We start from the raw sequence: 72,089 nt of genomic DNA on the forward strand, positions 1-72,089 counted from the left end.
TTTGTTCATCTGAACTGCTTCAGTTAGGGTGGAATTTGTCTTCCATATGATTAAGTTATTGAATAATGTGCTCACAAAAAGGCATCTGTAATAATTTGAGATATTTCAAGGTACAGTCCCTATGCCTTGTCCAGAAGAGCCAAAACCTCCCAACAGCTCCTCTCCATGAGCCTCCTACTTCCACATCCCAGGGTGTTCGACGTTGGTGCTGGATGGTGACAGGTTTAAAAGCCAACCAGGTGGGCATATAGCCAGAAGTAAACCCAAACCCCCTTGTATGTCTCTGAGGTCAGAGGTAAAAGTCAGTTCTGGAAGCATTGTCCAGGGCTCTCTGAGCTGCCCTGTGGAAGCATTTGTTTCTGACCACACAAGAGTGTGTGTACTCTGAGACACCAAGAGTATTTGTCTACTCTTTCAGTATGGAAACAGTTTTCTTCTCTTACAACTTGTTTTAAAGGAAAACTCTCTTGTTTTGCCTGCAAGCACCACAGCTTTAGCACATTACTCATGCTTGCTATGTTCAGATTCTCACAACGCACCCTCCACTGCCTGTGTGTTTTCTGGCAGCCACATCTATACCTGGGGTGGGTATTTTAGCTCTCCTTAAAATTTCTAGTGCATAAAATAAGTGAGAGAGAAAAATCAGGTTTTATCTAACTCACCATATTTCAGGAGTTGCACTGCTGGCTGCCTATCTTGTCTGACTAAATCCTCTCTCTTTGCTTCAAGAGTGACCTGGGAAGAGAGTCCACCAGAGGAGGAATGCTCTGTGGAAGGAAAACTCCGGTAGAGCAAAGCATTAGATAAATTGAAACAACTAATGGGCATGACAAAGCATAGTTTTTCATGTGTCACACTATTCCTTTTGGCAATTATTTATATTTAAAAAAGTTTTTTTTAAAGCAGAGAAGACTTGTAATTATAATTAAGTACAGAAATCCAACCCAATAAACTCTGTTGAACACATTCAGGAGGAAACAAAGAGTCAGCATAAATTTAAACATTTGTTTGCAGCAGAGAGGACAAAAAATGAGAGGAGAGGAGAGGAGAGGAGAGGAGAGGAGAGGAGAGGAGAGGAGAGGAGAGGAGAGGAGAGGAGAGGAGAGGAGAGGAGAGGAGAGGAGAGGAGAGGAGAGGAGAGGAGAGGAGAGGAGAGGAGAGGAGAGGAGAGGAGAGGAGAGGAGAGGAGAGGAGAGGAGAGGAGAGGAGAGGAGAGGAGAGGAGAGGAGAGGAGAGGAGAGGAGAGGAGAGGAGAGGAAGGAAGGAAGGAAGGAAGGAAGGAAGGAAGGAAGGAAGGAAGGAGGAAGGAAGGAAGGAAGGAAGGAAGGAAGGAAGGAAGGAAGGAAGGAAGGAAGGAAGGAAGGAAGGAAGGAAGGAAGGAAGGAAGGAAGGAAGGAAGGAAGGAAGGAAGGAAGGAAGGAAGGAAGGAAGGAAGGAAGGAAGGAAGGAAGGAAGGAAGGAAGGAAGGAAGGAAGGAAGGAAGGAAGGAAGGAAGGAAGGAAGGAAGGAAGGAAGGAAGGAAGGAAGGAAGGAAGGAAGGAAGGAAGGAAGGAAGGAAGGAAGGAAGGAAGGAAGGAAGGAAGGAAGGAAGGAAGGAAGGAAGGAAGGAAGGAAGGAAGGAAGGAAGGAAGGAAGGAAGGAAGGAAGGAAGGAAGGAAGGAAGGAAGGAAGGAAGGAAGGAAGGAAGGAAGGAAGGAAGGAAGGAAGGAAGGAAGGAAGGAAGGAAGGAAGGAAGGGAAGGAAGGAAGGAAGGAAGGAAGGGAGGAAGGGAGGAAGGGAGGAAGGGAGGAAGGGAGGAAGGAAGGAAGGTTTTTTCTTTAATTAGAAAATAGAAGGAAATTAATTTTTATATGCTATTTCATGCAGTATGATCTAGAGAGGAATTTGATGTTTTATCGAGGTATCCCCTGAAAGCCGGGACAAAAAGTAGATGCTATAGATCATCTGTTCTTATTTTCTAATGTTGTGCAGAAATATTGTACAAAGCTCTTAAGCTGGCACTAAAGTACCTATTAGAGAGGGGAGCAGGTAGAGAAAGGTGCTGGTACAAAACCTCAGCTGTGCTGAGACAGTGAAGGAAGGTACTGCTGGAACAGTCAAACATCAAAAGGTCAATTCAGCTGCAGTTTGCCTCTTCTGACCAGGAAGATTTTAACATTTAAAATAGTGCAAGAAAACTGCTGCAGGAAAGAGAAAGTACTTGGCTGGCCTAGCTGATTGCCACTACTCTTATTAGTTAGTTATATAAACAGGCTGTCTGCTTCTTTATCTACCTTGATATCTTTTCCCTCTCTTGATATTAAAAAAATAAAAAAATAAGAAAAAAACCCCACAAGCATAACCACTAAAAACAAAAAAAAAAAGGAACAAAAATACTGTGTGCCTTATTCACATTTGTTGAAAGGAAAATGTTTAACTGAGGATTGGAAGAGTCAGTATAATTGTTAAGAGTCCTGGTTGGTTGGGGGGTGGGGTGGTATTGCTGTTCTTTTGGTTGTTTGTTTTGATTTTTTGCTTTTTGGTTTGTTTTTTTTGGGGGTGTTGTTTTTCGGGGGGATTGGTTTTCTGTTTGTTTCTTTTGCTTGTTTTAATAAGTGACCACCTCAAATTTCACTTTTAACGATGTCCTGGCAGAACCCTTCATAGAATCATAGAATTCTGTGTTGAAAGGAATCTTAAAAATCATCTCATTCCAACCTCTGCCATGGGCAGGGACACCTTTCAGTAGCCCAGGTTTCTCAGGGCTCCTTCCAACCTGGTCTTGAGCTCTTCCAGGGATGCAGCATCCACAGCTCCTCTGGGACACCAATGCCTCCCTATCATCTGATTAAAAAACTGCTTCTTAACATGTAATCCAATCTCTCCTCATCCAGTTTAAAATTGTCTGCCCTTCTATCACAATCTGCCATTTCAAGAAGTCTCTCTGTCTCTTTTCTTCAAAGCCCCTTTCAAGTACTGGGAGGCTGCAATGAGGTCTGCTCTGAGACCTCCACACTTATGTAATGTTGTTCAAGGCTGCTGAGGGACACCTTCTGTGTTGGTGGTGGCATGGGCAGATGTGAAGGTTTGATTCTGTTGTGTTTTTTACACACAATTGCTCTGAAAATATGAAACTAAAGCAATCAAGAGATGCAACCAACCACACTGTAACACTGCATATGAATATTTTTTTTTATACAAAGTGCCTGGTGCAGTATTTTCTCATCTAATGTTTCCTCAGCATTGCCTGTTCTTTCTTTAGGTTCTTTTTTGTCTTTAATAGCTCAGCTATTATCTCTTCAGATGTGGCCCATTAATTCCTCTGTATGAATTCATGCACAGTCAGCTCTCCCGTTCTAATGACCAGAGGGGAATAATGGGTAATGCCCACAGAGAAGGATATGTATTGTTTTAGCTGCTTCTTGATTTATTGTAATCTCTCTGTTCATTTCTGCTTTTTCATTTTTTATAGAATCTCAGAAAATAAAACATTTCAGAAGCCATCCAAGATAATGGTCCATTTCTGACCAGTGTGAAAACATGGGTATTCTGGGAAGTGGCAGAGGAGAGGGTGAGAACGGAAAAACAGATGATGAAAGAATACTTATCTAATGCATTTATAATACCAGAACAAGGAATGCCTCAAGAGATCATCAGTGAACACATTAAAAACTAGGAAAAACAAAGTAATTTTGTGTATACCAGGCTTTAATGGCAGAACTTACAAGGAATGGGTATTATGGGTTGTGAAAGAGCATGAATCGACAAAATCAAACAAAACAAGGAGGTACATTTACCTAACACTACTAAAAACACTACTAAAACTTCCAGCTCAAGAAACCTCTAAACTACTGCTTATCAGAAACTGTCATAACTAAACCTTTTCCTGTCATAACTAAATCCTTATACCCATTATCAAACATCAGCTAACATTCACTATCAAACCAGGTAGATCCTTAGTCTATTCAGTTATTCTCTTTTGATGCTGCTTCCTTAGCAGGCCAAACCAATAATCTGCAGAGTACTGGCCCTAAAAGAAACTAGTCCATGAGCAAGCAAGAGAAAGACAAGATAAATCTAAAATATGTAGCTAATTATTAAATTAAGAAATTTAATAAGACAGTATTAAAATAATTAAGAAATCATTAAAAATTTTCCCTCACATTTAATATACATTAAGGGAGGGTTTCTGTTGTTCTGGTTCAAATTCTTTTCTCTGAACAGCATGGAAACACTTTTTCTCATTTTCATCCCTCCATTGCTGAATAGTGTAACTATCCATTATTTAGATTCTACACCTGGTCTGTGCTGCAGGCCATCTGGGAAGGCAAAATACTCTGTTTTTTATATAGCTTACAAAATGTTTTAACATCCTCGAGGTAAATTAATGGATACAGAGAATGTCATCATATATTCAGGCTTCACATTTTTGAGTTTCTGACTCAGCCATCATATTTATAAATAAATGTCATAAATGACCACTTCAGAACAGAAGGTAAAGTTGAAAATTACTAGTAGCTTCCTTTTCAGACAACACATAGACTGCCAGAGACTGCCATAAACTGCAGACAATCAAGACTGTGCCTTTTTTCTTTTTTTCACCACATCAAAAAGTTGTTTTGTGTTTTTAATACTGGCAAAGTTTTGCCTAGTGAAAGCCATGAAATTTTTAGACCACTGGAGGAGGCTGCTGACAAAAAAGGTCCAGCTGACTTTGTGAGTGACATATCAGGTTATTTTCTTTTTGGAAAAGCACAGATTCAGATCTTACATATTTTCCTTTTATAGTTTCAGCCATCATAGTAATTTTCAGTTCTAAGTAGTAACATAACTGCAACAGTTCAGTCTAACTTTTAAAAAGGATATTTGCACATGGTTTCAGTGGCAACTTCACTGACTTCAAAACTCAGCATACAATTTTTTCAGGTTGTCATGAACTTAAGAGTATTCTTTGTTCATAATTTCCACATGCCTGGACTACTGCTTTATAGGTAGCTGTCAAAACACATCAAGACCAAAGCTTTCTGTATGATACTTTTTTTGCATGGACAAGCTTTTAGCCAAATTCGTCCACTGAAGGTAAAAACATATTAGGCTAAAATCTGTCTTGAGTAATATCGATACATGCAAAGTAAATTAGAGAGCTTTTGCTTATTTGGTTTTTTTTGGTTGTTTTTTTGAGGGGGGTTGTTTTTTGCATGTATGCGTGATTTTATGTTTTTGTTACTAATTAAATCTGCAAACCAGTCTAATCTTTAAGCTGATTAAAGAAGAGAGTAGTAAGAAAAACAAAGTAAACATTCAGCAAGATCTTTTCTTCAGGGGATATTGCTTATATCAAGGAAGCAAAGGAATCCTATTTACACATCAGACCAGCTAAACACGAGATAAAATCTGCCCTTCCCAAAGTTATTGTCTCTATATTTCACCAGAATAGTCGACAAAAGAAAGGTAGTGCTGGAAAAGCATCTTCTGTGTCCTGTCAGAGAAGCATTCCCTTCAGAGGGAGGAGACACAGATTTCCAGAGTTCAGCCACTAAGCTATCACCAGTTATAATCAGCTTCTTTACATCTTGATCAGTGGTGCACCTTTACACACGTGTGTCTGGAGCGTGGAGCTGAATTTTCTCTCTCCAAATTCAGTTCAGATGAAATCCAGCCCAGCAGTATCTGCTCACCTGGATAAATGACCCCTTTTGATTGCCCATGTACATCTGAGTTTCACTTCATTCAGACACAGTAAGTGTAATGTGTAAGGTCTTAGGATGTGCCTCAGTTGCTCAATGTACTTCACAGAACCACAGAAATAAAAACTGGTTTGGGTCAGAAGGGACCTTATTGATTATCTCATTCCAAACCGCTGTCATGAGCAGGGACATCTTCTACTAGACCAGGTTGTTCAGAGCCCCATCCAGCCCCGCCTCGAGCACTTCCAGGGGTGGGGCACTGTCATGGTTTAACAAACCCAACCAGCAGCCAAGCCACATGCAGCCAGTCACCTGCTCCCCCACCAGTGGGATCTGGGAGGGAATCAGAAGGGAAAACCTATGGGCTGAGATAAAGACAGTTAAATAGGGAAAGCAAAATCCAAGCACACAAGAAAATTAAAAGAAGTAATTAATTTCCTGCTTCCCATGTTCAGCCATCTCCCAGGAGAGCAGGGCCACATCATGTGTAATGGTGACTTAGGAAGACAAACACCAAAACTCAGAATGTCTCCCCTTCCTCTTCCCCCCCTTTATGTACAGAGTTTGGGTCACCTCTTCTGGCTGTGTCTCCTCCCCTGAACCCCCAGTTTCCTTGCCAGTGTGGCCATATGAAAAATAGAAAAGGCCTTGGCTCTGTGTAGGCCCTGCTCAGCAATAATAAAAACATCTCTGTATTACCAACAAAAATCTAAAACACAGCCCCATACCAGCCACCATGAAGAAAATGAACTCCACCCCAGCCAAAACCAGCACGTTACACTCTATTCCATGCAATTTACATCATGTCAGGTCCCACACTATTCAATACAATCCCAATAACCATCACCCCCTTCACACAGGCACATGGGCACCTACAGCTTCTCTGGGCAACTTGTTCCAATGCCTCACCACACTCCAAATAAAGAATTTGTTCCTAATATCTATGTCAAAACTACCCTTTTTCAGTTTAAAGCCATGATTACTTGTCCTCTCACTATACAGCCTTGTTAAAAGTCCTTCAACTTTTTTTTATATTTGCCTAATACTGGGGTTTTAGTGTTATTTTAACTGTTCTCAAATATAGAATAATATAAGCATAGAATTTTTAGATTGGAAAAGACCTCTAAGATCACCAAGTCCAACCTTTTAACCCAGCACTGCCAGGTCCACCACCAAACCACATCCCCAGGTGCCACATATACATGTATTTTAAATACCTCCAGGAATGGTGATTCTACCTGGACAGCCTATTCCAATGCCTGATCATCCTTTCAGTGAAGAAATTTTTCATAATGATTGAATGTAAACCTCTTCTAGTTCAACTTAAGGCCATTTCTTCTTCTGTCACTTGCTACCTGGGAGAAGAGACCAATATCCACCTGGATACAACCCCTTCTCAGGTAGTTGTGGGGAGGAGTGAAGTTCCCTCTGTACCTCCTTTTCTCCAGGCTAAATACATCCAGCTCCCTCAGCTCCTGCTTAAAATTAAACTAGACTGAATCTTACTATATTTTTTCCACTTTTTATGTTCTGGGCCTTTAGGATTTTTACACTGAAGTTTGAGCAGACTCCACATCACTCCCAAGGCTGGTAGTGGAGTTTTATGGTAAAACTTTTCTTCTGTAATCATCTGCAAGTCACAGAGTAATTCTTAGTGGGTTTTTTGCTCTTTAATGTCTCCATTAAATTTCAAAGAGCTTAAGGGATTAAGTATACCTTCATGTAATTAATAATCAAACATATTCTTTTTTTTTTCTATAAAAGATTGTCTACATCATAGAAATGGGAGAGTAGATAACTATTTATCAAAAAGATAATAAGGGCCAGGAAGAACACACTGAGTTATTCCAGTGACAAAGCAAATATTGCTGCTTAAATAATTTTCATTTATGAAGAAATCAGCTTTGAGAACATTTGACAAAATAATATATCTTCATGCAATTTCAAATTTGTTAAGTGAGTCTCTTAATTGCAGGTTGAGAGGAGCACAAACTGTCTGTACTGATGTCTAACTAGAGTCAGACATAATTAGCATTCAAAATCACTGCTTAAGGAGACTATCATGTATTTACAGGAATTGTTTATTTGTATTTCTCAATCACATTCTTTATGGGCTGCTGTGATGTGATGACTTTCAGCTGTTATTGCTTTCACTGACATAGTGGCTATATTGGCATATGGAAATACAAACTATTTTAAATCCACTTTTATTCAAAGCAAAAGAAAAAAAAAAGAAACCTGAAAAAAGCCCCACTAGTAAGGGAGACAGGAAATTCCCCAGTTCTGGTTATTAGAAGCTACAACTTACTGTAAAATATACTTTAGTAAAATACAAATTAGGAGGCTGAATATGGGGTGAATGAATAGAGTTACTTGATTTGTAGTGAAATCCTTCTGGCCACTGCAAGGTTTTAAAAGTCAACAATACTTGAAAAAAAACTCCACAGAGGCTCTACATGTGCACATGTTTAGTGCCTAAAAAGTAAATCTACTTCCTAAAAACCTTTCTCCAAATGAGCAGACTGAGCTTATTAGGGCATAGTTTAACTTGAATCTGTTCTGCTCAGTTTTTTTTTAATACCTCAATAAGGACAGAGCTCACCTGAGAATGCTACTCAGATTTCAGATGTTGAGTTCTTTTAAAAATTGCATGCATAAGATTTTTGGTACATCTGATTTAAATTTTGAAACTGGAGAAGAAAAGAGACAGAGTAAAGTGAAATAAAAGAGCACAGCTTGCTCCTTGAAGCTGGCTTGCAAGTCTGTGACATGGTTTATGCCTCAGCTATTTATACCCCAAGGAAGTTTGCTTTTAAAAGAAGCAGCTATGAAAGGAATACGTCGTTTGGACACAGCAATGTTGAAGAGTGTAGAAAAACTGGGAGATGAAGCCTTGAAGACCACAAAAAGCACTCATAGAATCAGAATCACAGAGTATCTCAAGCTGGGAGGGACTCAAAAGGACCATAAAATCTGACTTCCTGCTCCTTGCAGCCCCGCCTAAAACCAAATCATATGACTAAGAGCGCGGCTCAGAAAATGTTTCTTTCCTTCTGTGATGCAGTGTGGATCATGATCCATTATTCAGTTTAACTGGTTTGGAGTAAGTGTCTGTATCCAAGCTAACAAATCCTGTAGCTTGGTTCTGGCCCTTCTGGGAAATCTCTGAGGGCTGAGTACATCTTTATTTATAATATTCGGGATTTATCCTCAAGAAGGTTGTAGGATTGCTGAGATAAATGGGAATAGACTGAGAAGTGTTGTGTATATTTCTGCACACCTTGCTGCCTTCAGTATGCCCAACTACAAAGCCCACAGGAAGGGAGAAAGAATTAAGAAGAGAATGAAACTAATAAAATTGGTTAGGGAAAAAGGTAGGAAAATTTCAAATACATGCATAGAAAAAGAAGTAATGGAGCATATACAGTTAAAGAAACTGGGTTAGAGAAAGTCTAACATGAAAAAGCTAAGGAGAGAAGCAAATGTGATTATCCAAAAGAAGAAAAGTGGAAAAATGCATGCTGTGAGTCAGGGAGGCATAAAGAAGGGTTAGATAAAGACCCACATGCAGAGACACACATCACCTTGAGGAGGCACGTTATCTGCAGAGAGAGACTAAAACGCCTCAAAGATATGGGAAGAAAAGTTCCCTGTCCCTCTCTATCCCAGGAAACTAGGAAAAAAAGACCTGAAAAATGCTAATAAGATGATGGTGAGTGAAAGGCAGAAGTATAGCCAGGCTTAGGAAACATGTTTATACCATTTGACATTAGTATCATGTAAGTGTCTATGACAGTGATAGAAAATACCTGTATAACCCCATAAAATGCCTTCTTCAGGCTAGTCACTGTCCCAGCTGGTATATTTTTATCTAATTCCAGAGCTGGTTGTGGTGAGTACAGCTTTATATTTCTAATATACAATATGCTACTGGGAAATAAAGCAACCATTGCTTAGATGCACAGCTGCAGATGGCACAAGTTTCCATGACATCCTTTAAATTGCTGTAAAAACATGGGGAACTAGCTGTTGTACAAATAAATGCTAGCACAGAGGGCCTCATGAGGCTCTGGGGATCAGTAGCAGCTTTTTGACCTCTGGGTAACACAGTTCGATACCAGTTCAAGGGAGTAATAGCAAAGGAAAAAAAGCTCTGTGGCCTGCATGACTGAAATTGGTGGTTTCAGCCCACATTCCTGTAGAGGTGTTGCCATGGTCAGGAAACATCCACATTACAGCTGAACTGTCACAGGAACGTGTTACCCATGTGCTTTGGAAATAAAAACCTCAGAGGTTTATGCAAGGGGTTGTGGCAGTGGTGGCTGAGTCCTCAGGGCCAGATTCTGACACATCTGTATTTTGAATTCCACACATTGGAAAAGCATCACCTGCTTGTGTGACTGAGGTCAAAAAACACATGCAGAAGAGTTATTTGTTCCCCCCCTGAGGTGAGAAATCTTCACAGTACAATTTATTACTATCTTAATGAAACCAGTCCCAATTGCTATTAAGTGGAAGTGAAAGATGCATTATGCTAACATTATAATTGAAGGACTTACTGCCTTTTTTTTTTTTTCTTTTGTTTTTTTCTCTATGGACTTTTAGGATTTGCACAGTCTGACTGCAACATTCTTACATCTGGTGAAATTGTTGGATGGATAGCAACTCAACACATTGAAGACATATGTGGTACTGTAGGCACTCCTGGTATCTGTACCCTAGAGAGTTTTTAATTTAAATAAGATCCAACATGCCAGAGAAAACTGCAGGCAGTATTGGCTGGTGAAGGATATTGGAGATTCACAATGAACAGAGGAAGTGTTACTCTCCTGGCAGACTCTTTACTGTGTACCTTTACCATGATTTGGCTTTGAAGGTTCCAGCTAAAAAATTAAAAAAAAAAAAAGTAACATAAAAGAGGACAAGGATAGTTCTGTCACCAAATTCTACTTGTCTGACTGCTTGAGAGAAGAGGCAAATATGTGATTGCACTGTGCATATATTTACATTACATATCCTCTGCTAACATTCCTCATCTGAATGATTTAGTGGATTTAGTGTAATCACTCTATGTAACAAGAAAAAAGGAATTTGATAATGTTTTATTTGCACTGCAGAGCTGGCCTTCGACAGAAAAACAGACCCATATCTTGGCTGTTCTCTTGAATTACTGAAGAGATAAAATTTTATAGAATAAAAGGAGGACATGTGGAAGAAATTTATCGCACAGCCATTGAATTTGGGAACAAAGGAGAAAATCCTGCTGGAAGTAACATATCAGCAAAAATATCAGTCAGCAAACAAAAAGGAACTTTCTTTAATAAGTTCAGACTTCTGTAATAATTATAGACAGGAGGGAGTTATGACTGAGGAAAGAATCCTAACATACCCTTAATGGACTACTGAGAGAGAGGATTCCTGTGTCTTGCTGCCCCAGATTCTCCTCAGAATACCTTATGCTCCTATTTCTTCTTGATCAAAGAGATGCCAAGTACCTATATTTGTTGTTACCTTTTTCCATAACTGCTTCTCAAAATGCAATTGAAGGCAGCTTCAGTCATGAGTAGCTGGTGAGCCACTCTGCACTCTCCTTGGAACCAAGCATCTTGTTGCTACTTGTGGTTTCCCAACCACTTCTTCCTAGGAGATTATGAGAAGGTGGCATAAAATCTGCATTTTTATATTCCTTGTAGGCCTGTGTAGTTAGCAGAGATTTGTAGTCATTCTCTGAACAATGAACAGGTTTTGTATATGTTTGGAAGTGCTCTTGAAGTTCTCTAACTTTATTTTTTTGAAGTGAACCAAGCCAAGACAATCACCAAACTGCATACTTAAAGTATGAAATATTGTCCTTTAATATTGTTCTTATACACTTTAATTTTTTGAGCATTTATTTCTGTATTTTATAAATTAATTAAGAGAATCTGTGGATTTCTTTCAACGTCTTTCACAGTTTTACAACAAAACAGATTGATCCATTCAACTTTTCACTTTTCCAAGTCAGTGCTGTATGCATGAGGTACCTGATAATTACTGCAGGCAATGATTGCTATAAAATGACAACACTACCTTTTTTGAATTTCTCATAGGTTTATCAGTGTTTTTACCACAATATTTAATATAAGAAAATACCTTATCCAGAATGTTGAGCACTACATCTGACATGAAAGAAAAATCATCACTGCTCAGCAGTTCACAAATGCTGCATGGTAACAGCAAAGAAGTGACTTAATTCCAATTTTTGGTTGCTCTAGTATACCATTTCATTTATAGAAGCTAAAATTTTTAGAGCCAGAATACGCAAACAGACGTTTCAGTGACAGTTTTGAGAAGCAAAGAACAACTTTGCAAAGAATACCACAATCTCATTTGTTCACTGACATAAGACACACTCACTCTGTTCAGAGTTCAAAGAGATTAATTCCATTAAAAAAAAACCCAAACAAATAACCAATTAAAAAAAACCAACAAAACTGTTTCAGGTTTAATTGTTCTTCTGAGAGTTAAAGGGGGAAAAGGGGATGACAGGGATATGCAAAAGAATATGGGCAGTCTTTACTCATACTAGGAAAGAAAAGATCAAAAGACAGAGAAAAAGGAAAAATTACAAAACAAGAAAAAAGATTAGGGAATGTTGGAACTTGCATGAAAAGCACGAGGAAGAAGCAGTGAAGCAAGAAGCAGATTTCTTGTAGCTGATTTCTTTGTAGCAGATTTCTGGTAGCTGATTTCTCTCCCCTGTCTGAGACAATCTTGTTTGCATATGACCTGCAAACCTCTGTAAAGAGAAAAACATATAAATGGCAGAAAACATACTACAGCAAGAAAAATTAAATGAGGAGAGAAAACACCCACATCACTATATTTCTGAAGTCTCTCATTTGAAAGGCAGAAAGCTTTTTAAAGTGCTACTTTATGCTAGAATTTGTGCAGTGAACCTATGTGAAAATGCGAGAGCTCAATATAAAAGCTTTCACCAAACTGATCAAAAACTATGATCATTTCTTTAGAAGCCAGCCTGGGTTTCTGAGTGGCAACTGCCATATGCTGCAGACATTTCTCTACAATTCAAGATGTACACATAGACCATGGTTGCAAAGACAATCATCTGGCACAAATGCCAGCACTCCCCTGTGACAAAATATACAGAGGGGAACACGCTTGTGCTGCAGCAGAATGACTGATGCAGCAAGTAAGCTTATGAAGGAGGAAAAATAAATATGACAGTGGCAGCAAGATTATTATGATTAAATGAACAACTTCTTGGTCTGCCCTTTGTGTTGATGGATGGATAAAAGTGCTTCTGCTTTCCTCTGCAACGTTGGAGTGCTTTTGTCACACTACTTATATGTCCTCCGAAAGCTTAGACCTCCCTTCGTGCAGATAATTGTTCTCTAATTGAACAGGGCTATTCATGTGCAGGAATCAGTACATCTGGTACAGTAACAGCATTAGAACCTTAGGTTCTGACCTTTTTGGGCACTTTTCTTACAAGTGCTGACTCTGGGTGTCTGTGAATGCAGTACAGTGAAAGTCTGATTCTGTTCTAAGGTCAAGGAGAAAATGAAGGTACTTCGGTGCCTCTCCACTTGAGGTGAAAATGCAAGCAGCAGACCTGGATGTTTTGTGCAGCAGTTCACTGTCTGATTTCTCATGTGTTAGTATTTATTTGGAGTAGATTTTCTCTCATAAGGATTCAAATTCACCAGTGAGACATACTCCCTGGAGGGGTGCAAACACCATCACAAATTCTTTTTTGTTTTTTGACTCCCTGTTCAGATATCAGTGAACACAAATCCAGACACACACACACAAAGTATAGTGGTAGAAAGGTGTTTATTTTCACAGGATATTCGTGATATTTGCTATTTGAAAACATTTGGAACTAAAGAGCATGAGGAAGTTGTCTGAACCGAAACATTTATTGTTGTTTGAAATGTCTGTGTCATCCTGCATGACATTTAACTGCTGATCTTGCATCATATAGGTTTCATGCTGGTTGTATGTTATGTCTTCCAGCATACACAGAACTGTGGGATACTCTAGGACATCTATTATGGAATAACAGGAATTATGCAGAGGGAGGCAGCAATGACCAATTTCCAGCTAGGCTGAATCACAGAATCATAGAATTGTTAAGGCTGGAAAAGTCTTTGAGATCATCAAGTCCAACCATCAACCCAGCACCACCTCCATGTTCATCACTAGACCATGTCCTCAAGTGCTATGTACACAATATTTTTAGCTCATCCAGGGACGGTGACTCCACCACTTCCCTGGGCAGTGAGTTCCAATGCTTTACAACCTTTCTCTTGTAAATTCTCTGCTTCCCCTGGTGCAATTTTCCTCTTGTTCTGTCACTTGCTTATAGCCCTGTCTGCTTTGAAGAGGGTCAGGGGAATCTGTGCAATATAATATATATCACTCACAGTGTTGCAGGCTCCTGCTAGGAAAGGTTTGGAGATTTTTTTAATTAAAAGGTGTTATGAAAAATCCCACATTTCATGCTAGACACCAAGAAGCCCAGGAGTAATTTTCAACTTTTCAACTGGACACACAGCAGTGAGACTAGGAACAAAGACAATTTTAATGCAAACACTCTAGAAGCATAATGTTTTATTATTCTGAAACTGGACTAAAACTAGCGAGAGGTTTTTTTGGGTTTTTTTTTTTGTTTTTGTTTTTTTTTTTTTTTTTTTTTTTTGTTGTTTTTTTTTGGTGTTTTTTTTTTTTTTTCTGGATGAAAATAGAGCCATTGATGGCAATGAAGAGATATTGAACTAGTCCCTGGCTGCTCTTTCCAATTTGTAGTACTTAGGAAGTCTTAAAAGAAATTTGACAGTGACAAATAGATATTTCTAAAATGTCAAGTAATTCTAAACATGAATTTTTATCTATTTATAGACTTACTCTGATATCTCAAATGTTACACAGCTTCCTGTAGATAGTATTTAGCTTTCTATTAGGAATTTTCAGAATCTTAAGTACATTGATATATTCATGCAGATGATGTTCTTGTGTCACATTTCACAAATAAATTATATAAAATTAATACTTGGTAAATTTTCTGAGTGCATTTTTCATACATTAAACTATTTTGTAGTGGAATTGCTCCCTAGAAAAGAAGTAGCCACTTCTCTGAAAAATTCTGAAAGCCCATATTGTCACATAAGGATTAATTGATACCACTAGTAAAATAAATATATTCCCTTTAATATTAGTTGTATGGCCACAAAATAAATGCAATGTACTACCATAGTGGAAATTCAAAGTCAGCAAGTAAAAATCTTTTATTTCTTCTCAATTTCCTCTAATTCTGGGAACAGTAAAAATTTCTGGCTTGTCAATTTTAGAAGATAAAAAAACTCCTCCTGTTTAGGTATAGGACAGGGCTTTTGAGCTGGAGTAAATTAAAACCTTTTCTTTTTTACTCTAGCATTATTCAGACCTTTCATATCTCCATATTTATGGTCCACCTAAATCTGTGTAAAAAACCAGAAAGTTCCAAATTTTTTGTTTCTTTGGTCAACAAAATCAGTTCTTAAGTTACTGGGCTCTGTTCTTTATGCCTTGTTTCAACCTGTCACAGAGATTTTTTACACTAAAATGGCACAAACCCCTTTGCTATATATGTTCATTATTGCAAAAGATGGAAAGGAAATTAGATTTAAAAAATGACATTAGCTTGAAATGACCTGAAAGCCCATAAAACTTTAATTGTACCAAATCTTAACAGAACTGCTTGTCCTAATTGTACACTTTTGAAACATGGTACACAGGCAGCATTGTGTCCTCACTGGGTTCATCTCTGCCAGTGTTTTAATGACTTTCTGCATTAAAATTTCTACATGGATAAATACACCAGTTTGTTTACGGGTTTCAGATAAGGGAAAGAAAACAAAACAAAAAAAAACCACAACAACCAAAAAAACAAAACAAAACAAACAAAAAAAAAACAAACAAAAAAAAAACAACAACAACAAAAAAAAAACACCAAGAAAGAGAACATTAAAAAAAAAAAAAACCAAGAAAGAGAATAACTCTTAGAATATTGTCCTTCATCGTGGCTGAGTCAGAAAATTTCTAAAAATTGCCTTCACAATATTAAAAATAACTGGTTTATATAGTCTGGGGACAAGCAGACCCACAGATTTCTAGGAGCTGACATGTAAGAATCCTGAACTGTCACCATCTCCAGTTCCTGCCAGATTACTCAGATTCTCTTCTTCTGGAACTTATTAAATAATGATTATTTGTAAAATGTAACTTGCCTACAAAAGGCTCTGAGTGTTTTTCCATTTCATTCCTGTTGTGCTGTATTCAAAGGTCCTTTGACAAGTCAGGTTTCTTCTAGTAACAGGGAATGATCTACGCTCAGCAGGGCGGGGAGCCAGATCCTGCTTGCACAGTTCTTTCACCTACAGACCATAGAGACACAGAAATCAGCAGGGTCAGTCAGCACTCTCCTCTGCACAGAGCTGCATCCTCCCTTTTCCTCAGGTGGACACAGCAAGCCTTGAATATGCAGGGTAAATCATAGGAGTGAGTTTCCATGCAGAGCTCCTGAAAAAATATGTTCTTCTTTAGTGGAGTGGGCAACTTGATTTCTGAAACTCAGTGAGTTATCTGAAATTGAGCACTGTAATCTGCACACTATCATATTTGGATATATTAAAACACACTTCGTCCTTTAAGTGGATCCTGTTTAAACATCCTACTAGTCTTTTTCAGGACTATTACTTCTCCTCCAGCACAAACACTGAGTCTGACAAAATATCAAATTTTTCTGCCTATTAATTTATTGATACTGGTTTGATTCACCTTACTTTGGGAATTATCTGTGTATTAATGCATTCTGTTCACCCAAATTCATTCCTGATATAGCTACATTTATGTCACAGGCCATTAAGTTTCACATTCTAGCCCTAGGCTCATTCATCTAGACTGTCAGTGCTATCCTGTAAAGAGAATTGCCTTTTGAAAGAGCAACTTCCCTTAGCATCCTAACGTAGTTTATCTTTTCAATGCTCTGTCTGTCCTGGCTTTACTTGAACAGGGACAAATCATGGTTGTGCTTAACTTTGATTCCTCTTTCTTTATCTATTTAAATTCAAAATCTATAATTCACATAATTGATTGATGAATCTTACCAGTGCAAAGTAGTTGCTAGTGTATTTGGGTTAATATTGTTTGTTCATGTGGTAGCTTGAATCCTGAAATTGTGAAACTTCAGTGCTTTTTAAAATGGAGTCTTATGCTGAAGTTGAATATAAATAAATGCTCACTCAGTACAAACAAGTCCTGCTTGTGGTAAAGAAAACAGAGATTGTGTCAACAGCTTCCCAGGAACACAGCTGAGAGTGCTTCCTTCTGCACTAAGATACCTGTAGTGATGAAGAATAGATGCAAAAAAAGTGCAACCACTAGAAAAACAATAAGAGTGAAGAAGGGTAAATAAAGAAAAATAAGAATTCCTTGCTGTGAGGTAAGAATCTAAAGGTTGTTCAAATTTCCATCATGTGCAATAATATCAGCAAAGATTTTGGAGGCATTTGGAGCTTTCTTAAATGCAGCAAGTTAAATATTAAAATCAGAAATGAGGAGAAATAATAGAAATAACAGATTTTACAAATAACAAGAAAACAAAAAGAAAATATACATAATAACAAAAAGAAGACAACCCTATCCCTATCTAAGGTGATAACATATCACCATTCAATGAACACTGCCCTACCAACAGGAATGATATGCTTAAAAAAGCACCCAAAAAAAAAAAAATAAAAAACAAACTATTTCCTGTTGGAAATTTGGAGAAATGCTAGTGTGAAATCTGAGACTGGTATTCAGATGATTCCAACTAATGAAAAGGGTGCATTTGGAATACCATCAGATCAGGAGTCACTCTGCCAGCAGCTGGTTGATTGCCTCATTTTGTTGCTGAAATGCTGCCGCTTGAGGCTCTGTTGATGACACATCCATTCAATGTACATTTCCTATTGGCACTTGGAATTTCAAACTCTGTTTTTGTTACCACTCATGCTTTCCTGGAAGGACCATTTCAAAATGAAAACAGAACAGAAAGAAAAGTTTTCTCTAAAGCACAGTGGCCATTAAAAGGACCAAAATCGTGTTATGTTAAAATCATGTTATGTAAATAGAACCAGCAAAGATAAACACGCTAAAATATACATGCTAAAATATATTTGGAGGTGAGGTGGCTTCATACAAGTTCCAAAGATAAACAAAAAGTTATGGAAAGAGGTTGAAAATAGAGGAGAAATGTTTAGTTTTATATCAGTTTAGTAAGGAAGCAAATATAGGAGTGTTGACCTTAATGATGCATTTGGATACTTTACAGCATTCAGGGAAAAGGTTACTAAAACTGCAATTTTCCTTCCTTGGATGATTTGCTTCTTAGAATAAAGTAGTGCCTAAATGCCAGAAATGAGATCAAAATTTTTCAGTGCTGAATGTCATAAAATCAAAGAAATGTTATAAAGCCAACCCTCCTCATAAAAACCATTGAAGAAATAGTGAAAATGCTATGGAACAGTTTTCATAAATGAGAATTTTTCTTGAACCAAAAACTTCAGAAAATTTTCTAATATGCCTCAGTGAAAAGGTAGGAATTTCTTTGGAGCTTGTTATTTTCCTTCATTAGTGTTTCTGCAAGCTTTATCTGATATACTATTGATTATGCAAACCCCTGACAGTTATTTCGGAGCAGGGTTGTGAACCTTAAAAGTTTCATGAAAAATTATTTAGGAGTGCTTTATTGGTTATATTAGTTTGTAAGTCTTTAAAACAGAGCTCAATTGTGGTAATTCAGAGAATAAATACAAGGGACAGAGCAAATACCACAGAAGACAGTTTATACTTTGCTGTACTATAAACCCAAAGAGAATCTCAGCAAACTCAACAAGAAAGCTGAAAAAGTGATTAAAAAATTTATTTAGGATAGAGTATTTTATGAAACTCATTAGCACAAGTTATCACCATTTGCTGGATTTAAGTTTTGCACTGATGTATTAATGCTCAATGTAAACACAATTATGAATTAAACTGGATTTTTATGTTGCTAATGTTAGATTTCCTTTATTTCCTTTGATAGTGGTAAAGGTTGGCAACATGTTTGACTGGACTGGAAGAGAAAGTGATACCGCTGTCAGTATGGGTTGGAGTCTTTTTTGGCTTATTATTCCCAGAAACCAGATCTGTACAATTTCTCTTCGATCCAAGGGACATTTCTATCCAAATTTCAAAACAGTACCACATTTCCTTCTGTTCAGGATATATAAAAGGGTACAGGTCAAAAAGCAGACATTTTACTGTAATGTTGACATCCTTCTGGTACCCAGGTTTAAATAATATATTTATCTCCCTTACATGAGACACCAAACAAGTCACACAGAGGATACAACACTCCATGATTAGCTGGCCCTCACTGACTTTATAGTGGAGACAGAAGTAGCAGCTTGAATCTAGCACCCGTGTTTAGCTACTGAAGTTTGACCTCTGGGGTTGTTTTTTTTTTTTTGTTGTTGTTGTTGGGTTTTTTTTGGGTTTTTTTGGGGTTTTTTGGGTTTTTTTTTAATTCCCAGCTGCTGTTCAGCAATCTCACAGCAATATCAAAGAAGTCAGCTTTGGAAAGAAAGCAGATTTAGTTGCTATATTCTGTTCTCCTGTGCCCTTGGGACCAGAGCATCACATAAATGGCATGTTAAGCTACATCTTAAAGGTGACCCAGAATGCAATCTGGCAGTAAAAGAAAAGGCATCCTTGTAAAATATAAGAGAAAGTTGGTACTGCAGGTCAGATTAAATAAGAGGAACTCCAAGGATTTGCTTGTGGTCTGTCTTTTTAGGCAGCATCTCAGGAAGTGACACATTAAGGTCTGAAATTTGCATGAAATGTAGGAATGGGCTGGACTTCAGTTTATTACTGTTGGCTATTTCTTTTTGGCTTGCTGACTAGGAGCAGCTGCTGGGTTTAATTTATATTTCCTACTTTATTTTTGGCAAGGATTCTTACAGCTCTGAATGGATTCTTTTTTTCAAGATTTTGATGCATTTATTATAAATAGAGAACAATAATAATAATTGTCAGCTGATAAGATATAGAAGGGCCAGTTGGCTTCCTGTGTCTTGCTGACCTTTTGGTATTAGAACCACCCACTGCCCTGAGTTATGTTAAACCGTTGCAGCTGGGTTGCCACAATAGCAGAAATATTTGCTGTACCCCCATCCTGCCATCTCAGAGCTACCACTAAGCCTCTTCATGCAGTGGGAGGGAGCTTATTCAATGTATTTCAAAAGAACTCCCTGCCTGTATAAGGTCTGCTCTGGTGGAAAAGCCTGTTGGAGGATTGCCTTGCGAAGGGCAAAGGCTTCATTAAGACACACCAGTGGTTTTGCTGTTTTGTGAATCAAATTGTGCCTATAATTGACAACCATTTTTTTCTTTACTTTTCCCCTGAAACACTATTCTTTCACAATTCTGGGTCTCAAACTATGCTTACAATCAAGGGTAAATAAAATAATTCTTAATACATCGCCAGCAGAAGGTTTGGACAGCATATGCCTTGAAATAAGTCTGGAATAAAAAAGGAAAACAAAGTCAGAGCAAAAATCTTATAGCATAGCTGAGTATTGAAAGCTTCTAGCTCCGAACAAAAAAATTAATGTTTTATTGTCTCTTGATAGGTGACTCAAGGATGCTGAGTCATAATTAATGCTTTAAAAGTCTGAGGTAGAAACAAGGTGTGTGCCATCAGTGTTGAACATAGAGCATAAGGCATTTTCAGGAGAAAAATGTTTCCCATTTATATAGAGATCCTGTGGTTTAAAGTTTCCTTTACCAGAGTAATGCTATGGAAGAGATGGAAGTATCTGCTTTTCTAAGAGTACAGCTTGTCTTTTCTCTTCAGTGCCTGCAGCTTATATGCCACAACACGGGGAAGCTTTTGTTCATGATGTCAAGACTTAAATATTACAAATGTGTTCAAAATATTACAAATGTGTTCAATTCACAATTCAAATGAGTCCCATCTTAGAACAAATAATTTAGAATTTGGAAATAAAAAAGATCACATATTTTGCTGATTCTTGTAGTAGAAGGTTTTAGTTCCTAAGACCAACTGTCAATACACCCACTTGTGCCCCACATCGTGTATCCCACTTAACACATTTAATACAATTAATCTTACTTAATCCCACTTAAGTGTCTTTTTCTCACATACTGGTGTTGCATGGCAATTCAGTGCTGTTTTACTCTATGCTGCTTGGCACTTTTGTGTGAAACATGCCATAGGGGAGGTGTTCCTGGAGTCTCTGTTAGAGTTTGAAGAGGCTGGGACCATGGCTGCAAAGGTTAATAGCCACTTACTGCAATTGTCACACTGCCAACAGAGAGAAACTGCAAGGTTACCTCAACCAGGATCAAGTGGGGATCAAGAACTCCCTCCTGAAGAGCATGGTGTATTCACAGACTGGATGGGTGGGATTCAACTTCAGATTGTAGAGGTAGGGTTTAGTTTAGGACATCTAAAATCTTTCCAGTTCACCCTGAAATATGTGTTTGAGCTCTGCCACTCTGCTGTTTCTCTTCATATTACTCTTCCTGTACCAAAGGCCATTTAAAGGCTAATCAGAGGCAAGAAGTTCTTATTTCTTGTAACCAGCAGAACTTCTACAATTTTGAGTGTTATGTAAACAAACCATAATGTGTTTTTTCCTCAACCAGGTGTTAGCCTCCAGCAAGGAGAAAAAAAAAATGGAATTCCAGCACAATCAAGCTCCTTGCTCTTGCAACCTGGCTGCATCATTATCCTCCCATTAATTTCAATCTAATAGTGCTTACTTTGGATAATGGTGACTGGGGGGAAAGACATGTAACTAATTAAAACTAACCACACCAAATGCCAACTTCTCTCAAAAACATTTTATTCCAAATGCCTGGACAAAATTAGTGAGTGACAATGACTAAAGGAAGACTTTTTGTTCACAGCTTATTTCTGGATGGAGAGAAAATGACTGAGTTTCCCTAGAAGTTTACCTAGTAAATTGGAATAAGTGGGCAGTAAGTAGATAAAAGTGCTTTGGCTCTTGGGTTAATTTAAAGCAATGGATGTGTTTCTGCCTTTGCAAAATGCAGCCATGTATTCCGAGTGTTTTGTCTGCTGTTGTAACACCACTTAAAGCAAATGATCTCAAAGTATGTTAAAATATTAAGCTTCAAATATTTCTCCAAAGTGTTATTACTTGAGAAGAGGGAATGAAGAGCTTGATCTTAATTGCACTGTCTAACTTTGCACTTTTTAAGGGTGCCAGACTCAAGAGCAAGATGACTTTATACAAGGCTGGGATGTCTCTATTAGCACACCGTGTCTGACACCAAGGGATGGTGACCTGGGCTGTCTGTACATTTGGGAGACATCAAGAGCTATGAACATACCCTGCTCTGGACATTGACCTCATACAGCCACAAACCCATGAACTCTCCAAATTTATTTCTGTGCTGCCCTGAAACACGAGTCACTTAGACATGTCAAATCCTGCCTTCTTGCCTTTATCCAGATGCCTGGATCTGAGCTTGCAATGCAGGTGATACTTGAGGCATAACTGGACATGAAGAGTACACAGAATACACCTGGAACCCTCTGGCTGTCTGGCCATGAAACTGTGTTTTCTACTTTAGTGGCTGCTGAACTTCCTTAGTCTCTAGAAAGGGGCAACAAACTGTGCACTGGAAACAGTCCTCAGCTTGTTCTAACTTCTGTACCATGATGAGGTGTTTTTGACCATGCTGCCATGGGCAGGAAATATTCTAGGGACTGTTGATAGCAATCTAATTATCATTGAGATGTATACCTTTCTATAAGATTTGAATAACACTAAATATTGCATTCAGACATGAGTAGTGTGGGGGCTCAGAAGAGAGGAAGTCCAAAAAAACTAATGAATTAATCTCTCCTTCTTAGGAAAGAAAGTGAATTAAATATTTAATAAAGTGTGTACTATTATACATTTTTCCCACTAACCAAATCTGCAGTTGCTCCACTGATCTCATGAAAAACAAGTAGAGTGATATAAAATGTAAATTAAAGGGAGCCTATTAAAGAAATTGAGCTCCCTAAATGATAATTGCAACAAAAAAAAACAAAATTAAAAGTTTAACAAGAGGGCAATAAAAGAAGAAATTTAAATATTCTAAGTGTATTCAGATATAACACTTAATTGGTACTGAGCAAGTTTAAGTTAAGCAGCTAACAAGATAAACACTTCTGATGACAGAAAATTAATGTTGTGTCACAGCAAAAGACTATTTGATATTTTATACTTTATTCATGTTATATAACAATTTAATTAAACATTCAAGTAACCCAGTCAAATAATTTCCTGGTGAAATAAACCAAGAATGATCAACTCTCTTTTCCGTAAAGGATCAATGCAATATGACACCTGATTTATGATATATGACTGTGGGGTCTTAAATTTAATGTAAAAATTAATGAGACAAAATAGATTTCTAAGGGCTGTTTTTTTTCACCGTCACACCCACATGGTAAGTCAATTGCTGGAAATAAGCTATAACAGAGAAACTGCCATGCTCCTTGTGATAGGATTACTTTGTAATTTAATAAAAGCATGTTGCTACATCTCAATGGAAGGGGGACAGAAAGACTTTCTGTCCAGATCTATTTGTTAGGAGTAATTTTGGAACATTTTGAGTGATACTTTAATGCTTTGCAATCTGTTGCCTTTTACAGGAGCTAGAGAGAAAAAAAACTGCCAAGACGTCATGTGACTGAACCAGTTTATTTAAATCAATATAAACATTATTTCTACCGAATTCTATTAGAATATTAAAAATAATATTTTTTTGGATATCCTATTTATTTGTGTTTCCTGGTTTTTAAGTTTCAATTAGATGTTGTTTCTCTTGTAAATTGTGCACAATTCTAGGATTGGGCTCACTGACATGACTTGATAGAACACGTGTGCATGTATTTTATGCATGTTTTGTTTACCTGTGGCTGTGGTTTGACAGCAATTGTGAAAGGTTTAAACTGCTGCTGAGACAGACCAGGCTTCACATGAAGAGCACCCCTGTGAGTTTGTGGTGTATTTTCCCCCAGGTAAAGGTGAACAAAGGTGAGGAAAGGCAAGCAGGGAGATTGCCTGGCCCAAGCTCAGAATGGGTCAATGACAAAAATGTATCTCCTTTATGGATGTCTTGGATAAGTCCCTCAAGAAGGCCCTAAAAGTGTCTGCCTGAGGGTAGCAGATAATTTGCAAGACTGAAAGGTTTTTCAAATATTTGGAAGGCTACAACTAGACATGTCCAGTTTTATGTCCCCAATGTTTCTTCTTGATGGCCTACATTTGTATTTTGGTTTTTTTTTTTTTTGATTTTTTTAAATGTAGAACATGAGCAAATCTTTTAGTAACAGTAACATTTGTAATCTCCACTTTCTACCTCTAGCAGGACCAGGCATGGTCCTAAATTATTTTACAAAGTAGTAAAATTAATGATTTAGTTTTTTATTTATTGAAAAAATAAATATTTTTTTTCCAACAAAATGTACCCACAGTTAAAAATGTTTAAAGAACATAAAAAATGTCTAAATACAAATATATTTCTCTGTCAAGTGGTAATAAAAAACCCAACACTTGCTTGCATGATTCAGGAACAGAGATCTCTATTAAAGAGCACAGATAGTTCTCCAAGATTGACAGCAACAACTAAATTTACAGTGTTGAATACACATATGTGTGCATTAGCTTATCTGCAACACTTCACCTTGTGTCATTTTAACAACCTCCCACAACTTTTTTTTTTCTTATTTCACATTAAAAGTCTTCCAAAGGCTTCCTAAATTTTCTATTTATGACAAGCTTCTTTTTCCTAAATCAAATATTAAAAATATATTTACCCAGTGGACAGTGAACCTTGGCTGGATACCAGAAGTCCACTCAGCTTCTCTCTCACCCCCCTCTCATTAACAGGACAGAGGTAGAAAATAAGATGGAAAAGCTCATAGGTTGAGAAAAAGACAGGGAATCATTTTAATATTTTGTCATCTTAAAGTAGTCTGATAGAGATCAAGTAATAGAGAAGGTCATATTAAATTTTTAAAATTACAGAATTTCCATATAATACAGTCTTTGAAGAATATCCATCTAAAGGAAGTTATCTATCAAGGTATGAAATATTTTACTTTTTTAAATCCTTTCTTTTGGATGAAGGCTGAAACAAATTTCTAGTTATACCTGAAAAGTATTTAAAAGGGTGAAGATATGAATATAGGATGACGATTAATTGTTTCCTGAAATAAATGTCCCAGTAGTTTGCAGGAGAGGAGACCAGGAACAGAGATATTCTAGCTCAGCAAGGATAATAGATGACAGAATTTAACTGCAAAATAAAATCCTGGAGAGAATGTATCTGGTAGAGTCTTTTCATCCCACAAAGTTGTTTTCAGAAAACCCTAGGCAGATACAACAGGATTGGTGAATGTTTATAGCAAGGGTGTCACTAATGAGTCAACGAGGAGTGATGGAATAGTCAAATTTGCTGGCTGAAAGATGCACCTTCAGACCTAGAAGTTCATGTGAAGCTACATACCATCAGGTGGATGAAAAACACCTGAGGCTGCAAAGCAATGATGGTAAGGGAGTAATGAGCTATAAAAAGACAGTAATTTCCTCTGTTGGCACTGACAGAAGGCAGGAAAACATAAGAAAAAAGAAATTGTGCATATAAGTTAACCTTTCCTCTTTGCTATTATGTGAAGTATGTTGATCGTGTCAGATTATTGTTGCATGTCTTACTTTGTGCAGGATGCCAAGAGAATTGACAGCTACACATTTAAATACTGAAGTAACTAAGCAGTGCCTCACCCAAAGACTGGTAAACATAAGGAGTGGGTACAGCAGAGACTGCAAACCTTCAAAGGCAACAGAGGTTTCTTTCTGAAGAGTAAAGATTAAAAGCAGAACTGAGGAAGCAACTTGTAACAAATAATTTCTGAAGAACATTTTCCTTCATTCTTCCCACCAAAAGGAAATTGACAAAATTTCTAGGCCTCTTGTTAGTTCTCCAGGAAGAATATTGTCCTTGGTTCATCTATAGCTGGTGCATAGTTAGATGTCAAAGTTCTCCAATTCTGCTGTCTTTGCTGGTGAAACTTCATGGTGTTGGATGATACTTTCAGCATTGCTTTAAATGGCAGTCCAGATCAGTGAGAAATCACTTTTAAATTTTTTTTTTTTTGTAATCTCAATTCCCACAGCTTTAATATCTTTAATATCTGAAATTCAAGTTTATATTGATTGTTTTTTTTGTGTTAGGTAGGACTCTGGGAGGATTTTGGACAGTTTTGAAGGACTATCTGAACTTTAATCAGTTTCTCTACATTGGAGCACAGTCTCAAGCATACTTTGACATTTAGAGTTCGTTCCAAAGTGCTCCAGTGTGAGTGGTAAGGCAATTTGTTGCTGTGAAGAAACTACGGCTTCCTCTATCAGAATCGCACAGGTCGAGCAGCAGGCTCAGTGAGGGCATTTGTTAATGGGGTCAGACAAAGTGAAAACTCCTTTGCATGAAGTCAGCACATTTCTGCAGGGAGCAAGAGACTTGTATCTACCTCCCAGCCCAGAGAAGAGCTGTTCTATCCCCCCTACCTACCAAAGCATAGACTGATCAGTACAGCAGAAAGAGAAGGCAGAGGTTTTGAAAACCTTCTGCCAAAAACATCTCTCACATAACAAAGATAAAGAGACCATGTACCTGTCTGAGCCAAGGAGGCACAGATTTTTTACCTTGATGTCTGTGCAATGTGAAGAGGCACAGGTAACTGTATATTCGGGATCCAGTGTGGAACAAGAGACTTCTTTTTCACTGTCTTAAATATAGAAGAAAATGATGAGTGGACTGGGACCAAATTTCTCACTTCTTACACCATTTTCTTAACCACCAAGCCCCATGTCTGCAAAATGGAAGGTTTTGATTCGATAGTACCCTCCCCACCCTCAGGCACACGGTCCAAAGATTAAGCTGCATTTCTCTGAAAAGGGAAACACCATAAAGGCAATAAGACTTGAGTCTGAAAAGGGTGAACGTGATTTGCCCATTGAAGAAGTTCATACTGTCTTAACTATCTGAAAGTGAGGATGTACACATGTAACCCAGACTTGAAGTTCATGGATAGATAAAACTGTATTCTTTTTGGTATTAATTGCCACTGTTTTATTCAATATTTAATCATTTTGTTACACTTGTCGAAGGCAGGTATTTGATAACCTGATTATATTGGTTCATCTTCTTACAAAGCGGAGTCTGTGAGATCCTGGCAGTCTGCAGGCCAGACCAAGCACCAAGCTGCCTTACTGCCTGTGGTTTTATCAATCAATGGGAATTTTGCCACAGACCTCAAAGCCAAAATATTGAAGGTCTATTTCTGCGTGTTATAATCACTCCCTCTAACTCTGACGTCTTAGGTTGCGAGTAGATGTAAAAAGAAAGAAAAAAGATTTAAAAATCAATATTTTTTCCTTAGCTAGTTCTAAATTATTACACTCAATGGCATTACTTTACTTAGATCTGTTTTTGTCTATGTTTTTCCAAAAAAACTTAAAACACCATTAAATTTCAAATGAAAATAATTTTTTCTTGTCTTTTTTTATATTTATTTTCTAGTTTTCATAGATATAAATATCTGTGTGGATATATTAAAATCCTGTCCAATCAGTGAAAACCTAATCAAATATTAGGTTTTTTTTTTTTTCACTGAGTAACAGAAGGACTCAGGAAGTATATAGGACTCAGAATCAGATATAATATAGAGTGAATTTAATTGTTACATTTTCTCAAAAATTGAGCCAAAGCAGCTTGCCCCAAGGGTACTTAAAATTTTGCAGTTTCATGGTTTTGAGCTGAATAAAGAGTTTCAGACCTTAAATAACCAGCTACTTCTCTCTAAATTAGTGTGAAAGAGTCTTTGTGTCTTGCAAATGTAAAAATAATATATTAATTTGATTGCAGTGATAAGGGGATAAAACCAGGGAAAATAAATGCCCACCCTTTTTCCTTCACCCCTGTGCAATGAATCAATGACTTGGCCTTGTGGTCTGATAACCCAGATAACTGAAATAGTTTAATCAACGTAACAGCACAGATTGGGTTGAAAAGTATCCACATATCACAGGTCCACACAATGACATCTGACATCTTAAATCTCCAATAGCCCAGCAGCCCACAGAGGCAGAAAAGGGCTCTGCTGCGCATTGTTTATGCACTTGGACTGATAACCCATCTCCTGCTGGCACTGGAAGCCCATTGTCTGTGATGTGACTATGAGCTTGTATGCAAAAAGATTAGGCATATTCTTAAATACTTAAGTTTTCTAATTCCCTACTGGACTGTGTTGCTTGGAAGGCATGGTGGTGTCCTTCAGGATTCTCAGGCCAAGTGCAATGTCTATATTTCTTATTCTCCCTTAAATAAGCTGTGCTCAGTGAGCAAAACAGTCTTTCTTGGAATCACAGAATCATTAATGTTGGGAAAGACTTCTAAGGTCACCCACTCCAACCCTTAACCCCTCTTGCTCAAGAATGGGCAGTGTGTGTTCATGGCAACCAAGAACAACCACATGTTCTGGTCTGGTTTGCTATTTTTGCCTAGCATCAGCTCCCTCTGGAAAATTATGTTGGACAAAATGTCACTTGTGAACACTGCTGCAGGAGGAGCTACTGTCATTCCAGAACTTCAGGACTGATTGTCCACCCATCATCATTCCTTCAAAACAGTCCTGAGCTGTAGTGTGAGCAATTTAGGGATGTGATGGCAGCTCTGCATCTCTAACAGGATCTCCTTCCCAGGAAAATGCCTGAATTACTTCTGCTGAAAGCCACTGAAGGAGGAAAGCCCTGGAATTTCCTGGCATCTTTCTAGTATTCTTATTTAAATGGACAAGTCCTGTTTGGCTCCTGTGGTTCCTGTGGTCATTTTTCCCATTCTGATTTCAGTGTGAGTTTTACTTGAGAAAGGCTTGAATAATAGTAATAGGAAAATGGAAAGGGAAAAGGAAAAAAAGGGGACACAGGAAGCAAAAGGGAGAGGGAGATGGGAAAAAAAAAAAGGAAAAAAAAGAAAAATATAGACTAATATAGGGCAAAAGAAAAATTAAGAGAGAGGAAAAGGAAAAAATAAAGTTTCTACATTCTGATAGTGATGCTAATTTTAAAAAGTGGTTTATGCAAAAGTACCTTTCTAGTGATTTCACTGAGACACATCCTAAGGATGCTCCAGAGGAACAAGGAATGCAGACTTCGTCTCACTGATGCTCATCACAGATTAAAGTAGCCAATGTATCAGTCACAGTGCACATTGGATTTCATGGTTACCTGGCAAGATTTGGGTGGGGGGAACATAATTCAAATAATACTTTAATCCTGTATAGTTACCTTTCTGAGTTCAACCCTGCTGGGTGCTTTTTATTCTGTGTATTCTGATTCTTTTCCTTGATACACTTATTCTTGTGTTCAACTTTAAATGTATGAGAAGTCCCAGCAGTTCAGGCTAAATGTGTGTTCAAATGTTGCAATAAAGCTGTAGTGTTCTGCACTTGACAAGATAAAGGCTCTTCAGAGGATCTTGAAATCCTTCTGAAGCATTATTTAATTGATCTTTATGATATTTCTGCAACAAATGCAATATTGTTCTGTTTCTTAGGACACTAAAATGAGCTATGAAAGGTAAAAGTCATGATCCATCTGGGAAAGTCTAAGGAAAGGAATTAAAATGTCTTAATTACCAATGTCATAGTATATGTACTAAACAACCTTAGCCATGAAAATGCCATTATACCTTACTTCTGTAACCCTGAAGTTTTGTAAATTTTATTTTGTCATATAGACCACAGCTTCACAGAATCTCAACACCACTTAGGCTGAGAAAAGATATGACACTTCACATATAGTAAGTTCAATATTAGCATGGGGCAGCAAATCACAGATGAAAAAAGCAGGTGTAAAGCACCAATGAATATATAAAAAATGCTATATGTAGTTTTTCCTCCCTTATTTTTGTCTAGACTAGTTCCAATTCTTTATGTGGGTTTAGATTTCAATTCCACATTCTTGATTTTACATAGAAGCTATGCTTTCTTTTGCCCAAAACAAGGTTTTGAATTAAATATTTTTATGCTTTTGCATAGCAGAATATATAGATGGTCTATTAATGATGGGGTTTTTTTCAGTTTTTGTCTTTATATAGGCAGAAAATGCTGCAATCAAAACAATCATTAATGGGTAATTTTCTGTATTTTGAAAATATAGGAAAATAACATGAATTTAAGTATAGTATCTAATTTAGCTTTTATTTGCATATATTTACTTTAAAAATGTAAATCTGTACTCTGACTCTACTAAGGATTTATTTTTTGAAAAAGTCCACTCAAATTAAACAGAGTGCTTGGCAGACCAAACTCAAATGTTCTTTGTCTACTTCTGTTCCAAGATAGTCTGATTTTGTTGCTGTTCTTTTTTTTTTTTTTAGGTTTTTTTGGGGGTATAGTAAGTAATTTGAAATAATTTGTTTTTTTTTCTAATTCCTGGTTTGCAGTCTTATTATTTTCTAGGTGTGATGTAAAAAAAGGCTTGAAGTAACACAAGACTGAATGATAAGTGGCTGCTCTAGATGAGCTGAGCAAGAGGGAAGTGAGTTTCATTTGACTAAGAAAGACTTCATTAGAGTAAACCAAGTTGCTTTAAAATGGGCATTTAAGGTCTTTAGCAATGCTCTGGGATACTAAAGACATCTGCACTCAGATAGCAAATGCTCCACAGATCTTAGGAAAGCCAAATTGTTCTCAAGTCCCACAGTGCTCAAAATGACAGCAAACACTCATATTGAGACAACCTTACCTTCTTGAGCATTAAAAATAAATGCTTTGGGCTGGGTGTCTTTTATCAGTTTTTATAGGAAAACAGATTGCAAAATACTATGTTGTGGTGTGTTTTTTGCTTTAAGTTTGTGTTTGCCCACCATTCTCCTCCCTAATCTCCTCCCCTACCAAGGTGCCAATCTCCCCCTTCCTCCCTCCCAAGATGTCAATCCTCCCTATCCCTACCCCTTTTTCCAGAGTGTTCTTTGCCTATCTTGTAGTATTCTATACCCCGTTTGTTACTTTGTATTATCCTTCTCCCCTGCTCTCCCTGATAGGTTTATGGAATGTTAGTCCTGCCCTAGATTCCTCCCCTGCCATGCCCTCATTGGTTGGTTTCCCTATACCACTCCCCCTATAAAAACCTCTGCAGACACCCTAAATTTCCTCTTGGGGTCCCAGGTCTTGGACCTAATAAATCCACCCGGTTGTACCCCAAGTCCCGTGTTGTCATTATCTGTTCCTGCGCCAGACCAAGCGATAACTGGGAATAGCAGAGCACACGGGGGGAAGGTCGCGCCCCTGCTGTCACTGCCCAGCACGATACGACAGCGCACTGAGGCAATACTATCTTGAGAAGAAAGGAGAGAATTTTTCATAAAGTAGGGACTTACAGTAGACCAAATGCCTTGCTGGTGAAAACATCCATTATTCTCCACAAGGTATAGCAGTGACCTAGTACAGCTCATAAAATCCTGCTGGCATCACACATTCCATGAGATGAATACTGAGATACCAAATTATGTAAAATTTTTCAATGCTTTTTGTTTTGTTTCGTGTTTGTTTGGTGGTAATATCTACTGACAAGAATTTCACTGAACTATGTGAAATAATACTTTGCTTTGCTAGTGGATTTGCAGGCTTGTAGTTTGACTGCACGTAATTTAGGGTCCCATATGCTGCACACTGTTCTTAAAGCTGAATAGATCTATTGATTTGTTCAAGAGCAGTACTGCAGATCATCAGCTTCACAGTATTGTATCCTTAGTCACTTCATCCTGAAATGCTCAGCCTTTGTCATCTATGACAAAGAGAGTTGGGCAGAAATGTTTCCATAAACGATACCTTGCAGATAAGCGGTACTTCTGAAAAATATATGCATCTAGGTTTTTTATATCACTTCATTTTAAGAACAACATGTATCTTCACACTGCCTCTCCCCAGAAAACAAGTTGAGAATAATTAATTAAGTTGAGAATATTTGGTATAAAATTACTGCTGACTTATGAGACATCACATAGAAATTCTAAAATGAATCTAAAGTTTAAGTTAGGACTTCAGCTCTAGATTAAGATGGGTGAATACTGATGTCTTCATATGCCATCCATACCCAATTTCCTTTTTTTTTTTTTAATGTGATTTTGAATTCTGTGAGACTAGAGAAAAAATTATTTTAAATTTAACTTACTGACAAGGCAGCTGAATGTTCCTCTGAACTCCTGAATTTCTGCTCAAGGGATTCAGTTCAGCTTTCTATGAAGAGACACCTATTGCTACTTATGATGCTTTAGGGTATTCACAACCTATATCCATGGCTATGGCAGATATAACACAGCAGGCCTATTAAATGCACCTTTTTCTGGTATGGATGGTGCATTTTCAAAATACAGGAATCAGGTGAAAAGTTTATATATTAGGTAAGAGTAATAAAAGGAAGAATGTGAAAGCTTCGAGCTGTGAGAAAAAAATATTTGTTGGAAGAGTAGTAAAAGGAAGAATGTGAAAGCTTCAAGCTGTGAGAAAAAATATTTGTTGGCAAGTTCTTGGTAAGAAGAACTTTATTTTGAGGTGTGTGTGAAACACAAGTGAAATTGTGAGACCCTTCCACCAGTGTGTGTCTGTGGGAATTCATTTTGGAGCACACTCTAGGGACAGTTTCAGCTCTGCTTTCTCCTCCCCACAGAGATCCTAAATGTCCTTCTCACCAGGTTTTCCTGAGGTTAATATATGTCTGTTGTGCTGAGCAGAAATTTTGCACCCCAAGAAATTGTTTCTAATATGAATTTAATTGATAATTTGATTTTATAAAGTCTCTCTGCTGCAATAAACACGTAGCAAAAGTAGCAAAAGAAGTACCAAAGTAGCAAAAAAAAAGATGTTTCATTAAATAATTCTCAAGCATCCTAGTTAGGACTTGCCTTTGAAATTGCATTGTCTGCACTCTGAGAAAATACTACATTTGTGAGGTGAGGTGAGGTGTACTTATCTTCACAGCCACTTAAGACCTGTGAGAAAAAAAGAAAAGGTCATATTAAAAATCCTTGTGACAAGAACTGTATCCAAGTACTTCTGCAGTGTGGTTTTCAGGCTTTTGTACATGGAGAAAGAACAAAAAAAAATAGAAGAAAAGAAAGAAGCAAAAAAATATATATATACAAGAAAGAAGCAACCCAAAAATTCTTAAAAGAACCTCACTAATATGAGACATTAATTATGTCTCATAGTGATTGTGAGTTTGGACTTTACTAGCTAATGCATGTGCATCTTTCCTTGTCCTTGATCCGTATTCTTTGTGAGCTCAGGAAACCTTAATGGAAATTTTTGCCTTCATTGTCATAACTGGGAAAGAGGATTTTCATCTGCTTGGGCTTTGCATCAAGGAAATTGAAGCTGTATCAGAAGAGGTTTAAGTTTGATGTCAGGGGAAGGTTCTTCACCCAGAGGGTGGCTGGGCACTGGAAGAGGCTCCCCAGGAAAGCGGTCACAGCACCAAACTCGACAGAGTTTAAGAAGTCTTTGGACAATGCTCTGAAGCACATGGTGAAATTCTTGAGGCTGCCCTGTGTGGGGCCAGGAGCTGGGCTTTGATGACCCTTGTGGGTCCCTTCCAATTCAGGGTATTCTATGATTCTGTGAAATTGAAATTTTGAGGCAGTATGGTGTTTAATTGCTACATCCCCTTAGAATAATATTACCTGTTTATTGCTGATACTTCATGATTCAGTCCTGAAAGCCATTATTACTTTTCTTATTCTGCTATGTTCCCTCCAGTTTGGAGTGTGAAGCATTTTGCTGGTAGTCTTTTTTTCTCAGGTAAGGATTATATCTACACTTGTTGAGGGCTCAATACAGTAGAAATTCAGTACTAACTGCTGGTACAAATACCCACTTGCATTTCCGTGTTCTTCTAATGAAACAGGAGGTCTTTGAAGTGTTTTATATGCAGGAAGAAGGAAGAAAGACACAGAGCAAATATTTCTTTAGTTATTGTCACCTTGGTAAAAGAGCACAAAAGCTCATACTTACAGATCTAGTTACAGCTTGTGCTACAGCAGGATACAACCAGAAGTTCCAATTAAAAAAGGTAAGTTCCTAGACAAACATTAAGTAGAAGAGAGCACAGAAATGAGGGAATTGAATATTTATTTTTAACAAATGGCTAGTAAAATGTTATGGAGTTAGTGTTCAGCTATAAAAGATCATGGAATGGGTCAAAAGAGGGAATAAATAAATAGGCAGAAGAGAGAGATAGAGTTAAGTTTTCATCTTCATCTGGAGATGAACTGAACTGTAGGGAATTCAAGTTAAGCAGTTCAAGTTAACAAATACCAAACCCAAAGGTCTGTAAGTGAGAAAGAGCAGAGTTGTCAGAAAAACCTGTCTTGGGTCACAGGGAGGAGACATGGACAACCTGGAATGCACAGCATGGAATTGAAAGCATTGGAATGGACTTTAGCATTGGAAGGGGCTGCCCAGGGAGCTGGAGGAGTTGCCATCCCTGAAGGAGTTGAGGAAACAACTGGACATGTGTCTCAATGCTGTGCTTTAGTTGAGAAGGGAGTGATTGGACTTGATGATCTTGGAGGTCTCTTGCAGCCTTAATAATTCTGTGCCTACTCTGAAGCTCCCTGGCTTCGCCTGCCCAGCCGAGACACAGTCAGCAGCTGGGGACACTCCCCTGTTTCTCGAGGAGATTTGGGGAGCGGCTAAGACAGAGCCCTTCGCTGTTTGCCTTGTATGGAGGAGAGGCGGCGTCCGAGGAGGTAATGAGGGAGTCGACTCAAGGCCGGGGAAAAGTCTCAGGTTTAATGGAAGCTCTGAGGAGCTCTGAAGGCCAGAGTGTCTGACAGCCGAAAGTGTCCCTGAGGCTTTTGCAACAGCTCAAATACCGGGGCGGTAACCAGGGGGAAGGGACGCCCACCACCCAATGGGGGGGATTCATGGGAGTGGAAGGCAGAAGGACAGACAGACACACAAACCAATGGGGGAAGTTCAAGGGAGGGACCCCTGGCCCTTGTCCACTCACTCGATGCCCAAGGTGGAAGATTCTGGGAGAGTGGGGTGGGGAGCCAAGTGATGGACAGGGTACCAGGGAGGGGACAGGGGAATGACTGAGCACTTTCAGGGAGTATTGCATTGAGGGAAAGGTGGGAAAGCTCAGGGTGGAACCACCAGGAGAAAATGGGGGGTGAAGGGGCAAACCATTACTGTTACAGAGATAAAAACACAATACAACAATGAATCGAAAAAAACCTGAAGTTTCTCTCCATGCTGACCATTTCATGATTTTCCAAACTGCACAGACAAGTCTAACCTTGGCATGTGTTGTCCACTGTTGAACTGAACACTGCCTTACAGAGAATGCAAAATGTTTTTTGAAGCAATACACATAAAGTTTAAATATTTTGTCATGACATACTGACTTAACATTACAAATATTGATCTAAGCTGAAAAGAAAATTAATTACCAGAAAGGGCAATAAACATTGATACTCAGGAAAAAATGTTTATTATGTGCAAACCCCAAAAATACCTTATCCAGAAACCAAAATATTCCATGTATTTTCTTTTTTAAATTCCTTCTACGTTTTGAAACAAAAAATAATGTAAATGTGAACAGAAGAAGTTATATCAGCATGTAAAATATGAAGAAGTAAGACATGGATGTTGGTTTTCCATTTTAGAAGAATATTAGGCTTTTGTTTTAGGATCTTCAGTACCATTTAACTATGGCAAGTCACAGAAATAAATTCTTAATATATATGTTTCTCTACAGTAATTATGAGTTATTTTCATAGGAATATTAGAATATCACCTACTTAAAGGACCTTTGTGATAGTTTTGTTATCCTTGGTAGTAGTGGCAGTTATAAGATTTTATTACTTCATCACTTAACATAAAGCTAAGATATTAATCCCATCCTTACACTGTTGTTCTATAATGTCTAATAAAACAGATCTTGTGCTCAGTTTGGGTTTCTGGTTCCAGCAGACCTGGAGATTTAGATTAGAATCATAAAGATAGATTCACTGTAATAATAAAAATATTGCAGTGATACCTTCACAACCTTGTGTGACTTCTGCAAGAAAAATATAAATAAATGTAAGAAAAAATATGCAACTGCTAGCTAACTCAACAGACCTTGCTCTGAAAATACACAAGGAGAAGAACTATGGAGAAAAGTGTTATTTTTACTAACATTCTTCATTTTTTTTTGAAGTTAGATAATGTTCACAAAGTGTTTTCTTATGCTTGGATGATCAGCACGAAATAAATTGAAGTGAAAATGTGCTGGATAAGTGCTATTAGTAAAAATAAGAATTGCTAGATAAAGTGATGTTTCATGATACAACACAAAAATAAACCAAGACTCTTGAGATAGAGACTGTTTTGCTTTGAAAAGCCAATGAGTATTGATTTTGATATGAACTATGATTGTTTTATATTGCTAGCTATATAAAAGATTTTGATCCTTTCAATAGAATAGAAAGACAAATATAATTGTAGAGGATTTTGCTCACTGGAATAACTAAAAGTGTAATAAAACAGAGAGCTTTCAAAGAGACAAGGTTCTTTATCAATTAAAGTGCATATTTCAAAATGTTGATTCTGCATATGCTGGAATTTAATTGAAAATTAAACTACATCATAGAGACTATTAAGAAATGAGAATAAATGGATGGGCTATCTCCTTCAATGCCAGTGACTGCTCTTTTCAGCCACTTTGAGAACAAACTTTCAGAAATTGGGAGAAGCAGGTCCTGCCAATCAGGGCCTAGAGTATGGAGGCATCTCTCTCTGGCTAATGGAAAATCTTTTTTCTCTCTAGTTAAAAAGGATATAGTCACAAATTGTCTACCTCACAGCCCTTTGCAATACTAAAAATGTAGAAATTAGCATATAATCAAAGCAGTGTATGAAGGTGAGTAAATGAGAATGTATATTTAATGGGCGTGGGTAAGACTGTTAAAAAGCTTTTATTTTCTAATATGCACCAACATCCTGGTGAGCTTCTGGCTGTGCAGACAACACTCTTCTCTCACCCCACTGGATTAATGCTGTGCACATCCCTGCAGGAATGCACATCCACATTTACACAGGCTTGTCCACTCAGTTCAGTAAGACATCATTGCTGGAAGCTTCCCTGCAGAAAGATAAGCTTTGCTGTTTATCCTGTTTAAAATGCACTTTATTCAAAGCCCATCTGGAGGAACTGCATGTTTGAGCTGTGTTGTGCTCTGACCTGGCAGGTATCTCAACACCACACTGTCATTTGCTCACTCACCCCTCCCCGGGAATGGGAGAAAGAATTAGGATAAAAAAATGCAAAATTCATGAGTTTAAATAAAGACCGTTTTATAGGACCAAAAAAGGAAGATATAATAGTAACAACAATAAAATAATGAGAAGTTGCACAACAAGTGATGCACGATGCAATTTCTCGCCATCTTTTGCATGATGCAATTCCTCACCATCCTTTGACTGGCTGGTCCCCAGCCAGCTTTCCCTCCCCATTTTATACACTGGGCACAACACAATGTGGTCTGGAATATCCTTTTGGCTAGTTGGGGTCAGCTGTCCCAGCTGTGTCCCCTCCCAACTCCTTGTGCACTCCCAAACTCCTCGCAGGTGAGGTGGGGTGAGAAGCAGATAAGTCCCTGATTGAATGCAACTACATCATCCAAATGTTTTCAACACTATTCTCATCCTAAATTTAAAATACAGCACTATACCTGCTACCAAGAAGAAAATTAACTCTATCTCAGCCGAAACCAGAACTGTAAGTAAAAGTCGATTAGCATAATTCAATCAGTCTATATCTGCTGAACACTCTTGTCATCTCCTCCAAGATTTAATAGTGCACTTCTTTTGCCTGACCTTTGCTCACTCTGACAGTAATCTCTGAGAGTATTCCAGGAACATTTCTACACAAGACTTGCTAGGAATCAAACAACTTTAAAAGCTGGAAATATAAGAAAGCTACTTAGGAAATATTACCTGCTAAAATGCAGATATTTTGCAGTTTGCATCATAATTGTTTTTACTAACTGGCAACAGCTCTCTTAAAAACAAAGGTAACTTAGGATAGGTTTCAGTAATTAAGATGATTTTACTATTATTAGGATGTAATGCAATGCTCACTGAAGACAAAAGAATGATTGTTTTTATGCCTGTAGATGAGATATTCTGTGTTATTGATAACATTTTTAAAAAAAACTTTCCAGTAGGAAATGGTTCTGGGTTTGATTAAAAGCCCACATAGCCTCATATTCAGTTTGTAGAATTGATCACTGTGAATCGTGTAAAAAAAGGGGACAAGGATATTGCAATAATTTCTAGAATATTTTCCCAGCACCATGATAGGTGATTCAGAGGCCTCCTTAATCAGAAGACTTTTCTTCATATTTAATAGCCTGTGATACATATTTGTCTCATTAATTTGTTTAATCCCTGTCAAAAAGTTCCTTCTCTTAGAAATCCATTAATGCTGACATTTGTCTTCTCCAAGTTTTCCATTTTTCCCTATTTACCTTCTCCATGCCAGATCTGGTTTAACAGACCTCTGTTGAACTCTTTTTCTCTGTCCCTTCTTCCTCTGCTTCCAGTTGTCATCTTTTCAAACAAAAGGCTCTTGGTCTTGTTGAAAATCTTCTTGATTTTGAACAGATTCACACAATCATAGAATGGTTTGGGTTGGAAGGAACCTTAAAGATCATCTTGTTCCGAACACCTCTCAGATTCCCTTCCACTAGACCAGGTTGCTCAAAGCCCTATCCAGCCTGGTTTCCAGGGGTAGGGTAACTTCTCTGGGCAACATGTGCCTCACCACCCTCACAGTAAAGAATTTCTTCCTAATATCTAATCCAAATTTGCCCTTTTTCAGCTTAAAGCCATTCCCCCTTGCCCTATTCCTGTTTGCCCTTGCATCTTCTTCAACCGTTTTTGTCAACAACAAAATGGTTCAAACATTGCTTTAATATTTTTATTTATAATTTTAGTCTTTATAAAGAAATATGACTATATTCTGCTGTACATATATTCACACAATTCCTGTTGACAGGTGTAGGAGATTTATAGGAAAAATCCCAAGCTCTGAGAGATGTAGTTTGTGTGTATGCAGCCTATCATGATTAGACAACACTGGTTTACCATGGCTATGCTTCTTTCACAACCTAATTAATGCCAGATAGCTGCATTTTCAGCAACTAAAATTTGTCAAAATAACAAAAAATCTTCAGTTATAATAGTGTAAATACTGGTTAAATCTTCAAGGAATACAAACTTGACTAGTAACTAGTTCACTAGTAACAGGACTGATATTAGATATATATGTCTGCAGGTTATATTCTGCTGTAAGCAAGAAATTTATTTTCTAATATTAATCCAAATATGCAGCTTGTTGCTGAACAAACTAGAGAAAAATGGAGGGTTCTTCTGGGTTTTATAATCTATACTTCTCTCATTGAAAACAACACAAACATAAATAGATAATTAAAGGTATGACTGACTTATCCTTACTTTGCTAATGCATGTGTTTTTAGAATCCTGTTACATTAATTATATATTACATTAGCATTCATTCTTGCAATTAATGTTCTGTTATGTGAACAGACAATAATTGCTGTTTACAGATTAATGGAGTCAGTTGTGCAGGTGCTTTTAGTGAAATTTGGGAATGGTCAGCAAAACTTTATTTCACATCTTTCTGATGGTTTTGACAGCATCAGCTGTTACCAGTGTGGCTGAGATCCTTGTGATGTAGTTTTACAAGAAGAGACTGCAATGTGCCTAGCATGGGTCTGCAGGGTAAACCAGTGCAGGAGCTGGCGAAGAAGGAAACATTTTACTTGCTGTGAGATATAACTCATCATGAGAACCTGAGCTGAAGTTGTTGAGCACAGAAACAGGGGATTCTGGCAGTCATGAAGGCTCTTCCTGTTATTTATTGATGGGCACAAGACCAACTCTACAGACTTAAATACTACTGTACTTCATAAATCTGAGCCACCTTGAGTAAACCCAAGGGTACAGGAGGTCCAAGTGCTAAAATAGCATTCACAGGAGGTGTCACTCTAAACTGGGAATTGTCAGATTCCCTTTCTCTTGTGAGACCCTTAAACTTATATCACATCTAAAAGTCAACAGGACCAGAGAGGGTTAACCTTGGCTGAGGGTCAAACTCCCACACAGCATCTCAGTCCCTGTCCTCAATAGGCTGGGGAAGAAAATAGAGTGGAAAAATTTGTGGCTTGAGATAAGGACAGGGAAATCCCTTACCAGGGATTCCTGCCCTGGGCCTGGAGCCCCTCTATTCCTCCTTGTCCTCCATCCTCTGTGGGGTCTCTCTGCTGCTGCTCCTTCCTTGGCTTCCTCCTCCTCTGACACTGCTGCCTTTGGCCTGTTCTGGAAACTGTTTCTCCCTCAGGCATCACCAGCTTGGATGGCAGGGATGTTCCCCGAATTTGGGTCACATGAAAAGAACCTTATGAGAGACATCACATGGTATTTAAGAAGCTGTAGAGTCTTACATGAAACTTAAGGACTTAAAATTCTTTTCCTGATTTAAAGATTTATGGCTCAGAAAGTTATGGAAATATGTGTAGTCTCACAGTGAAGTTAGAGAGACACTCTGGTAAAAGATTTGCCATATGTCTCAGTTCTCCTGTAAATGGCTGTGGTTCTATTCATAGCAAGCCCTGAAGAAAGATGGCTGAAAAAAGGGTTTTGACAATAGGAATATATCTTTGTTAATAAGCTCCTTTGGAAATCTGAGCAATCTTACAGGATGTCTTCTGTTCTCATTTCCCTTTTCTTATAGTAATTAATTTTCTGATCACCACTGATGGATATGTTTCAAGTGAGCCATACTGTGTCAAACTGATTTATAGAATAAAATGTGTATTTACTATTCCTGCATCCTTCTTCAATTAATATTGCAAAAGTGTGCTATTTATATAGTCAGGGAGGCAATTTGTCAGGACAATTGCTATTACCTCTTCCACATCTTAGCAATAGTATTCTTACAGTAAAACTCCAATATATACATGAGAGGTCTTATAGGCACAGGTTCACACCCATTGCTTCCATATTGGTAGCTGGAACCGAATTTTAATTTAGATTTTAATTTAGTCTTAAAATAATGTATATTAATTTGAGTTAGCTTTGTGTTTGTATTACCAGTTAGATTTGGGTTTGTGTTATCCTTCTGTTAATGCATGAGTCCCTCAAAAATATAGACACATTCAACTGGTTTGAAAGAAAAGACCCTATCCCTTTGAGCTTTCAACACAGTAATTTGTATCCCTGATATGAAAGTGCAGCCTCATTAGGCAAAACATCCATGGGATGAAAATAGGGTTGAACAGGGAACAACCCTTTCCTAACCATTGGAAAACAACTACATACTACACGTGTGTACATAATACACATTTGCTGTAACTGATCTAAAAAGAATATGGTTCCAAGATTTTGTCTGGGATACACCTCAAGCTCTTCAAGTTTAAAAACTAACTCTAGTGGAAAAAATAGGAATATAGTTTGAATATCTTATCAAAATACTGTTTGAAAGATGTGTTTCTTCACTTTTATGGTGCGTGGTGAGTTTACATTTAGTCTCCTAATGTCTATATATAGTCACCTATAAACCCTTTGAATGGTGCAAATGGAAAGACAAAAGCTAACTGAACTGATCCACCTCACCTGAACAACTGAACCACTTTGATATACAGTGACTAAATATGTTGACAAAGTATGTGAAGGATCTCTTAGAAGTTATTACCCAGCCCATCCTGGTCTTTGAAGAAAGATTGTTGCCTTGACAGCAGGACTGGCAGATCTGAGCAAGTACCAAGTCCTCAATTCCTGTGCTCCATTGGCTTATAAGCACTAGAGAATATCCTAGGCTTTTTAAGAGGGTCAGGTTCAATGTGTGTTTTAACAAAGGGAACAAAGTAAAACTTTAAATGCTTGCGTGAGTTATCTGGCACAGAGATTAGACACTGATGTTAGTCAAATACTTGGTTTATTCCTGCTACACTATATTGTGGTTATTATCTCTTGATAGGTGGCAGGATGACTGAACACCATGGAATGAAGAATTGTACTGAAACATCTGTTTTCCAGATTTCCAATTAATATGAACAGTCATTAGCAGCTCAGTTCTCAAAAAGATGCAGCAAAAGGTCAGAAGTTTTCCTGATGTTATGGTATTTCATTGCCATTAACCCAGCCATTGAAATAAAACAACTGACTTTTTGTTTAGCAGCAAGCAGGACTCAGGGAGTCTGGCTAATGGGACATGAAGTTATCACACTAAGCCATTGATTTGATTTAGCCTAAGTCTGCAGTACAAGTGCAGTTACCTGGTAGTGGCTGATGCAAAAGGCAGTGCTGATTTCAAAGGAACACAGATTACCTGTTATTTTTGTCTTCACACCTGGTGGAAGATTTGTTTAGCAGTTTTCTTTTTTAATACAATTTATGCAGGAAAATTATCAGTAACACCTCACCTTGCATCAGTATGCAGAGAACTTGAAGATCAGAGCTGGAAAAAAAATAAAGTAAATGGATGCCAAGTTTCTCAGGTTGCCAAGTTTCTTTAAATCCAATGTGATTCATGAGCAAGAGTCAATTGGACTTCTCAAAACACAGAGATAAAGCCTATTGGAGAACTTATATCAAAAGTCAGCCATCTAAGGCTACTTCTAACATCATCCAAATTCAGAAATTACTATCCCACAGTCAGATCCCTTTTCCTGGCATTGAAGGAATTAAAATGAAAAAAAAAAGTTTGAAAAGTGAAAAAACATATCTATGAATTGTTCTTGATTGAAAAGAACACCCCATCCCTCTGTTACTATTTCACAGCAAATGTACTGTACGAGTGCAAAGAAGAGACAAGAGAAGCTAAACACACTAACAATTGCAACCCCAAAATATTAGAAGCCATGCTCACAAGATAATGTGTTTCAGTGCTTGTTTTGTTAATAATTGCAGAAGATTCTTAACTATTCATAAAATTGTTGGGAAAAATTGGGTATATCTGTTCTCAGGGATGCTGAATTTCTTTGATTTTACTCCAGGATGAATTAAGGCAATCCAGTGTAAAAAATATCTAAAAATATATTAAGACTATAAAGAGTCTTGAATTGTTCTAAAGCAGAACTTAGCATGACATTAGTTTGCATTCCAATGAAAATTTACACTAAAGACATTACTAGGTTTCTCCTTAATTTTAGTAGCAGAATAATTTGAACAAACAAAAAGCAAGTGACTTTTTGCTGTTTTTACTGTAGATACACTTCTTGTCAGTAAAGATGAGTGACATCCTCAGATACGGAGTGGAAGAATAAACAGAAGGAAAGAAAAAAGCACAGGAAGAACTCTCTCCATTGTGCTAAAGCCACTGAACTATATGGAAGATTTTGAGTTTAGGTCTTGCTTCTCCAGTTTTACACAGTTCACACCAAATAGTTCTTGGACCAGAAAGTAGGTGTCATTTTTGGATCCAAGGCCAAAACTCAGATTGATTGTCCCAGCTAATAAGTCACCTAGAAAGTTGAATGCTTTGTCATGACAGCTTTTTGTACCATGTTTCCACATAAACCTCAGGAGTTTTCAGAATCCTTGCAGAATATGCCAAGGTACCTTGACTCCCTTGGGACTAAGACAGGAGCAAAACTATCCAATCATTAACAAAAGAGCTCTAGACTTGTTCAGAGTCATGCTTTTCAGACTTTAAGAATATTTCAAGCTAAGCAAGAAGAGACTTTAAGAATTATTTTAGATCACTAAGGTTGGGTTTAGATCCCAGTTGGACCAGGGTATAATGGTACTGTGAGATGAAAGTTAGTATATACTAAAAATAAGGATTGTGTTCTAGCTCCAGGGACTCTGTGTCCTGACTAGTATCCAGCTCTACAGCAAAATGATATGTGAATGTCAGCCATCTACTTCCTTTCCCCTCTACCCTCTTTCCTGATGGGATTTTCACATTAGTGAAGCAGGGACACAGGGGCTGATCTGCAGGTCTCCCAGACAAATTATGGGGAGACTTGGATTTATATGACAAACAGCAGGTTTTTCAGCTGTCCAAAAATATTCATTTCTGTGCTTGCTGTCCTATCATCGCTGAGTGATTCAGACAAATCACAAAGTTCTAAGGCTGAATTGTTGAGACACTGGAATCTTTGTTTCATATTCATGTGGAGTATTGGCAAGTGACCAAAATGAGAGAAACTTAATGCTGTTATTCTGTACATCACTGCATTTACTCTGTTGCTTCTTGCACTAGGACATTTTTTGTAAATTGAATTGAGGAGAAGTAAAACAAATACAGTCAAGATACCATCAATTCCTTAGAAGATTTGTAATATAAAGAACAATGTTTGTACTTTAAATAGGAGATACCAAAACTCATTTCCCTTCCTGTTATCTATATGCAGGTGGGCCTATCTTTTTTAAGTGAGAACAAGATAAACAATGAAAACCAATTTCAAGAAAGGTCTTTTAACTATGAAAATTAAATAAAAACCCAGTTATATTCTGTGTTATGTTTTGTCATATTACTGAACTGTGGCAGCCACTACACAGAAAAGCATTGCAAAAGGGGAATGGTCTCTCATATTGAATTTTTATTTCTCCTTTTTTTTTATTTTATTCATGTCCTGTGATGACAAGAAGTGCACAGGTGACAATGCACTATAGGAAAAGAAAATAAATTTACAAAACAAGCAAAGACAAATAGTTGGGCCAGTCATAGTAAAGAAAACCTGGTTTTGGGGTTTTTTTGCCTGATCCTGAAGTGATGCTTTGGTTAATTTGACTTCATTTGGTTAATAATTCCTCCTCCATTTTTTCCTGATCTAACAAATAACTCAATGCATGATGGATTCTTTGCTTCCCAGAGTTGAAAAATATGGTCCAGATCCAGGAAAGAACTCCTGCAGCTGATTCTGTGTCCTATCTCAGCCTCAGGAGGGAAGAACCATCATACCTGTATCAGTTTAAGCATGTACTTTTACCCTTCCAAAGGACTTGAGCACATGGAAATAGAACTGGAATGTATATGAAATAAGCATATTTCACATATTTTTCCAGTATTAAAGAATGGCACAGAAGCCCTGTGGACTTGTTTATTCCAAGAAAAATGCACTTCAACATGTGTTTCCCCATCACCTTAATGGGGTCAGTGCTGTACTCGCAGCCAGTGTTAGCCCTGCAATCCTCATCCTGTCCACAGCACCACAGCAGTTTTTTCTCAACCCAAAATTATAATCTCATGGCTGTCTATTTCTTCTGGAGTTATACCCCAAATATCATAAATATTCAACCTAATTTAAAAATAATTCCATTTAAAAATAGATAGTCTTCTTGTTGCTTAAATGATGATAGCTAACTACCTTTAAAAGCTGTTTCAATAGATCCTTTTTTTATGAAAACATTCAAATTAGACATGTTTGTTCACAAACTAATGATTGTCTCATGAAACAGAGGAAAACTGAAGCCGTGCTCTCTTGGCAACGGGTACTGCTACTGGACTTGCCATGAGGTTGGAGGGTTTTATGTCACAGAATTTGTGTCATGTCTTTTCCTAGGATATTGTAGAAGGGAAAGGGATATGAATAGCTTTTCTTCTCTTAGAAGCACCTTTCAGGTGCCACTTAAGGAACTAGAGAATCATAGCTAAGGCCTTTTTCAAAGGCGTTTTCAGTTCTATGTGAAAATTGACTTCCCGAGATATATATGGTAAACTTTTTCACAAATGTACAAAAAAGATGTATAATTGCATGAACACCATTTCTTTAAGGAACATGAAATAGATGAACAAGGCTCTCATCACAGAAATGTTAGGAGAACCCTAGTTATTACTCCCAGTTCTCTTCTTTATTTATTTTTGTAATTTCCTGCATTTCTTTGCTAAAAAAACCCCTTTGAATATTTTTGCAGATTTGCAGGAATGCAACTTTTTGAAACACATCAAACACTATGGCCCTTGGAAAAGGAGAATGAAGCTGTGATACAAGCAGAGTGCAGAGAAGAGTGCCAGAAGCCACAGAGTAGGGAACAGGAGTAAAAAACACAGACAGAACTGCGGATGCCGTGATTGCCACATCCTAGTTCAGGCTTCCAGGTAAGTACTTTAAACATTTGCTAGTTCTGAAAAAGAACAAGCAAGCTCACTAGAGCCTTTGGTGACTGTTTCTAAAAATGGAAGCAGGTTATTTTAAACTGCTACCCAGGTTTCATGATTTCCTGTAAGTGTTGAAATTAAAAAAAAAGGATAATGAAGAATAAATAGAAAATAAAATATATTTCTCGTTTCTTTTTCTTCCTGACCTGTTTCACAAAAGTAGAAATTGGAGTTTTTATGATAAATGCCAGACAATTTGTTGTAAATTGGGGGTTGCTTGACCAATCAGTTAACTCTAATGGTGCATATGAAGTATTGGTGTATTTTCTGTTTTCTTTTGCAGGGTAAATTGGAGTGATTCACAAGCACATACCTCCAATACAGATGAATTCTTGGATAAGTTACTGATTTATCTGAATTCTGTATTTCTCATGTTTCTGTCCATTATGCACTTTTGAATAGAATACTCTAACCAGCAGAACCTCTGTAGATAGTCAAAAATTTCACATTGCTCCAAGGATAAATTCTCCCAGTGACATCTTATATGAGTGGCTGAATCAGTGCTTTGGTGGTATGAAACTGTGACCCCTTGAGCTAATATCCCCTGGACATTATATTTTCAGGAACAGTATTTCTTCTCACTTTCACCTCCTTGGACTGACTGCAGCAAAGGCTGACTCAGTCATCAATTAGCAAGCTGGACTCTAATGAAGCTGAAGGAAGGCACACTCAGTTGAACCTGTTTGCATGTCAGTGCTGAATTTCAGTTATTATTGTAGTGAAAGCATATTGTCTTACTGTATTCAGGGGTCCGATACTGTGCTTTAGAGCAAATAAGGTACTGAAACCTTCTGGAAAGAATCCAGTTCTAATTTTAACTACTAAATAAATAAATTGGACAAAGATGAAGTAGCTGTCCAACAATACAGTGCTATGTCTGCATTTATTATGCAGTCCTTTTTACAGTACACCATGCAGTTTGTATTTCAAAGGATAATTAGAGATAAGTTTTCAGTTTCACTGTAATTTGCTATAAGCAATGCTTTTGTTTCAAACTGCATTGCCTTTCATCAGATATTGTTGTTTAAAAAAAATATGTTCTGATATCCATCAGCAAGAGCTCTTGTGGCTTTAAGGCTGGCTTGTTGAAATACCTTTTTTTTCTCCACAGATTTTCAAAATGCATATAAGTCTCTTCTTCAGGAGGTATGCTGTTCAAGAACACTAATGGAAAAAGCATGTTGAAAGATCCCAACTTGGTGGTCAGGAAAACAAAGGCAAATTACTTACCTGCTACTAAATTTAGTCACTTCCCTGCTTATTTTTTGTTAGCATCTCAAAGGCAAAGATTTTGATCCATCCAAGCAAATAACAATATATTTAATTCCTAAGATAAGCATGTGCATATCTACAATTGATATGCATATTAAATCACTGATGATTCTGGACCCCTGTGTGGAGAGGAACTTTTTCTTTTCTTCATTCCTTTCTCCACTGAAGCAATGCAATTTTTAAAATTTCTTTCTTTTAATTTCTTCTGCCTTCAGTGATTGCATGTGGTAAACCAAAGATAGTTCTGGATTTGTACCTTCATAGCTGCAGATTTCTGGTGGCAAAGTCTTCAATCTTGGGAACACAGCTGCTGCTGTTCCAATTTCCATGCCATCCCACTGCTCTCTGAACATTCCTACTGTTCAAGTTGTCAGTGCACGAGGAGTCAGTCACTTAACAAGTACTTATACACCAACTTTCCTAATGAAAGATGTTTCAAGTTCTGTACTGCATGGAAATCCATGCTGTGGAATAAGGTTCCTGATGGAGTGGGGACCACACAAAATTTGAACAAAGAAGAAAAAGAAGACTTTCTCTAGCTAAGACGTCTTGCAAATCTAAATAGAAATCTCAGCAATACAGACAGCTTTGGAGACCCTGAGAAAGCCAGGATTGTTTCTTGGCATAACAGCATTTTGATGTTCATTTATTTATTTTGTCTAAGAACAAAAGTGAATTTTTAGAAGAACCCTAAGAACAAAGTAGTTACTTTTGTTTAAACAAGTAAATCTTCTTCCCACTCAGTATACAAAGACACATTTAAGAAGTGGAGTTCAGGAAATGCAATGGGAATCATTGTAAGATGTACACATAGCCAACACATTATTATCCCCATCCTTTCATAAGAATAAACTGTCGGATTTTTTTACATTCATTAAGCTGCCACTTATCAATATTTATGCTGTCAGCAATTTCTAAATTGTTTTGTGCATCACTGCAAGACTGAGCAATGGCTATGTTGTAACTGCCTATACATTTCTCCATACATTGGAAGAGGTGGAGAAAATAGCTACCAAATCGATCAAAGGAAAAAAGATCAATTTCCATTGGCTACTGACTAAAGGATTTGGTTTTGATACCCATTGCTGCTTTAATGCTTACCAGTTTCAAGCACTGCACAACATATAGGGATGTAAGAGAAATAAATTGCAATAGTCTGACTTTGTAAATTATACCTAGAAACTTCCACAGAAGCTTTCTCCCACTCATTTTACTGTAGAAATGTCTAAATTATTATGTCCATTTGAGTGGTTTGTTAAATAAAAAATCTATTTCACTTATTCTGTATTACTCTGTGTCTACCTAAGTTTTTCCTTGGTTTATGAAACTCAAGGATGTTGTGTCTAAATCACGAATCACGTAAAGTGCTAAAAAAAGCCTTTCTTATTTTAATATCCCCTTGAGTCCTAGAAGAAAGCTCTTATAGCCAGACTGACACAGTGATAGATCCTATTCCACTCATGAGTTTGATAGAACATGTCATCATCCTTTACTATTTTATTTCTTTTCAGCTGGGGATGTGTGTATGTTTGTGGAGAAAGACAGGCTTAAAAAGAAAGTTAAAAATAATGTTTTCATTGTGTGTTTGGACAAGACATACATTTTAAGTGCTCAGTTTCAGAATCAGACAAAACACTGCTGAAGCTTAAATGACTTCTTAATAGTACTAGGCAATTTAGATGCACTTAGAAGTGACACAGCTTCCATTGCTGGCCAATTGTTGAAGGAAGTATCATTTGTCAAAATGGTCTCCAAAATGATCCATTTTTTAAGTGCCTCCAATGCCTACATATCAATCTCCAACATATTCCTGAGTGTTTAAAAGTTATCTAATAAATTTTGCTGTAGTGTATTCTGTTTGTGTCTCAGAGACCATTACCAAACCCATACTCACAGTGACAGCCTCATGGTATACAGTTTTAATTCTGACCTTCCAGTTTCAAGAGAACCAGCTATTAAATTCTGAATTGCAGCACTTTTCAAAATCTGTTGAGCTGCAGACTTTGTAAACAAACTAATCCATCAGCAGATATCAGCACTATATGCGAAAAAGGAAGAATAATTTGATGGCTACGGGTAAGAGAACAATGAACATGTTAAATTAATGGGAGATATTACTTGGGAAAATGTAAGACCTTTCATGAAAGTCCTTTAAAATTTAAATTCTTTTCTCCTCTAAATCTCATGTTTTGACAGTGATTATAACAGTAATGTGGTTCCTGTTAGTTTCCTGGTGTAGAAGGCCTGCACTCAGGCTAATGTCTGCATTTTTCCTCTTAAGTTGTATGTAAATGGGGAAGGAGAGTTTTATTTTATAGGTTTTGGCCCTCTCTTCCACAAATTATATTGAAATTCTGCACCCAGAAAGAAAGTAAGTGGAATCTTGAAATTATTCAACCTCTCTGTTTTTCACAGAACTAGAGGAGCAATAATATATGGGTTTGAGTACAACCTAATTTGACATAATGATTTATTCAAACATCAGTATAATATAAGCTTATTAGTTCCTGTGCCCAGCTTCACAAGAAATACCAGGAAAATATCAACACAGTGATAGGGGCAGTATTATTATTATTTTTCTAACACTTAGATCCACCACTGAGGGGAGATTATGTTGGTGTTGCTCAAACACCTGAGAAAAACACATGCCATGTACAGATGGGCTTCACTGAGCATGGAAAGGATGGTGCATTCCTAACAGACCCAGAAGTTCACCACTAGCAAGGCACAAAGCAGCTGGTTTGGACTCTGGGCTGAATCCTAAAAGAACAGAGAGTGAATTGCATCATTCAAATCAAGGGTTTTACAGAAGAAACAATCCTCCAAAACCAGGTCTTGAAAACCAGCACAGTCAAGTCATTAAGACCCTTGCTTGAGTGCAAAAAGAGTATTTCCTGAGCTTTGTCATTAATTTGTTCTGTGACCTTTGGCAAATGTCTTGGCATTTATGTTTGTACAGGCTTTGTCCAGCCTGGGATAATGTTGGAATCTGAAAACTCACTTATTGTGAATCAGTGGACTGCTGCCCCCAGCGTGCACCCCCATAACATAAATAGCAAATGTGCAACCTAGAGGTATGAGCTGTACATGGCCTTATTTCTGCCATCTAGCTAAAAATCCCCCCCATCACCAAACTTCAAGGGCTTTAAGAAAGCAGAAATGGGAGATTTATTTCCATATATACTCATTATTACAGCAGAGACAAAAGGAAATGAATTCCAATTTGAGGTTTGCAAGTTCTGCTGGGATTTACATTAACAGGGCAATTTTGCTATTAATGCTCACCAAAATAAAGAAGCTGAAAGTCAGAAACTTGAAAATTCTTAGATTTCCATATTCAGTAGCCTCAAGCCTGTTTTAAGGGTTCCTGTGTTCTATAATTCAGTTTTCCCTTTCTTTTCCATATAGGTCATGTATTCTCCTGTATAAAACCTCACTCATAATATTTTTTATATTTTCTTTATAGTCTTGAAACACCCTAAATCTTTCAAATTTAAATATGTATCTTTTGAAATGTGTACTTTTTAATACACATGTGCAGTTAAATTTATTTACCAAAACCGTTGAGCAACTTTAAAAGTTGCAAAAATATCATCACAGTATTGATTGTTATATAGTGAAGAGAAACTCAGTTGGAGAGATAACCAGAATACATCCTAGGAAAACTACTTTATAGTACAGACGAAAACAGAGACCAATTTATTTTGCCTATATTAAGCAAAATAGTGGGTTTAGTTTCCAGAACAGATTTATGTCAGGGAAATAGACTACAGTTTCTTCTAAAGGAGTAACTTTTGGGCCTTTTCTTGTTTATCTTGGACTTTGGAAAGAGATTACCAGATCTGCTCTGGTGTATAAAATGGCCTAACTTTGTTGTGTGGAGCTGCAACATCCCCACAGTGCTGGGGACTCTGGGCTGGGGGTTGCTCTTGATTATTCCCATCTCTCCTTTTGGTCCCCCAAGAATCCCCTGCTGATCCTGACTCCATGGAGTCACCAAACTTTGCAGCATCCTGCCTGTGCTCTTGATCTTCCTAGAAGTTCTTTTGCAACATATCATGATTATGAAATGAGCTTTACAGAGTCAATATAGTTCCAGTGGTATGGGAGCCTTTACGAACCACCCAGCCTAAGCCGGCAAGCAAAGAACAGAGGGAAAAGCTTTATAAAAATATAAATTTGTGTCTCTTGCCTTGTATTTCATGTAGGCAGAGGAAGCAGGCAGAGTCAGTAATGAATGCTGCAAGTTGGAGTGAATATGATGTGAGGATTGGGAGTCATTAAACACCCCAAAGAAATGGGATAAGATAAATTAATTCTGAAGAGTACATATGAATTTAAACAGAGTGGTGATAAGGTTTGGAGATAGGGAAGAACAAGCAGTGGAAACTGAGGTCCAAAACATCATTAAGGAGCAGCATTGGGACCCCAGAAGCAACATTTAATAAGACAAACTTAATATTCCCTCCAGTGATCAAATCTCCTTCAGTTGCAGTTTTGCTTACTTAGAGTAAACATATTTGATGTAGTGTATTGCTGTTGATAATAAAATGATTCCTTAGGGGATCTATTGTGTCATTCCACTTGTGCTTTGAAGGAAGCTAGAGTAGGGTTTCATCCTCTCAGCCCTTTGCTGTCTCCTCTTAAAACCAGTTTGTGAGTCAGACTGTGAATCTCAGCTGGGTGGTCTGACCTGAGAGAGGCAGAAACATTTCAGCTGATGTGCAATAATTCAAGTGAATAAGCCAGTTTTGGTGGGTATTGTACAACCACAAGAATGCAAAAACACCTTAAGACCACCTTGGAACTTAAACAGAGATCACTGCAATCTACTGCCGACTGTCATCTCAAGATTATCATCCTCTCCTGAAATATATTACTTATGTAAGCATATAAGTTAGTATATACAATTAATATATAAGTATATAAGTTAAGAAAAATATCATTGAAAAAGGAATCAAAAAGATATCTGGGCTATACAAAGCCTTTAGAGATCTCCTTTAAACTCAGGAGTAGAGCTGAGCAAATAATTAAATCTTGGGTTTTTTTGAGCTCTGAAAAAAAAATTGGACTGAACAAACTATGTTACTTTTCTCAAAAGTGAAGATTTTTTTATCACTATTAAAAATACATTTTATTACAAGATCTGCAAAAGAACAAACATTTTTTGCCTCAAATTGATTTCACAAATGCATTTGCAAAAATAATTTCATGAAAAAAAATAATTTCTATTTTAAATGTCTTGAAATAAAAAAACATTATTTTAAGTTACTTTTTAATGGCTTCTATGATTGACACAAATCTGTATTTTCAGAGGAAAACCCACTGCACCCACTGCTCTTTACTCAAGAGATTACAGATCATACAGCTGAATTCAGCTCAAGATAGTCTCTTTCAATTTTTTTCTTTTAGGTTTAAAGTAACATGCTTTGTTTTGTTAGCTCTTTTTAATTTTAACTAATTCCCTGCATTTACTCTACTTCTAGGATAACTAAGTGTATATGAGAACCAAATGTGCCTCATGAATCAGTTTTACCAAAGGGAGGAAAACAAATATGATAAGGCAAAGTCAAAAATGCAGAAGGAGAACTTTTATAAGGGGCATGATCTTCTAAAAAGCAATCAAAAACTTAGAATATTATGTATGTAAGAACAGGTCTGTCTGTCCAAAGCAGAAAAGTAATTAATTTTTTTTCTTATGTTTGACATTTAGAATCACATAACATCAGTCTGTGACCCCAAAATAATGTATTGACACATGTTGGAGAAACTCAACATAGCACATCTGGATGCTTCACTTTTTTAAGAACAATTCTTTCAAATGACTGCTGCATATCTAAAAAGCAAGCTGCTGTTTCAAAAATAATTGCAGTGAGTAGAAGGAAAGCTAACATCAATACATGCAGATTCCTTGCAAAACAGCAGATGCAGAGGTTCTCAGGCTACCTGAATTATTTATGGTTGATTCGGCACATCTCTAGTAATGTGTGAGGCTTTATAGGTCTCCGAAATACATCCAAGAAAAATTCACCCATATTCATGCACCTGCATACTGTCAATTATGAATTCCATGGATTGTGTGAGCCAGTCATTTAGAAATTTTGGCTGAATCTTTCAGAGGGTAATTCTACATACTTTGTGCTGCAGTCTGCAAAAGCCTCATATTTATTTGCAGGCATATTCATGTTAATTCAATGATTTTCAAACATGATCTGATTCAATAGCACAGAGACACAGGAATCACAATACCATCATGGATCAGTGTTCCCTCCAGTCTGACTTTGACTCCAATTCTGCACCTGGATCCAGTAACACAAATTCCTACCAAAATAAATGAGACTGCACTGTCATAGGATGCTCAAGAGCTGAGCTGTCTGTTGGGCATGGCCCTTCAATAATACTCAGAGAAAAGATTTCTCAATAGTGAAGTGGGTACCTCAGTAACTTTCATGGATCATTAATAGCTAATGCTATTTGCTTAATTATTTTTCTCCTTTAAATATGCTTTTACTTCCTTGTGTATATGCATATAGATCACCATGAATTTTGTACGTGTGAATATTACATAAAATCTCAATTATGCATGCAACAATATTCAAATACCTGCAATCAAATCCAAATATTTTGTATATAAAAATAAAACCTTTCAATAAATGGATGTTTATACAAGCAACAGATTATTGAATATCTAAAAAGTCTCAGATTTAAATTACCAGGATTTAAATTTGGGGGTCTGAATGAAACAATCAGGATGAAAAGAAAGGTCAGATTAACCTTCTGCTTTCTCAATGTTTAATTATTTTTTTCTTTCCCAGAATCATTTCCTGGATAGAATGGACTAGGGTTTTATTTAGCCCATATATGACCTGTGTTCATGTGTAAATTTTCTTTAGTAACAAATACTTAGATATTATTTCTTCAGCTGTTATATTGTAGAGAAGGTCTTCAAATTATTACAGCTTTAGGGTCAAGAAAGCTGAGTCCCTAAGAGTAGGACCTCGCTGTTTGGTTTGTACAAATAGCAAACTCCTCCTTCAAAGAGCCACAGTGATGCAATTCAGGTACAGGATCTGTCTGGTGCCTAAAGCCAAGGAGAGCTGGGCTGCCTTCTTATTCAGTCTACATTTAAGAAAGAGCATGACTGTAAGTTATCCAGATATTTTTTGCTCCCCAAAATGTCCCAAATATAAATGTTAATCATAGAATCCACAATTCAGAGCAGCTGTCTAGAAAGATTAGGTATATTTAAAGTGGGTTTTTTGTTAATTTCTTTGTCTCTTGTTTTGGTGGGAGGGTTGTTTGTTTGGTTTGTAATATATTAATTGTAGTTTGTTTTTAATATAGACCCTTGGTCTTTCTGTATTTCAGATCCTTATTCTTAAAATTTATTACCACTACCTTACTTGACAGTGAAATTGTCAAGATAAAGTCCATTAACAGTTTTGAAGTGCTCAGATAACACAATTTATGTTGTCTGTACAGATACTTAGTTTTTTTTTCTCACACACACTTCCTTGCTTTACTCAACAATTGGTTCAATGATGCGAGGATTAGAAACAGCATTAACTTAAAGTCAAGATTTCTAGTCCTTGTTTGTTCATTAACTGCAATGCACGAAGGAATCTGGTATTTCAGAGCACTGTTAGCCTGCAAGCCTTACTGAAAAGAGACAACTACACCTTGGATGTTGTACCCACAAATCCTCTGCTGGTTTACTTGAAACAGTGCGAATCAGCTCTGCTAGGCTGAACATAATCCAGTTTAACTTCACCCACAAGCCAACATTCACAAGGCTCTGGTGAAACACTTTTCACTCAACTACCAAAATGCAACAACATTATTCAAAATATTTCAGGAATTGCTGCTGTTGCTGCTTCCTTGTTTTCCCCCTGGTTCAGCCATCCCTGGTAGCCTCCACATGACCTTTGTGGAACCAGCAGCAGCCCAGCACAGTTTGTTCTCTGAGGTTTGTTAGCCGAAGCTCTGTTCACAGTTATCAATTCTTACACACATCCTGCTGTTGAGTCTTGGCATTATTTGCTAGTGTGAGATGAATGTATCTACCAGTAAAAAAAAAAAAAATATATACACAACTATAGCCATGCTATTCTAAGAAATCTGCCAATTTGCAAAAGTAACAATCCAAAACAAATGTAATAACATAATCTCCCTTGGATCTGAACTGCTTTGTAGTACAAGCACTTCTGACCTCCCTTAATAGGCAATTAGAAATTCGGAGTTGTTTCCAGTTATTGAGGACTAACTACAAGGCTTTTAAACACTCATGAAAAAGCATGTAAGGAGAAAAAAAAAATCTGGAGTGTTCTAATGGGTTCAAACAAAAGCCAACATATACACAAAGACTATTTCTCAGGGGATGTTCTTTTGAAAGGGTCTGGAAACATCTATTTACCGAAATGCACAAAGAACTGCTTTCATGTATTCAAATCACAGTAACCCAGTGCACTTTACCATTGGTATTATGATAGTATAGATAAATTGGCATTTAGATGCCTAAAATATGTCTACACTGGCTAAAGGGGGTTCCCTACAAGCTAGGTGATTTTGGAGATGGACTCTGATCATCGAAGGAGAACAGTTATTTTTTATTTTTATTTTTAGAGGATACCAGCAGTAAGAATTAAGCAGGAAGTGCAACCGCTTTTTACAAGAGATCTTCTAGGAGAGGAACAAAAAGTAATGGATATGATGACTGGTTAACACAGAAACATGGAAAAACAAAATGGGTGTTTAAGAAATTGTAAGTTATTTCAGCTATATTCTGTTTTATTCAATGTAGAAGTAGAGAGGGATTAATTTAGCGACTGGCCTCTGTCATCTTTTGAGCCAGCACAAGGGTGTTTTCCAGAAGGGAAACATATAAAAGCCAATCAGCAAGAATCAAAATATTCCCTGAGGAAATGTCAAATTTGCAGGTAATATTGTGATACAATAAAATATTGTATGACATTGGGCTTTTATGTTACCTATTGTTTCTATTGTATGACATATTATATTAATTATATTATATTATATTATATTATATTATATTATATTATATATATAATTATATTAATTATATTATCACATGCTGCTTGATCTCCAGTTGCCAGTCACAAAAAGGTCTCTGTCAGCTCTGTGTTACAGCCAATTTCTTTGTGAATATTTTGGTTACTCTCAAACCTCTTAACAAGCACTGGATGTCTTTTTTTTTAGACAGCTGAACTCATACTCAAATTTTTATATTAAAAAAAGGCTATTTTTTGTTTCAGTACTTGTGCTACCTGAATGCTCTAGTCCTCCTAGCAAAGTAAAATCTAAGCTTTGGGTTTAAGAAGCTTGGCTGGTCAGCACAGACTTCTCAGCTGTTCAACTGATCTACCTTTTTTTTTTGGCTCAAAGTTTTTTTTTTTTGCAAACCAGAACATAAATGTCATAAATGAAAAATGTGAAGATCTAATAAAAAACACTAAGTAAGAATTAAAATATTCCCTGTGAAAAATCAGACTTTGCAGGTGATTTTTATTTATTACTTAATTGTATAATTTATTTTACTTTGTTAACTTCATTTTCCATTGGAAAAATCAATACATCTGTTTTTCCTATGCAATACGTCCAAAATTGTATATTTAATTTTATGGAGTTAATTTTAGAATTATTTTTCCTTTGAATGAGAGAATTTTTTTTCTACACATTTGCTCTTAGACAAATGCCATGGGTCAGAGTTGTCTCCCATAGTTTAAGCAGTTGAAGACACAGTTTACTTGGGGTTTGTGTGATTTCTTTTCCATAGATATATATTATTACATATATCATATATTATATAAAATATATATATATATATATATAATATGTCAATTATTATATATATGTCTATTGTTATATTATATTGTATTGCATGTTATACTTCATTATGATATATTATATTATATTACATATTGTATATTTCCATATATATATTTTATATATATACAGCTTCTCCGTTTTTTGAACAATTTACAGATTCTTCTGTACGTTATCTTTATTATCCAGTACTGCAGTGCTTTGTCCAAGAACTCTTTATGGTTCCTCTTCCTTGCCTACTTGTGGCTGGACAACACCTTGTATCTCTACAGTTTCAGGCAGAAAATACATTTTCTGTTCACTATGAGGGAAGAACATCAAGATAAAAAAAATTGAATTGAAAGCAATGGACTGGAAAGAAAACATACACATCTACACTTGTTTATGAATGTGCAAAGTAGTGACTTTGAACATATAATTAGCTCATAAAGACTACAGAAATGTGCAGCTGAAAAGTGATATACTGGATACAAATTCCTTACAATCCTGTGTACATATAATTTCATGCCTTTTGTGTAATACTGAAAACTTCTGTTTTAGATTGAAGTCATAAAGCTGTTATAGTTCCATATTTTTCTAAACAATTCTTCCCCACTGCCCCTGGATTTTGTAAAACAAAGCAAAACAGAGACTTTTTCCAGCTGGCATTTTACAAATTAAAGAAAATATATTTCTCAGGCATTTAATTTTTTCAACACACAAGATATCTTCCTGCTTCACTGCATTCAAAACTAGAATGAACTAGAGCCACACTGAGACAGAAGAATTTAAGTAAAAGCTTGCTTAAGTTTTGGTCTACTAAAATGAGATGACCTTATTCTCAAAAATCAGATATTGAATTTGGCTTGATTAACTTTTATTTAGTATTATGAAATCTGATGAGTCCTATTGATTTCCAAGTCTATAACTCTATCCCTTTAATTTGTCCTATTATCAGCATTAGGTACTGATTGATAACATTAAGAGGTTTCATAACTGTAGAAACTGATTCTTATGATTAATTACATATATCTGATGATGATCATAAAGTTTGATAATTTCAGTATCTCATTAATTTAATGACTACTACATTGATTTACCTACACTATGAAAAATAACCTGACAAATGCAATATATCAAATGGGTTTTGACTCCCTTGTGTAATATTTAGTTATTATAAAAGCAAATGCTGTTTGGGGCAAGGGGCCCTTTTGAATTCTCTCTTTTCACAGGGGTAAATCAAATCATGAGGGTTATAGTTTAAACACTCCTGGGAGATGTTGGGACCTGATGAGGCACATCTCAAGGTCCTGGGAGAGCCAGGAGCTGTAGTTGCCAAGTCACTCCTATCTTCACCAAAGACACAGACAGTGGGATTGAGTGCACCCTCAGCTCCCCTGCAGGTTACACCAAGATGAGTGGCTGTGGTTGCCAGGTTAGAAGAGTGCACTCAGATGAATCTCATGAAGTTTAAAAATACCTGGTGCTGCACCTAGGCTGAAGCAATCCCCAGTGTCAGTGCAGGCCAGGTGATGAATGGATGAGAGTAACCCTGCAAAGAAGGACTTGGCCATGCTGGTAGAAAAAAAGTTGGACATGGACTGAAAAAATTTGTTTCCAGCCCAGAAAGCTTATCATATCCTGGGCTGTATCCAAAGAAATGTGACCAAAATATCAAGGGAAGTTATTCTCTCCTTCTCCATTCTCATGAAACCCCCACTTTAAGTATTTAATGCAGCTCAAGAAAAATGAGTGGGTCCTAGCAGTGGCCACAAACCATAGGGAGGGCTGGAACATCTCCCTTCTGAAGACAGGTTTAGAAAGTTGGAGTTGCTCACCCTTTCAATATATAAAGAGCTACATAAAACATTTTACATTTAATTAACAGCATTACAGGTAAGATGCTTCTCTAGATTCAAGCTGACAACAAAACTGTGATGTTCCTGCTAGAATTATGCCTTTATCATTCTTGGGAGGGCAGTGGGGGGAGATCAATAGAAAGCTAATTTTATTACTTTTTCCTAGTCAGATAAAATGGCCTTCTGTTGGTCTTACATTTTACATATAAAATACAGAAAGCAATTATCAAGGGTGAGTGCTTATTTGATATCATTACTTCCGGACACTTTCAAGTGCCAAGAAGCAGAATACTGTCATAAATTACTGTCATAAATTACCACAGAATACTGTGGTAAAGCAAAAGTGATAGACTTATATTACTTCTGTGAAAAAGGAGGGGATAATTAGATAAATCAAAATACAACAAAAGCATTTCCAAATTGCCTAGGTCCTAATTCAACAGAGCTCAGAACTAGTGAAACACGATCAGAAATACCATGTGATCCAATTTTAGGGATGACTCTTAACTCCTAAAAATGAATTTTGAATGTTTGCTGTAAGAGTGTAAAAAAAAACCCCACTGATATTGTGACAATGGTTGGAATGCAAATTTTATATTGCGTTTGATTAGTCTTAGTTTTTACAGTGATTTACTATAAGATATCATCCCAATCTTGATTTTCGTGTGGGGTGGTTTTTTTGTGTTCTGTTGTTGTTGTTTGGAGGTTTTTTTGGTGGTGGTGGTTTATTTTTCTGTGACTCAAATTCCTCAGAAAAACTGAGGCAAATGCACACTGATAATTGCACACTTTCCAACACTATTTTGCAGTAGAAGTCTCATTAAAATAGCTGCCCCGCACCCCTCAGTTTTCTGAAGCTTTCAAATCAGGGATTAAAAAACTGCAAGCAAATTATTATGACATACACATTGGAAAAGCTTGGTTATGTCGAGCTCATTGGCTGGCTCACTGGAAACAGTTCTTTACTTCTACCTGCTCATGAAATTATTCTCCTGGATATATGATCTAATGTGATAAGTTATTGATGGAGGCAGAGAGCAGATGATTTTCCCAGTGTATGACTGTTTTTTTTTTTCAAATGTTATGAAATGCCCTTCCTTTTTTGTAATAAAATTAAGATTCTTAATATATTATATGGAAGAGTAAAGAGGTATTTTTCTTTCCAGGAGAATTGCAGAGCCTTACTTTTAATATGTAGAAACTCCACATCTCTGGGTCAGAAAAGAGTCTGAATATATGTCTCCAATTTTCTATTAATGGCTTTAAATATTGGCTATTGATTAAAAAAATACAAACATAGAGTCATTCTACAAAAACACACCCTTCACTTGAGTACATCCTTGAGATATTTTACAGAAAATTTTTAGTTCTAAAGAACTACCATTTGACGTTTATTTTTGCTTGCAGTTAGAGGTGCTGTGAAAATCCCTTTTTCTCTATGTGTCATTCTAACATGCTTAAGAATTTTTCCTTCTGATTAAGTACCAACTGTACTTATGTCACTTTGTTGATACGATTAAGACTCTAAACCTGTGCTCAACCTGAATTCTACTATTTGTTTCAAACATGAAGCAGATCAGAACTCAAAAGTGTCTTTCTTTTTCCTACCTGCAATATATAGCAAGAAATTTAGAAAAAAAAAATAAAAGAGCTACTATCTTCCATATAAACTTTTCTTAAAGGATTTGGATTTTATCTGTGGATTAAAACCCTGTTGATTTTATCTGTGGATTAAAACCCTCTCTTCTTGGATTTGTTAGAAATACCCCTTCATTACCAGTCTTGCATAATGTATGCAGATAAGCATAGGTTTGAAAAAATAAGGCTTTTAAAATAAGACTGTTTAAAATAATTTTTAAAAGATCTTTTCCCATTTTTTTTTTTTTTTGTAAACAGTCTTTCCCAAAGGCTTCAGAATTCAGATTTTAAATGAATGCTAAAACAGCTCCCTGACTACAGTATCATTGTGTTTGGGAGTTTTTTATTAGTTAAACATGTTTACCCATCCATGTTAAAAGACTTATTTTATTGGGATAAAAACATTTCTTATCTGACCTAGTTAATATTATGCTATTTAGACATGAGGAGGATGAAAAAAAAAAAATGAATGGTACAATATCAGTCTTCTCTCAAACATGTCAAAGGGAATGCCAAGTTTGTCCTGACATACATTAGAGCTGTAAATGGAAAGGGGAAACCTAATAAGCTTTGGGAAGGTTTTGAAGATTTCTCTAATCAGAATAAAGCATAGAACCTTTTGGAAATACTGATGGAAAAATATCGCAAATAGCAGGGAAAATGAATCTCTAGTTTCTGCAAAATTTTTGTCTTATTAAAAAAATTATACCTGAGATTGTTTTTTTTTTATTTGAGATTTGCCCTATAAATATTTCCATGATAAACTGAAAATGTAATATACAAAAGGAGAAAGTGGTATGGATGTGCAGTGCTGCTTAGGCACTGTTCAATTAGAAAATACTGTAGATGTACAATAAACCTTACATAGTCTAGTGGTTGCTCTTGGCAGATCACCTGGATAAAACTCCTGCAGCTTTAGTACAGCAGCACTGGGGATGTTCCAGATACAACCAAGTGAAACTATATGTACATATCACCTTGCTCACATCATCTTTATCTCCTTCCTCTTTTTTTTTTTCTCCTTCATTTTTAACTTCAATGAATCTGAAATCTTCTTCTGAATGAGTATTAAGGAAAAATCATGACATCTTTCCTTGGGAGAGGAAAATGAAACATGCTGAACTGGAGGCTTTAGTTTTGCTTACAAAGGAAAAATATTTTTTAAATGTGTGACTTATGAAATATATCCCCATTAAACTGGAATCCTATGTATGTCACCCTTCTTTTATTTATGAGGCTTCAACAATACCAAGTGTCAGAGAAGGCTGGTGCAAGAGACAGTGACTTTGACATTCTTATTTTCAGTCTGTTTCTCATGCTTTGCTTGGAAATATGGTGAGATTGTCTGTGGCACTGTGGAAACAAACCTCTAAACTTAATACAGATATGGCTCATGGCTTCAGCTCCTACTTGGGCTCATCAGAAGCTTCTGAAGGATCTGATGAAGAACCCTTAAACTATTCATTTGTGGAAGCCAATCTTAAAGGGAGTCTGTGTACTACTAATCTTTTGTAAAGACAAGGTGAAATTAGCCCTAGAAAATGCACTGCATTTAGGGATATCAGCTAGGATTTACAGCCTAGCCCAGACACTCACCTGGCTATCCAGTCAGTCTGAAAGTTAATGAAGAAGCCATGGGGTATCATCAGCAGTTTCCCAGCTAAGTGTTTAATAGACTATACTGCACTTAAACAATTAGCATTATACTGCAGAAAATTCAGCACAGAAATTCCCCAAAAAATCTCAGCACTGAAGAAAGCAAAAGACCTTAACTTCAGCCAGACCTGTGATCTTTCCCTAGGGGGTTACACCCCAAAAATGCAACATTAAGAAGTGAATGATGAACACATGCTGAAGGGAGGGATGACTTTAACCAACTTCAGTTGAGGATTCATAAACTCCAAATTTGTCTCATGGTATAAAATGAAACAGGAACTCCTCTGGGTTAAATTTTGGTGCCTCAGTGTTGGTTTCAATTAGTGGGGACCCTGAGCATGGATCTCCCAAATGCTATGGATACCTCTTTTGTGAGGTCCTTGTAGCTGCAGATAACAGCATAACTTCCATACAGGGAATCGACAGCCAAGGGACAGGGTGACATATTCCCCTTTGCTACAGGGAGTGGGGCCATAACCTGCAGGGTAACATTCTACAGCTGTCAGTATTTACAGCTCAGCACTGGTATGGACAGAGTTAACAGTTTTCTGTGATAATATGCACATAAACTTCTCTCTTTGGTCACATTATAAATCCTTGTAGGCCAGTAAAATTCCTCTGAAAATGGCCAGCTGCAGATTCTAAGAAAGAAAAGAGCAGAATGATTTTGCAAAGAGATGCTTGAACAGCAGAGGATTTAATTCTGTATGGTCATAACTAGACTGGAGAAGATAAATAGGAAATGATGGTTCATTGTGTCTGCCATTGCAAACAGAACACCTGTTAAAGTTGATGTTGCAGAAGCCAAAAGCTTTCATGTGACCAAAAAAATAAGTTTAAAAAAAATTAAGGAAGGGATAAAAAGGTCATCAAAACTCTTAAGAAAAAACCTCTGGCTCAGAAAATCTCAGAATCAAAATGTTCCCTCTTGTCCTACAGCAAATTAAATTCATCAAACATGTTTCTTACTGGCCCTTGTCAAATGCCTTTGGAAAATGCAGTGCTTAGTGTTACCAAAAGACATTTGCTAATGGCTGTCACGAGGATATTTTCATGATTCTATTGTAAACAATAATATACAGTATCAAACTGAACACTGCTTGGAAAAGGTACTGTTGTAGGGCCTGTTTTCCTGTTGCTTTTCTTTCCAAGGGCAAGCCACAAATCTGTAAGAAGCTGTCAGGTCTAGCTACTATCCAAAACCCTCCCATGCTTTTCTAAGGAGCAGTGTTAGCAGATTTCACTGTCAGCCATTTAATTTGAGCTCACAAGCTTAACCAGCTTCTTGTCTTCTTCCAGACTTCACGAAGTCAGTCTGGCTGCCACCAGCCAGGGGGCATTCAGAGGCTCTCAGGCTTGCAACTCAAGCAGAGATTGAAATGATTAAGGCATGGGGAGATGGCTGGAATAGCACCTGAGGCTGATGAGTCTGTCTGCCAGAGCTGAGACTTAGAAAAAGCTAGTGAAGAGTGATTGTTTTCATATTTTAGAGGTCATCTGATGTAGGGGCTTGTAACAGAGGTGGTGTATTCACAACAAAATCATGTAATGACTGTTTTCATTGTGGTACAAACTTCTATACATTTCTAATTAAGAAATGTCTCTTTCTTCTCCTCTCAATACTTGTTTTTCTACTTTGCATTATAAATAGATGAAAACACACCTTCATATAAGCCTTTATGAAACTGTATTGTCCTGCTGAAAATCCAGAAATTCACTCATAAATCACTGCAAACTCACTTATCTCAGCAAATATTTTTCCTGTTTCCTTCTCAATGCATTTGGATGTTATTCCATTACTTGTGAACAGTCACCCAGAAGCTGTTAGTCCAGTAACATCCATTTCATGCTTAGCCACTTTTCAGAATAAAGTACTGAAACACCCTTGAGGAGTTCCTTTTATCAAATAATTTTATCACGAAGACAAGAGAGTCTATCTTATTTTTTATTGAAGGTTTCATCAGTTTCTCTCAGCTCTGGAAAAAGCTTTGTGAAAGGACCCTGGATCAAGCCCTCAGTCAATGTAGTCATCTTCGATCTCTTTTGAGCCATGACTCTACTAGAGACAATCTGGTGGAGTTAGGCAGTATTACTTTGGATTTCTTTTTTATGCTGCTGCCGTCTCCAGTTTTCATCATTTGTGTTTGACTCAGGGCTCCCTCTCCTTTTTCTGTGGGCTTATTCCTGGGTTTGGAAGGCTTCATGGCTTCCCCAAATCCCATCTCACTTTTTATATGGGAAGACCAGGAGTAATCCCTGTCACCCCCTCATGTAACAGCCCTGATGCTTCGGTCTTGGTCCATTGTTTCTGGAAATAGATGATGGGTTTTTTGATAATAATGGAATAAACCTTCAACTGCTGAGGATCTGCTGGATTTTTACAGCTAAATAAATATCTCACCAGTGCACCCCATGCCTTGGATCCACTGCTATTCCCAATTTGCAAGAGATAACTTCTGAGTTTTCTTTTGGAGTGACTAAATTCAACAAAACAAAATTTAGTTCCAGTTTTTGGCTCAGTTCATTGCATGAACCCTCCCAAGCTCCAGAAGGGGTGAGGTGATATCAGGTTTGTGTGCCCTGGGCCTGCACAATCCTCTGACACTCTCAAGCTCGATTTTCTTCCCTACACTGAGGATATTTCTGTCAGAAGAACAGACAGTATGGCACAGGGCTTGCTTTCTGGCTCTGAAGGCAAGTGACATAACTGCTCACATTCATGCAGTTAATTCTCTCCCCTTTCAAAACAGTGTAGCCTCATCCATACAGCCTACTGTGACAAATCTCAGAACACACCTGAGCTTTGCCTGGAGCAAAACCCAATCCAGCAACTGTGTAGCAATTAATCTGTAGTGACAATCTCAGGACAGTGCTCAGAATTCTGCTCTGTCTCTGATTTATCAGTTAAGACGTAGCTGGATAGTCTGCAGAGAATTTGAAGGAAAACTTGGTAGTATGTGCATTTAAACCCTTTACAGACCAAAATCACTTTTGCCAAATTCTATATAAATCTCTATATCCTTGCCTGGAACTATGTCTGCCCCAGCCACCAGTGCTTAGCAGTGCTCTGGTGTGTTTTCCAGCAGGTGCAGGTGCAGCAGTCAGTTCTTTGCTAGGAGACACGTTCATTACATGGACAGCCAGGGCATGGAGCCACTGCTGGATGCCCAGCAGCAAGAACTGTACTCTGCAAGCATGGCACCTCTTTCTGTAAAATGCCAACTTGGTGTTGATTCCAGTTATTTTGGGAAATGAGGAAATGTGGTAGGAGAGTGAATACCATGGAGCTGATGTGTCTGAGGGAACAAGGACTGTGTGTTCTGTGTCAGCACAGCACGGGGTCTGTGATTGCTTTTGTAGAGAGCTCCACGTGCTCCTTGAGATGCCTGTGTCAGAATGCAGCTTATGTATTGCAAGGTTTTGTGGCATATTTGTCCTCCACACTTCAATGGATGGCTAGCATGAACTTTAATGCCATAAGAATGGCCAAAGATACAGGCAGATAGCTTAGACAATTTTAAATTGTCCTTCTTGACTGGCTCCTCCAGAAATCACATATGTCCTTTAATTCTTAATCCTCTATCAGGGATGTCAGCATTTTTTGCTGTAGACAGTGCAGCAGATAAAAGTGTTGCCTTCATGCTGAAAAGACAAACTTGGACTCTCCATTTCTCTTCACAGAGCAGTTGAATTTTAGCTCACCAAGCATCTTTTTCAACTCTCTTTCCTTAATGGGAGTCAAGGACTAATTCCCAGAGCATTGTAAACTTTATAACAGATATTGCAGCTTTTAAAAAACTCAGATAAGAATGTACATTGAATTACAGAAGGGAAGGTCATGCTGCTATCATCGTGTAAAATATTTTGGATTTTTATTATTGTTGATGTTGTTGACCCATCAGGAATATAGTAAAATCTTCCAAGTTTCTCATGAAAGGGGGTTGGAAAACAATAGAATAAGGACCTGTACCATTACCATAGCTAGCCCTTCTAGCACTCACCCAAACTGTGTACAGATACTGGATTCAACAAGACACATCTTTGGTGAATTTTTCCACTGTCAAATTGGTGAGACTACTGAAAGGGTGTTCTTTTTTTAACATGTTTATCACTACAAATTCCAGCTGGGTCAGAATGATTTCTATTTCATGATGAAGTGGTTAAAAGGAGGAAATTCTGATTTTCAGTGATCCAGGGTGTCATAAAATAGCTTTTGTTGGACAGTTTAAATCAAAATATGTTCAGCCCTCAAGCTGAGGAGGAACAGAAGTATGGAAAAAGTGAATCTCCTGATCTTATGGACCTTTTCTGGAATTTTACCAGCTGTTGTTTGTCTTTATCACATCTTCTTTTCTTAATATATCTATTCTCTTATGCTCTTTGGACATTCTGTTTTGTACATAATTAGGCTGAGCCTGAGACAGATGGAAATACGATGAGCTATGAAGAAACAGTCTCTGCTGAGGAACCACCAGTGTGTGGAAATTGGAGAAATAACTTCTGCTGCTGTTATTTTTTTAGCAATTAAAATAACATACCTGAGAGACCTAGTGGTAAAAGCAGCAAAAAGAAGGTAAAGTGGGCAGGCAAGGCCTTAAGTGACAGATTACTTTCTGGGTTGTTTTTAAGAATTTTGCAATTTCATGTAACAGGATAAAAACAGCAAGTTAGAGAAAGAAATCTGTCTCCTCTACAGTACCTAAATGGTTTGGTCACAAATGCTTGTAGGAAAAAGGCTAGTCTGGCAAAAAAAGCAGGCGGACGAGTATTGAAATTGATGAAAATTATGTTTTCTAGATAAAAAAAATTGATCTTGGAATTAAACTTATTTTGATTTTGAAATATATATTGATCTACAGACAAAGAATTGTAGTCATTAAAAAGAATAAAAATCAAATCAAACATCATGAAGCAGTCCAAATGCATTATTTCAGCTTCTGAAAGTTTTACAGATTTCAGGGCACGTGTTTCATTATTTTCACATTGATATCAATTTTGAAATGAATCTTTTTGAAAATCCCAGATGTTTCCAGGTGATACAAAATTAAGCAAACTAAAAATATTTATTCCAGGTTGCCTTGGTGTTTCTTTTAATTATATTTGGGTTGTATTTTTGGTTCCATGCTAACACTTGACATATATCATGTACAAAAGTCTTGTTCTTGTTTTATTTCATTGTCTTCAGTATAGCAAATGCTTGTTTTCATCAGCACAAATTCTGACCTAGGAATTGCTATATAAATAAATACACCATTGAAAAATTCACAAAATAGGACTCAAAATTAATCACAGTTCTCAATAGTGGAGTCTGTGAAACATACTAACAAATGTATTGCAAAAAAATGTTGGAGTAGGTGCAATATTACATTAAAGTAAAATATTAATTTGTGCCTTGATTGTTCCATGAGTAATGGAAGAAACCAAAGCATCTGTATGGACACAGCTGTATTAAGAGGTTGCTGCTACTGTATTCCCAGGGTAACCATGGGAATATGCAACTGTTAGGCCAAATTCCTCTACCCTTTTTCACCAATTTAGTTCTGGATAAACTAAATTCATTAAGTGACTTGTTCCAGATTTCAGTTGGTGAGCTATGCAGCATTTGGCTTCTTGTGTAAGAAATGTACACCCATCTGTAATTGTTACCATCTGTCTGGTATTCAGGATGTGAAAATGTAATGGAGATGAAGTCATATTTCATGTTTTTTCCTCCATTTGGAGGTAAGAATGAAGCTATAACAGCCTGGAAATGCATCTGCTGGTGATAAGATAGTACAGCTGGAAATGGGATGCTGGATTCTGCATGGTTCAGAAAGCCTGTGTGTAGAAGCTGTTTTACTGTGGTGTGTGCTGGTATTCCAGGATCCCATGAGATGACTGATGTATCATATAAATAGGGTGACAGACGACTACTTTTGCTGGTGTGATGGGAATAGGAAATGCAAAATGTCAGTAATACCCTGAAAATAACCATTCAAATTTATGCAAATTGCTTAATTAATTGACCTCATTTGAGCTTGCAGATTTTCTTTGAATGTCCTTTGTGAATTAGTTATTTTTCATTGTACACTGACACAATATTCCAAGGCTAATTAAATCCTTTAAAGCTATAGGTTAATATCTGATTCTTATGTAAACACATTTATAAACATTAATCAGATCTAAATTACCCATTTTATAAATAACGTTTTATTCAGTTGCAGCTAATGGATGCACTGTCTGTATTTATTCTGCTTTGGGCTCGAGGAGTTAATGTTAGTCTGTAAAAGTTATTATTTAAGTGGTGGCATTCTGTTTACTTGTGCATCTATTTCCAAGGATCTCTGCTGCTTTATGATCTCATGGAGATTATTGGGTAAGAGTCTGTTTGGAGCACAGAGACTGAACTCAGAGACTTTCTGAGCCTTGAATCCTGCTGATGGATGTGGTGGACGCAGAGATGGTCCAGGGAGGGAGACCGTGCAAGAAGCAAGGTAGGCTGATCCTCTGGTGGAGAGGTGAGGCAAGGTGAACATGTCCTCATATGGTTAATATATCTCTTGAAATATCAGTGAGTCACCTGCTCCTGGAGAACTGAGCTCTTACCCTGGGTGAAATGTAAACTAATCCAGCTTTCAGTGAAAGAGCATTCTTTCATGCATGAAGTTTCATATCCTCCCTACATTCACTTGTTAGCATTTGTCTGAACGAGGACAATGTAATTTTTTTCTTTCTTTTTTTTTTTTTTTTTTTTTTTTTTTTTTTGCATAAATATTCCACCCCCCCTGGAATTTGATGTGTTTTTGGCAAACAGTGTCAGATACGTGGGAAACAGGGAAATGCCTCTTTTTCTACTAGATGAGATCAATTTTCTGTTTCTTATTTGAATGAATAGTGAATAAATGCAGCTTCACAAGGGAAACTGTGGATATTACTTCATAGAACATATGGTGTCATCTTCAATCAGATGAATCAGTGAATCAATGAATCAGTGATTCATTCTCTTGCTAGACAAGATGTAAGTAAATTTTGACTGTTTGCATTGGTTCCATGATTTTATATGGAATATAGCTGACAGTGGCTCTGGTCTAGATCTTGTCCTAGTGTGCTGGGTGAGGTAAAAAATCATGAATAGGAATCTTTTTGATTATGAAGAATTTAGACTTTGCATTCATGAAATGGCCAACCGCTGGAGAAAAAGGTGAGATTCAAAAATGTTACGAGGCCTTGCCCACCGCTGTACCTGAAATCTGTGGCAGAGATAAGATTAATGTTCAGGTGCTCTTGTTCCATGAGCCATGTTTGCTCATGCCATGACAGCATATTGCCTTGTATTTTATAACATGGACATAGGTTAATAATTTGCTGTCAGCCTATACAGCTGCTGAGTATACCTTTCTGCTGGAATTTTTACTCCACTGGTCCTTGCAGCATCACTTGCCACAAATATCTTCTACATGTTGCTCACCTTGTTTTGTCAAGTCACTGCTGGGGATGCTGGTGGGACTCAGCATGCTGCTGATTCCTGTGCTGCTTTAGATGCATCCCACAAACTTTATGTTCCACTCTCATATTCTGTGGCCCTGTAGCCTGTTTGTGCTCGAGCTGTCACTTTTTAAATTCAAAATTACTGTGCTGCCATAGCCAGTGTTTTAGTATAATCCAGGTATATCTTCTGATCTGTTATAGTTGTTTTTTTTTTTATTTCATTCACTGATTCTTGAGAAAAGCAATCAAGTTTGACTGCTATGATTTCTTTTCTTACAAGCTCACAGAGCTTGTTACTCTGAGATAAAATATCTTGTACATAGTTAAGGATTTGGTTTTGTTTCTCTGTTGTGATTTCTTTTTTTTTTTTTTTTTTTTTTTTCCTGTAACTCATTCTGTTGTGTGGAAGGCTTGGTAATTAAACTTACAAAGCAATAATTACCAAGGTCAAATGCTAGAAGATTGATACCATGTCTAAATCTCTGGAACTACTCCAACACATTTTCAAATAACTGTCAGTAATTCTCTGCATGTATTAGCTAATTAGACAAAATCTTTGAATGCATATCAACTGAGCAGCTGACAGTTTCATTCAAAATGTGCAATTTTTCCTTAAATCTGGGTTTTTTTTTGCTTTTATTCTGGAGTAGTCTGTCCAGTTCTAGTTTTATCAGTTCAAGAGGGACATGGAACTCCTGGAACAGGTCCAGCAGAGAGCTACAAAGATGATTAAGGGACTGGAGCATCTCTCTTAGGAGGACATCTCCCTGATTGAGGGAGGTGGGCCAGTTTAGCCTGGAGAAGAGATGGCTGAGGGGGAACAATGTAGACAAGGGTCTGAAGGAAGGGTGTCTGAGGATGGACCTGGCTCTGCCTGGTGGTGATGAGGCAATGGACAGAAACTGATGCACAGGAAGCTCCACCTGCACATGAGGAAGAACTTTTTTATGTTGTGGGTGACCAAGTACTGGAACAGATTGTCCAGAGGAGGTGTGCAGTTTCCCTTACTGGAGAAATTCCAGAACCATCTGGACATGATCCCATGCTGTGTGCTCTGGGATGACCCTGCCTGAGCAGAAAGCTTGGACCCAGATGGCCCCACTCATGTTTCAACCTTACCCATTCTGTGATTCTGTCATTCCAAGGCCATGGTCTATTTTATTGTCAAAGGTTTGAGCCTTCATGAATGGACATGTCTTTCCTTTCTTCTCCCTCCTCCTTTCTCTCCATATATGTACATATTGATATATATACACATATTAAAGACACATATATGTATATTTCTAGTACATTTGGGGGAAGAAGGGCTGAAACTGTATTACAGCCTCTGGGTCATCTGGGGCTTGTTTACAGTCTTACTTCTTAAGCAGCTGTGTACAGATAGCGAAGTAAAGCACTTATGAAAATCTAAGGAGACGTGTCAGGCAAAGGGACCTTTCTGTTACACTTGGAGTTTTCTCTTCCGTTTCATAGCTAACTGCACTTGTCTTAGGGTATTGTCTTGAATTTGTTAAACTTTTTTGCTATGAAAAGGCAAGCAAAAGAAAGTAGTTACATGTAACAATCCTTTGAAAAATATGGACCTAATTAAACAAGCAAAGAAATTCCAGCTGAGACTGTGTGAACCAGAGGATTTCTGTGCCAAAGGGTTTGAGGACAGTTTTTTATTACTTTTGGTTTATATTCTGTAGTTTGGGACTCAAGAGTCTTGGATATCAGCTCTATTCTCAGGGGGCTCAAAAATACACCTCATCTGAAACTACTCAATTTTCATTTGCTAAGTCTCTGTAAACAGAAAATCAAACAGCTGGTATGACTTCCAGGTGACCTTGAAAAACCTGCATTCCTGCATGAATTTAAGCCAAAATCTGGCATGGGAATGTGCTGAGAATATGGGCTAAGTTTGAATGAAAACCAGCCAGAAGTTGGCCCAAGACTATTGAAAGCTTTGCAAATTATTTCTGGTTTGTTAGGAGAATGTTGCCCAGCTGTAGTCATTACAGATGCATTGTAACAATTATTATACAAGTGAAAGAGTTTCCTGGGGCTGTGGAAAGATGGAAGGTACCTTTTCATCTTCTATACAACAGCAGAAGGGGAATCCAAGTTTCACTTAGCAGAGTTCAAATTAGAGGGACTTACTGTTTTCTCACACAGTAGCCCAAAGAAACTCTTCTTGCTGGTTCAACATCTGGTTCCCTCAGATATTTCCTCCAGATGGGTTCCATTTGTATCCAGTGTGACAACATCAGTCATGTGGCAAATATGTTTTAGACAATAAGGAGCCCTATGAGAAGGCTGTTGTTTTCAAAGGGAATAATAACACTTTGTTTGAGAATTGTAGTCTGAAT

This window comes from Vidua chalybeata, chromosome 1, assembly GCF_026979565.1.
Source record: "Vidua chalybeata isolate OUT-0048 chromosome 1, bVidCha1 merged haplotype, whole genome shotgun sequence".
Classification (NCBI taxonomy): Eukaryota; Metazoa; Chordata; class Aves; order Passeriformes; family Viduidae; genus Vidua; species Vidua chalybeata.